The 67,432-nt window shown below is 43.1% G+C and overlaps 3 protein-coding genes across 6 annotated transcripts; all 3 read left to right on the top strand.

Moving 5' to 3' along the window:
- The first annotated feature begins 6,690 nt into the window (after window positions 1-6,690).
- LOC114706394 lies at window positions 6,691-19,615 on the top strand. Of its 2 annotated transcripts, none has more exons than XM_028888784.2 (3): window positions 6,691-7,139; window positions 13,501-14,733; window positions 17,659-19,615. In XM_028888784.2, exons 2-3 carry the CDS (start codon window positions 13,522-13,524, stop codon window positions 18,973-18,975), a joined length of 2,529 nt encoding a protein of 842 aa, XP_028744617.1. In that variant the 5' UTR covers window positions 6,691-7,139; window positions 13,501-13,521; the 3' UTR covers window positions 18,976-19,615. The 2 variants fall into 2 exon arrangements, with proteins under 2 accessions (XP_028744617.1, XP_037056785.1); XM_037200890.1 differs by lacking the exon at window positions 6,691-7,139 and adding an exon at window positions 7,164-7,609.
- Window positions 19,616-31,849: 12,234 nt separating this feature from the next.
- On the top strand, window positions 31,850-40,721 carry LOC114706384 (T-cell-specific guanine nucleotide triphosphate-binding protein 2-like). Of its 2 annotated transcripts, none has more exons than XM_028888768.2 (2): window positions 31,850-32,163; window positions 38,955-40,721. In XM_028888768.2, exon 2 carries the CDS (start codon window positions 38,973-38,975, stop codon window positions 40,215-40,217), a length of 1,245 nt encoding a protein of 414 aa, XP_028744601.1. In that variant the 5' UTR covers window positions 31,850-32,163; window positions 38,955-38,972; the 3' UTR covers window positions 40,218-40,721. The 2 variants fall into 2 exon arrangements, with proteins under 2 accessions (XP_028744601.1, XP_037056990.1); XM_037201095.1 differs by lacking the exon at window positions 31,850-32,163 and adding an exon at window positions 33,070-33,143.
- An 8,432-nt stretch (window positions 40,722-49,153) lies between these two features.
- On the top strand, window positions 49,154-62,020 carry LOC114706397. 2 transcript variants are annotated; one of them, XM_037200948.1, is made up of 3 exons: window positions 49,154-49,476; window positions 55,826-57,058; window positions 60,064-62,020. In XM_037200948.1, the coding sequence occupies exons 2-3, from the start codon at window positions 55,847-55,849 to the stop codon at window positions 61,378-61,380; spliced, it is 2,529 nt and encodes an 842-aa protein (XP_037056843.1). In that variant the 5' UTR covers window positions 49,154-49,476; window positions 55,826-55,846; the 3' UTR covers window positions 61,381-62,020. The 2 variants fall into 2 exon arrangements, with proteins under 2 accessions (XP_037056843.1, XP_028744619.1); XM_028888786.2 differs by lacking the exon at window positions 49,154-49,476 and adding an exon at window positions 49,819-49,946.
- Window positions 62,021-67,432: the final 5,412 nt, after the last annotated feature.

Below are 67,432 nucleotides of genomic sequence, written 5' to 3'. Positions count from 1 at the left end.
CAACCCACCTGAGCTCCGCTAATATTCCAACAGCACCCCTCTTTCTCCTTGCCCATCAGGCTGGGCCACACTCACTTCCAGGTCAGCCCCGCCCACTCTGCACAGTCCAGGCTGGCCTGGCAGGGAGACATCTGTGCTCCTGTGCAGAGCACATCAACCTCTCCAGCACTCCTTAACAACCGGTCTCTCCCTTCTGTGCTACAAGGTCTGCAGCATCCCTAGGCCCCAGTAGGGCTAATGCAACTGACTGAGCCCCCTCCTCCTAACTTCCTTCCCCTGCCTCCTCAGCCACTTGTCCTACCTGCAGGGCTCCAAGAGCCCCCACTCCTCAAAGACCCCTCCTTTCTGCCCAGTGCCACTCCCCCTTCCTTCCTAAAGTCAGACTCTCACTGTTGATAAGCAAGGAAACCACAGCACAATTTACAAATTCCCACTGTGATAACACCTCCCTTGCCAAGGCCTTTGCTGCTGCTGCTGCTGCTGCTGCTGCTGCTGCTGCTGCTGCTTTCCCACCTTAACCCTTTCCTGTCCTGATACTGCCTTCAGTTTAAACCTAACCATAGGAAAACTATAATATTCTGTATATTCTTTAATGACAGATGTTTAGTACATTCATGGTTTAAGGTTTATTTTCATGCTAAAAGATCTCCAATTATCCTCAACTCAAACTTGAAGGCTCAAATTTAACAGGGATAAAGCTGCAAGTCCTAACCTTATGAAAGCTGTATTAACTTCGATCTCACAGAAAACTCACCACTCACACTCCTTGCTTGTCCTCCCCTCAATCCTCCACACTTCTCCCTCTACCCTAACATTCTCCAGACCCCCTTCACTCCTGCCCAGAGACTACTAAGGTAGTCAAAGACCTCCTCTCCCAGTCCTCTCATATGCAAAAGGGTCTTCTAACCTACACTTCAGCCTACAGTTTTTGTACAGATGGCAGCTCCTTCCTGTCACATGTCCACATCGGACTGACCCCTCCATTATCAGTAAATACAGTAGTCACACAGACACAACCGCCCATCAAGCTGCAACCCCACTTTTATAACTCACCCTAACCCCGCCTCAGGCTACCCTACTACACAACCCAGATAATAAGGTAACCCAGACACCTAACCCTCCTTCAACACAGAATACTCTCCTAATCCCCACTGTGTACTCATCTTCACCCTCCAGCTGATGTACCCTCATGATCACCCACTCCCCACAATCTCATCTCTCTTCTCACACTCCTACTTTTCTTCTGTCCAAACGATTGCCAAAATTCCTCCACCAAGTGACACCCCTAAATTCATGAAGTGTCCAGACATCCTCTGTTGTAGAATAATAGTTGGAGATGAGTTACATTTGTTTATGCTGTGGAGTATTTATTTAATGATGCAAAGATGTGTTGCATTCTTTATGTTGCATTTGTTTAACTCTGTGAAGCTGTGTTATTTGCCTGTCTAAGACACCTGATTGGTCTAGTAAAGAGCTGAACGGCCAATAGCAAGGCAGGAGAGAGGATAGGCAGGACTGGCAGGCAGAGAGAATAAATAGGAGGAGAAATCTGGGAGGAGATGGAGGAGCAAAAGAAGGAGAAGAGAGAAGGACTCAGGGGCCACACTTTCCCTGGGATCCCTTCCCTTTCCCTAGGATCTCTCACCTTTCCCTGGGAAGTCTCCCCTTTCCCTGTGTGCTCTCCCCTTCTCCTGAGATCTCTCCTCTTTCCCTGGGATCTCTCCATAGTATCTCTTCTCTTCCAAGTGTTGTGGCCATGTCACAAGAACCCCAAGCAAGACCACCGCAGAGCCAATATCCAATGCAAAGCACACAGGGGTTTATTGGTAACAAGCAAGCCTGGGCTTGGTCCGAGTCCAAAAAACTGGCTAGCCAGGTAAAGGAGGACAGCCCTGAGCGCTCATGGTGAGGGGTTTTTAAAGGGAAAAACCACAAGCAGGGTAGTACAAGCCTTGACGTCATATGATTGGGTGAGGGTTTGTAACCTTTGAATTTACTGGTAGGGGATTACAGTTATCATTTTTGGGCAGGCCTGGACAAGTCCCAGGCTTTGTCCTTGAGCTGTCATGAAGGCTGGATGGCCTTGCACCTTCACATTGACCCATGCACATAGCTCTAAGTTAATGAGGGGTCCCAGACAGTAAACAACTGGCTGAACCTTGAGCAGTCAGAGTTCATGCAGAAAGGGAGCTATTGCAAGACTGTGCCTTTTGTTAATGGCCCTCCCAGAAACCATTGCTTAAGTCTCAGGAAACTGAAATTGAGGCCTGATCTCTGAGAGAAGACTGAGCAGCCTGTTATGGCAGCTGCTTGGTCCTTTCACAGGGATCTCTCTCCATTACTCTGAGATCTCTCCTCTTTCCCTAGGATCTCTGCATGGGATCTCTCCCTCTCCCCCTGCTCTTGAGACTCCTGTTCTCCAAATACCAGGACCACGAACTAACAGTTTCAAATGTACATCTGAGAAAAAAAAAATTTTAGACTCATTAACTTTACCACTGTCCAGGTGGTCATCCATCTGTCCTGACAGATTTCAAATCAACTACAGACCAGCACCAATACCAGCAGTTTCTTTGGAATCTACCTCTGGTCCAGCATCATAGACTACACTTCCCTAGCCTCAGATGGTACAATAGAACTTGGACATCAACAGACAGAGTCTGCTCTTCCTGGCCTTGACTGACAACCCAGCTTCCTTGGATACCTTAACAACTATGCACCAAGGTCAGCAGAAAGCAGCCAGAGAGAATGATGCCCATTTACCCAACACCCAGCCCCCCAAAAATGATTCAAAAAGGTGGGAGTTAGGGGACACTAGCCCACTGGAGCATGTAGCTCTGACAGTCCTTGGCCTTCTCCCTAGTTCCCTCTGCCTTGCTGAAAACCATTACATTACATCCCGAAAGTTAGCCCCCAAGGTCTATTTCTTATTTGGCATTTCCTCCTCCTGAGGATGACTACTAGGGTCCAGACATCAAAATATTAAAGTCCGGCCATCAACAGCCCCCTTTGGCTCACCTAATGAACATGCCTGATCAAATATACCACCGCATCCTACCCACTCCAACACAGACGTCCCCTTTTTCTCTTCTTACAAATGACACCTGCAAGGTCATTCGCTGCTGTTTCACTGCCTAAGTCGGAAAGCTGCCACTTTAACTTTTCTTCCCCGACTGGGCATGGGGGGGGGTGGCAGTGTATGGGGGTCCCCATCACTAACCTCTGCAGCTAACAGTCAGGTCAGATCTAAAGAGCATGAGTTCATCAGGTTCTTAGAATGGTGAGATACGGTGGTAAATGACTAATGAATAGATCTGCGTGAGGACCGCACTGTCGAGCCCAGGAGTGAAAGCACAGCACAGAACTCTCCTCGGATCCACAAAACCCACAAAAGTGAAGTGAGAAACCCTTGCCCTGTGCATTTGCAGTGACCGACTCCACCCAGCACTGGGTTCAGCAGGGTCAGTCCTGAGTCATCCCACAGCCATCCTGTGTTTTCTAACCATCCCACTTCCTGTTATGCTCTGAAGAGCAGGAAATGGTTCAGATCTTTCAAAACTGTGCTTCTGAAAGCCCATGTGAGCTGTGAGTGACACTTTCTCTGCCTTCTCATTAGGACATCCCAGACTTCAGAAGTGGAGAGATCATGAAAGGTGTGTGTCAGTGTGAATCAACTCCAGTGATTTATGACATGACACAAACACTTCTGGGTAATGTTATCTCAATTGATCTAAGAAACAAAAGAAATCAATAGAAGGTGGCCAGAGTCATTGCTCAGTGCAGGAGGATGTCACAATAATTACTCTGTTCGGTAGAGGATTTGCAGGGGCCTGAGATCTACCTTCACCCCTGGCTAAATGCATTGGGGGAAGTCAGGCACTGGGAACAGAAGATGGTAGATCCTGGAAGAGAGGAGACAGGGCACTGAGCTTCATAAAAATCTGCATAGATTCCCTGGATATTTGGAGACACGTGAACCAAGTTTTTTGATCATATGGTATGAAAGATGGTAAGGTTTACCAGGGAGGCGGCAAGAAGCCCTAGAGAATTGCATGAATTGTATCATGAGTGAGCAAAGGGAGATGGACAGTGTGGATTTCAGCACAGTGAGTGTTGTATGACAAAATTTTTCTTGGGTGGACAGAACACACTCATCTACTCACCCCAGATAGAGAGCTCACCACAAAGACACAGATTGAGGGGACTTTGACCAGCTCAATTATGATGAACATGGCTCTGGCAGGCCTTGCTCTTCTCTATCATCCGCCGTGCCTTGCTAAAAACTATTAGGTTACATTCCTAAAGCTAGCCACCAAAATCTATTCCCTTAGCTGGCTGCTTCCTCCTCCTCCTGAGCATAACTGTCAAAGTCCAGTCATCTGGAAGCCCACTTTGGCTCACCTAATTAATATGTCCAGTTAAATTTAAACACCTGATTCTAACACAGGGTTTCCATTTTACCTTTTTAGACCTCCATTTGCCTATGATCGGAATCTGTCTCCCCTCTATCCAGAGGCAGTCCTTTGTCCCTCCAGGACAAATACCCATGTCCTTTACCCTGTTCCCTTCCCCTTCACCCTGATCCTCTACCTCCTGTCTTTTTCTCTTATTTCCTGCCCTCTGTACCTCTGGGGCAAATAAATTTTCTTTGTGCTGTGAACTAGGTTTTGGGGGTCATGAGCCAATATTTTTCCTTTCTCAGTTACCACCAAAGTTCAACTTGGTGAGCCAATGAGTTTTACTGGGGTTACTTACTAGAATATGTGTGAGCAGTCACAGGACAAGAAATACTCAAAGAGAGATGCATCACCAAGGCCCACCCCTGCCTGAGTAACAGCTCACAAAAGCTAGGAAACCTGGTGCAGCTCAGCAGGTTGCAGAGTCTCCGTTCCAAGTGACTCTGATTTAACCCTCTTCCAGGCAGCCCAGTGTTTTCTTTGCATTCCAGCTTTAATAGTTTGAGAGGGACTCTCAGGTTTTATTACTTTGACAGGAAAGGGTCTAGCAAATTTAGTCAGTTTCAGGGACTTCCTGAAGGTATTTTGAGTTGTTTTCCTCTCTGCTTAAAGCACTTCCCTGCAGGATGGAATGTTTCACTCTCAGAGAAACCTGTCACACAACAGTGGGTCACATTGTCCAAAACTCTGGGCAACATTGGATCTCAGTAGGTAGAGTTTGTACTGAGCACCTGCAGCATAGCTTAGGTCAGAGCTTCAGGGTCTGTCTGCCCATGCCTGGATTCATTCATTCATTCTCTCTCTCTCTCTCTCTCTCTCTCTCTCTCTCTCTCTCTCTCTCTCTCTCTCTCTCTCTCTCTCTCTCGTTCCCTCCCCCCTCTCTCTCCACTCTCTTTCTCCCCCTCTCTCTCATTATCCACCCCTGCTCCTCTCTATACACCTTTCTAGTAAGATCCTGCCAGTAAATGCTAGAGGGGTAGTCAACTTCAGAGCTTCCCTGAACCTCAGAGAGTAACATGGCGCCTCTGCCCTGATCCAGCTTCCCACCCCCTGCATTGCATTTTGCAGAGAAACTTTCCCTCTGTCCTCATGGAGAATGCCAGTTTCTCATCCCACAGAGAAGTTGACTCTCTATTAAACTGATTCCAGGATGTCATTAAGTTGAACTCCACCATAACCCACTCCTGGCCTCACCAGGCACAGACTTCCTAACCCCAGGGACACACACTACAGGGACAGGAGTCTGAGACAGTGCTCTTCCCTGCTCCAGCATTTTCCTCTGTGGGGCTGTGTGGCTGGGGTCCTTCAGAGATTAGGTTTTAGTTCAAGTTTTGGTTTTACTAAATCACAAGTTTTTTATTATTATTGTAAAAAAAAAAAAAAAAAAAAAAAAAAAAAAAAAAAAAAAAAAAAAAAAAGACTGGCCAGGACTAAACCAAAGAGTTCTGTAGGTAAGGCCCTGATGATTGTTATCCAAAGCATTATAAAGGTTTAAAAAATAACCCACAAAGATATAATTTTGGGGAGCCAAATTAACTCATATCCTGTCTGGGTGTGAGAAAGTCTTCATTTTAAAGCAGATGTCCCGCAGGTGCCTCAGCCATCCAAGCAAGCTTCTCATACAAAAGCAGAACTTAGCAGTTAACCTGTTTAATCATGTGACCCATTACCTTATAGGAATAGCTGGGGCAGTGAAATGTTTTACAACAACCAGCAATTTTTTAAGAATAGCCCAACACTACTAGGAAATGCTCCAGCTCGGGTCAGCAGACAGGGTGCATTCAAAGTAGGAGCAACTTCCTCATGGCTTATTCAAGCTAACAGCAACGTTGTTTTTTCAAGCACATTAAGTTTATTCTCTAAACATAATGTTCACTGTCACAGTGGAAATGTCCATGAGTGGCTAGGGAGCTAGTCAGTTTCTCCCTGGAGCTCACTTGGAGGCAGCCTTGCCTAATGGTGAAGTCTGAGCGGGTGAGAATGCTGTCTCATGATAAGGTGAAGGGTTCTGAGTGACAACATCCCTACAAACACGTGTCCACTTACATTGTCCACTGGGTGAGAGAAAGAAAATCAACAGAACAGCAGCAAGGGTGTGGGGTTACAGCAATATCTGCAACCATGGCACCCTGGGCTCCCTGGGTCTGAAAGGCAATACTGCCCTGCAATAGATGCCATCATCTGAGCAGAGGGATTGAGATAGGAAGCAGAGTGGTCAGTGCCAGGGAGCACTGACACTGGAGTTGGTTACCAAGGTACCCAAGCACTCAGGAAGCCCTGGAGTTCAACTCAGGCCACTTCAGCAGAGCTCCGCCTCCCTCTCTGAAGGAGGATGTGAAACCTATTCAGCTGATTTGTGTAAAACAGCCTGCAGGTTCAAAGAATAGAAACCAAACCCTACCCACACCAGGGAGGCAGGATCGAAGGCACCACATCCAATCCAGGACGTGAAGAGCAGAGAGCAAAGACTGCACAGCACCATCTGGAAGGAAACCCAGGCAGATCAGCCCTTGCTTACCAGCTGTTCTGATCTCCTAAAACACCAGAACCGGCACTCTTCATCCCATCTGGTTCCAGAACATCCCAGCTTAGAGGATTCCATAGAGAGCTACCCCAGTGACCTTGCTCCCAGAGAAGAGCTGACCTCTCAGGAGGGCCACTCACATCATCACTCCGGAACAGGTATGTGAAGGATTTCTAAGTGCAGCTTGACTAAAAATCCTACTTACTTATGACATGGAAGGTGAACTCCTGGCACCAGGGCAGAGGAGCTTGAATTCTAGTTTATTTCACTCAGGGGTTGTTCACAGTAGGGCCCTTCTCTGTCTTCTGCACCAAAGAGGGACCCCAACCCCCAGTTGAGACAGCAACAATCTTTTCTATCACCTGTACATTCCTGGGTCTGTTGCTCTTCTGATGAGACCTCAAGCTTGGAGAAGGAGGGCAGGCTGTGTGACCAGATTCCTCAGAGTCAATGCTGTGACCTGTTTGGGGTGGGTTTTAGTTGTAACTGTTTGTTGTTTTTATTGTTTTTGTTTTGTTTGAGACTGGACAACTCTGTGTGCCTCTAGCTGATCTAGAACATGAAAATCAGCCTGGCCTCCTACTCAAGGAAATCCATCGACCTCTGACTCCTAGGGCTGAGATTAAAGGTGTGTACCACCACACCCATCTCTACTGTAACTGTTTTATTTACCCCATGGAGATAAACTTCTATGATCAGAACACACACTGGTATCACCTGGTGTACAGTGAATCTGGGAGAAGCCATGAGCTTTACCTGGACCACCTGTGGAATAGAAAGGTGTTTGGGTTGGGTTTTGAAGAGGAAGCTACTAAGTGGCGTTTTTCTCTGGCTCAGATCAACTATTTTATCTGCACCCAGGAAACTATCTCTATGGCAAGGCATAAACTCTTTCAGTGATGACTTTACTGAGGTTGGGGCTTTCTAACCTTTCAGAGAGTAATCCATGCTCAGTACTGACCTGAGGCTCATGCAGAGGTTTATACTATTTTTCTGTAATAAATCAGCACATAAATTTTTCTCTCAAACTTTCCATATGGTGGCCAAATCCAGGATTTTTTTCTTTTTCTTCAGATGTCAAAATTCTTTTTTTTTTGTCATTTAATATGTTTTTTGAGAACTTCATGCATGAACACTACATCCACCTCTCTCCAGGTTCCCTCTCTCTTCCATTCCTTAATTAATGATCTACTCATTAATTATTATCACAACATGTATATACATATGTAATGACAGGAACTTTACCCATTTTCAAAAGTCATTGATCTTTCTGGTTTATGTCAAAGCTAGGCTGGTTTTTATGTCTGAGTTTTTTGATGGAAATTCAGATTAGTTACATGAAACAAGAACCATATAGAGCCTAGCATAGGAAATCTATTCATGAATATCCTTCATTTTCTATTAACTCCTTTGTTTATTGAGTAAGGCACAACCACATTTGTTAAAGTTGACCAAATGGAAGATACCATTTTAGAAGTCAGTGAACATAATATAGTAGACCAAAGTGCACAACTGAGTAGTAAATTCTTTCTTATACTGTTGTGCTTGGAGTGTGCATGTACTTGGGTCCTGAATCAAATGGGTTTCCTATGGTTGGTGTCAATTGGAAGCTGCAAAGATGCTGTTCACAGAATCTGGCCACTTCCACTTTGTATGCTGCATTTTCCAGTTGTCCTTAAGGGGCACTATCTCTCACCATTGAATCACTCAGTGATCCCTTGATTGCCATCCACTCTTGCTCCCTCACTTCTGAACTTGAACTCTCAGATCAGCCACAGGTCTACTAGTAGTTCTCAAGATGCACCGCAGTTCTTCAAGCTCCTCTTTACTCCACCCCTTTTCCATTTGCCCAGCCTACTCCACACACTATTTTTCACCTGACTTAGATATCACTTCCTTTTGAAAATCTTCCATGACTAATGAGACAGGACCATGGCTTTAATTCTGTGCTTTTCGGTGATCACATCCAAACCCTGGTTAAGATGGCAACATTTGTGAGACAAGCCAAGTGGCACATTCAGAGAATCAGAGCGTCTGTCTGAATGTTTTAAGTTTAGTGATAGGTCATTCCTGAAGAAGAGCAACCATTTAGAAATGAAGATGATATTAAAAAAAAAAAAAAGTACTCACAAGGTACTTTTGTTACCATGGTTCTGTAACATAACTTGAAACCAAGTACAGTGATGTCTTCAGCATTTTCCCCACCTCAGGATTGCTTTGCCTGTCTGAGATCTTTTGTACTTTCAAACTGAACTTTAAGATTTTTTTTCTGTTTCTGTGAATGATGGCATTAGGATTTTGATAGGAATTGCATTGAATCTGTAGATTGATTTTGTTAAGACAGTCATTTTCACAACATGAATTCTTGCAGTCTTTAGCATAAGAATTGTCTTTTTAATCTTTTATTGTCTTCCTTTGGGGGGGGGCTTTAAAGTTTTCATTATAGAGTGCTTTTCCTTCCTTGGTTAGTCTTATTCCCAGGTATGTAGTTGAGGAGAAAGGGCTGACTAGTATTAATGAGACTCATTCCCTGGTTTCTTCCTCGGCATATTTGCCATTAATATACATGAAGGCTACCAAGATTTACGTCCATTTTTAACTCTGTCACTTTGCTGAAAGTGATTTCTAGAGTTTCTGGTGAACTCTTTCAGTCTCTTATTATAGAAATGTATTCTCTTCGACGTCTCCTTTTCCTTTATATGTGTTTTGTTTGTTTCTTGGATCTTATTGTCCTAGCTAAGACTTCTAGACTGAATTGGTAAGGTGGAGAAAGAGGAAATCCTTGTCTTGTTGCCATGCTCAGTACATTGGCTTTGAGGTTTTCCCATTTGGTATAGTATTGGCTATAGGTTCACCACATGCAACCTTTATTATGTTGAGGTGTGTTCATTCCATTCCAGATTTCTTCAGGACTCTATCATGAATAGATGTTTGATTTTATCAAATCCAAGGGTTCCTAGGAGAATTGTCGATAGACTGAGCTGTAAGTCCTCCTTCCAGGATCCTTTGCATATCCTTATCTCCTAAAGTCTACCTGATTCTCCTGTGGGCATGAACAGGAACTTAGAATCCAAGTGTGCCTGAACACCTGATATCTTCCTATTTTCTTATAAAAGTATCATCATGTACCATCCAGATGTCATGTGTGCTGGATCTGCTTTCTATAAGACCCATATGTTCAAATTTGGGATGCCCAGGACACAGAAAACGCTCTGTTTAACTAGAATCAAGAGGAGGAGATGAGAGATTTTATCTGCAGATGATGTACTGAGACCTGTTTCTATAATATGACTATTAAGATCCACAGATGTTGGCCATCTGTGGTGGGTTGAAAGAAAATGGTTCCCAAAGGGTGTGACACTCTTAGGAAGTGTGGCCTAGTTGGAGGAAGTATGGTCTTTCTTGAGGAAGTGTGTCACTGTGGGGGCAGGCTTTGAGATCTTTTTCTCAAGCTTCACTAAGTGTGACAGTCAGTTGACTTCCTGTTGCCTGCAAGCTGTAGCACTCTCAGCTCCAGCACCACGTCTGCCTGTGTGCTGCCATGCTCCCTGTCATGATGATAATGGGCTGAACCTCTGAAACTGTAACAACCACCCCTCTCGATTAAATGTGTTCTTTATAAGTGTTGCCATGGTCATGGTGCCTCCTCACAATAGTAAACCCTGACTAAGACACAATCCATCCTACCTTTCCCTCACATAAGATGCTATAGGTAGAATTTCTCATTTCTGGGGAGTTTGGGTCAGGGTTCTCTAGAGGGGCAGAACTGCTACATGAATCTTTATCTGTTAAAAGGGGAGTTAGTGGAGTGGCTAAACAACTGTGATCTGGCTAGTCCAACAGTAGATGTCTCCCGAAGGAAAAGCCAAGAGTCCAGGCAGTTACCAGGCAGTTGTGGCACACACCTTTAATCCCAGCACTTGGGAGGCAGAGCCAGATAGATCTCTGTGAGTTCAAGGCCAGCCTGGTCTACATAGCAAGAAACCCTGTCACGAAACACACACACACACACACACACACACACACACACACACACAAAAAAAAAAAAAAAAAAAAAAAAAAAAAAAAAAAAAGAAAGAAAAAAAAATTCAGGAGTTATTCTGGCCTTGGGGCTGAATGTCACAACTTATCTTCAGTATACATTGGAATCCATAAGAAGTGAGTTCTAATACCAGCAAACGCATGCCTCAGCAGTAAAATAGAAGAACTTGCCAGAGTGAATGATGGCAAGCAGGCAAAGAACAAAAGCTTCCTTCTTCCATGTCCTTTTATGCCAGCTGCCACCAGAAGATGTAGACCAGATTGAAGGTGTATCTTCCCATCTCAAATTATCTAATCACGAAAAATACACAGGTGTTCTCAGCTGCTTGGGTTTCAGTTTATTTCAGATGCAGTCAAATTGACAACCAAGATGAGCCATCACATGTGTATATGAAAAGACAAAACTACAGCACTTAGTTATTTCACTAACTAGTCCTCCAGCAGCTGTACCATTAGAGAAAAAAATACCAAAAGATTTGAGTGAAGGTGTTCTCTGTATAACAGCCCTGGCTGTCCTGGAACTCATTCTGTAGACCAGGCTCACCTCAAACTCACAATCCACATGCTGCTGCTTCCCAAGTGCTGGATTAAAGGCATGTGTCACCACCACCCAGCTAATACTGAAATTCTTAGTTGGCTGAGTTTTTTAATGTATTTTAATCACCAAGCTTCATCATATCTTCTTCATACATGTACTCTATACTCTGTACATACTTCATACTTGTCAATGTACTCTGTCCTCTTCTGTGCCCCTCCCCCCATATGCCTCCATCTCCCCCTTTCCTCCAGTTGGTTCATTTTCATCCTCTAGCTAGTCCTTGATTCTGCTTCCCTCTTACATATAACCTTGCTGCTTGACTGCCCACCTGCCTTAATACCTCTTCAGCCTTTCATGATCCCTTTTAAAGACTGGGGATCTGAAAAACACAGGTACAGACACACATACTTTTAAGGTTAGGTTCAGCCTGTGTAAGAAAATGTGGGATATTTGTCTTGCTGAGGTCTGGAATTTCTTCTCGGAACAATGACTTCCAGTTATACTCACTTTTCTGAAAATGTCATGGTTTCATTTTTCTTCCCAGCTACACACAATCTTATTGTGTCTACATCGTGTTTCCTTTGTCCATTTTTCTGTATACAGATATCTGCACTGACTTGATTTCATGGATGTGCTTGCATCTCTGTGGTCTGTTGACTAAGAGTTCTTCAGATTGAATCGAATGGGATTCCTGGGCCAGTGCTCAACTTTCTTAAGAAAATTCATACTTATTTAGTAGGAGTTGCACCAACTTCTAACACAGAATGGTTCCTCTTCTCTACATTCTCATGAGCATTTGTTGTTGTTGTGAATGTGTTTCATGATGATAGCTATTCTGACTTTGTTCAGATGGAATATCAAAGCAGCTTTAATTTGCTCTTCTCTGATAGCTCAGGCTATTGAAAACATTTTCAAGTATTTATTTAGTGTCTTGATGACTGTCTCTATACTTCATTAGTGCACTAATTGACTGGATTATTTGAGTGTTTACCCTTTCGGGATTTCATTTTTACATTGTCAAAACATCCAGCCTTCCTCCAGTTCTTACATCCTTTTCTCATCTCTTCTGCGTCACACTGAGCCTTGGAGGGGGTGATATAGACTTCCCATTGATGGCTGAGCATTCAGCATCACTTATTCTTAACTCCTTGACTATTGTGACTTACTCTATCATACTCCTACTCACTATAAAGAGCAGCTTCCATGGCCAGTGTAGACAACAGTACTAATTCATGGATGCAAACACAAATATTTAGATAGAAAATTAATGGGCATATCATGCCCATTTCACAAAACAACACTGGCAGCTTCCCCCACCAGAGCCTATGACCACCAAAACCACATGATTTTGATTGGCAAAGCAAAAGTTTTTGAGTACCAAAGAGTGAAAGGAGTCTCTTAAATATCAAAGTCATAGGAAATCCAAGGGAGATATAACAAGGGTTCCTTCATCCTTAAGACCACTTCTTCTTAACGTGAGCAGTTGAATTTGAATAATTACCATTCATGTCAATTGTTAAAGTAAAGCTGAAAACCTGAAACTCAATTTACATGTCATAATATGTCCTTATTTGAAGAGACTGGCAAAGCTTTGTACTTGGGTAACTTCTTTTGCAGACAAAGGTCTTGGTATCATAGCCCAGGCTGACCTCAAACACGAGATCCATAGCAGGACCTCCTTAGTGCAGGTGTTATCGGTTTGAATTTGATCTTGAAGAACTCAAAGTGCTCTAAAGAGGAAAATGGTCAAGGGTAAAGGAGTCTGAGTTGAGCCAAAATTTATATCCAGGCCAGAAGTAAATACAGTTGAGTCCTGAGCATTTAATTAAAGAAGGAAGAGCCCATGTGTAATGTGGGGCCATTACAGAGGCTCTGCTTTCCCATTAGCTAGCTCTGTCTGAACTAATTCTTTGGATTTCCTGGTTCTTTCTTCCTTTTAGCACCATCAACTGCTCCCAGCTATGGGTCAGACATCCTCTTCTACACCCCCTCAGAAGGAGGATCCTGTTTTGACCTCCAGCCTTGACTCCAGTCTTCAAAATTTCAAGATGGAAACCAAAGTCCTGTCTCAGGAATTAACCACCTTGATTGGATCATACCTAGAGGATGGAAACCTTCGGGGAACAGTTTCTGCAATCAGCAATGCTCTGAGTGACATCGAGAAAGCCCCACTGAACATTGCAGTGATGGGGGAGACTGGGGCTGGAAAATCCAGTCTCATCAATGCCCTAAGGGGCGTGGGGCCTGATGAAGAGGGTGCGGCTGCTTCCACTGGAGTGACATGTACAACCACTGAGAGGACATCATACCCATACTCAAAGTTTCCCAGTGTGACACTATGGGACCTGCCTGGCATTGGGTCCACTGCCTTCCAACCACATGATTATCTAAAGAAAATCAAGTTTGAAGAGTATGACTTCTTCATTATTGTCTCTTCTAGACGCTTTAAACATAATGATGCAGAACTAGCCAAAGCCATTGTGCAAGTGAATAGGAATTTCTATTTTGTACGAACCCACACAGATCATGATCTAATGGCTCAAAAACAGTGTAGTCCTCAGAGATTTAATAGAGAGAACGTCTTAAAACAGATACGAAATTCCATTTCAAGTATACTTAAGGAAGTTACCCAGCAGGAGCCTCCAGTCTTCTTAGTTTCTAACTTTGATGTGTCTGACTTTGACTTCCCAAAGCTGGAGACCACCCTTCTGAGGGAGCTCCCAGCCCACAAACGCCACCTCTTCATGCTCACTTTGCCAACTGTTGCTCATTCCACCATAGACCAGAAGAGGGATGCACTGAAACAGAAGGTCTGGAAGGAATCACTAATGCCAAGAGCATGGGCCACCATACCATTTATGGGCTTGACCAAAAATGACATAGAGAAGTTGGAAGAGACTTTGAACTTCTGCAGATCTTCCTTTGGCCTGGATGAGGCATCCCTGGAGAACATTGCTGAGGATTTGCAGGTGCCACTGGAGGAACTCAAAGCGAATATTAAGTCTCCACATCTGTTCTCAGAAGAGCAGGGTAAATCATTAACAGATAAACTATTAGAGTACATTAGCCGTCCTTACTTTTCAAAGGCTTTCCACTTGCAAAATTACTTCATTGACACTGTGGCAAATGATGTTAAAAGTCTCCTTAGCAAAGAAGAGCTTTTTATGGAGAAGGTAAGTTCAATTCAATTCTAACACCTCTCATATTGGGAGGAGTCAATGGGGAAAAATAGGGTTTTCGGTTATTCCAGGAAGTGCCTTGCTATCTCACTGTGTTGAAATGACTCTGATGAATTTTGTCAAATCCATTTTCTGCACCTGTTGAGATCTTATGGTCTCTCTGATTGAGACTGTTACATGATGCACTCTTAAGGCTTTTCATTATAAATTGTCTCATTACTGAAGTGTTTATTTCCTTTGTTTTTAAGAAGTATTTCCATTAGATGAAATCCTCCTTTCAGTCTGCTTTTGTTTCCTATGCTTTGGGGACTATGTGGAAAAATCTGATGAAGTTTTTCATACTCATTTCCCTTTAGGAGCTTCAAATTTTCATCTTATATTAAGCTCTTTGGCCTGTTTTGAGTTGGTTTTTGGGTCAAGTTTTAGTTTTGCCTGGAGTCCAGTTTGCCCAGTTCCATTTGTCAACAATGTGTCCTTTGTGCAGTATTAGTTTTTGAAGGCTTACTGAGATGTTGATTGACTGTGGATGCACTCAGTCAACTGTACAGGTTTGGAGACATTTCTGGGTCTTCTCTTCTGGTCTGTTGGTTGGTCTATGGCCTGTTTTCATGCCACTGCCATACTGTTCACCGTGGCTCTGTACTATGCCTTGAAATCACATATTATGATGCCTCCTAGCCCTGTTCTTTTTGATCCATATTGTTTGGGCTATTTGCAATCTTTTGTGTTTCCATGTGAATTTTATAATTCCACAGTCTATTTCTATTTTAAATGACACTGATGCTATAGATGAGATTGTGTTAAGTCTGTAGATCACTATGTGAAGTACAGACACTTAGACAACATTAATGTTTATAAGCTATAAACATGGGAATCTTAGCATCGTTTGTAGCTTTCTTTGAGATTTCTTTCATCGGTGTTTTATGAGCATTGTTCCATGCTTTCCATTTCCTTGGTAAATTATTAAAATTTTGTTGCTTCCTTCCTTTACTTTCCTTTCCTTCCTTCTATTTTTTCTTCCTTTTGTTTCTTCCTTCCTTCTCTCCTCTTCTCCTTGACTTCCTATCTGCTGTATGTGTGTGTAATTGTGTCTATTAAAAATGGACTTTCAAGGTCTTTCACAATGTCACACTTCTGACTTTCTAAAGCAAATCTTATGTTTCTGTTCTAATTTCATTCATCAGTATTCTCTTGGATCTCGTTGAGTGTTTGTTATTATTATATTCTAAGTTCATCTACAACATGGTAGGTTATATTATGGCATTTCCACACAAGTGTGCCATTATACATTCTCATTCATTCTTCTGTGTCTGATCTCTACCCTGTCTCTCCTGCCTTAAGACTCTCTCTCTCTTCCTGTGTTTCCTCTCTGTTCCTGCTCTGCTCCTGCCCTCTCCCTTTCTCTCCAGGCCTGGTTTCTTTTTAATAGAGCTCTTTCTAACTCTGGGGGAAAAAAAGAATTGACTCTCTCTCAGAGAAGGAGTTTGATGGGAATACATTTCTTCAGGGTTCTTTTTTTTTTTTTTTTTTTTTTTTTTTGGTTTTTCGAGACAGGGTTTCTCTGTGTAGCTTTGCGCCTTTCCTGGAGCTCACTTGGTAGCCCAGGCTGGCCTCGAACTCACAGAGATCCGCCTGGCTCTGCCTCCCGAGTGCTGGGATTAAAGGCATGTGCCACCACCGCCCAGCTTCTTCAGGGTTCTTAACTTTAAAAAAATAGGGACACATTTTTTCAGTGTCTTTCTTAATGTCTCTTTCTTTCTTCCTTCCTTCTTTCCTTCCTTCCTATCTCTCTCTCCTTCCTTCATTCCTCTCTCCTTGTCTCTTTCTCCTTCCTTCCTTCCTTTCTTCTTTTTTTCTTTCGTTTTTTTTTTTCTTCCACTTTCTCTTTTTGTATCCAGTTGGGATTTTTTATTTTTGTTGGTTATTTGGTTGAGGTTTACAGACTGAACACTAGAAAGCAGGGACACATGGGGATTTGCTTACCACGGAGTCTGCTTACCACTGAGACCATCCCCTACCTCCCCTGTTGAAAAATGAGGGATAACATAGATGCATATCTACTTTCAAATGATTTTTTTATTTATCTATTTTTTAAGTTTTTAAACAAGCACATGCTGCATGTTAAGAATACACCCATTAGTCCCTTTGTCCCTAGGAAACAGTTTCACTTCCAATTTCATCTCATATATATGTATATAATTTACGTATCTACATAAAATCTAAACCCCATGAATTAGAAATCATATTTGTCTTTCTGAGACTGGCCTAACTGACTTAATAGGATTATCTCCAGTTTCACCCACTTTCCTATAAATGACATAATTTGTCTTCTTTAAGTAAAACAAAGTCCATTACGCACAGATAATAATATGTCCAACCCTCTGTGGGACATGGAATGAATATTGTCCACTCCCCACCTCATGGTCCTTCTCCCTTTATTCACAGACTTCACAAGAGAAACTAGAAAGGCTGTGCTAAGAGACCAGAGGTCATGAGGGCTAAGAAGCAATGCTTGAAAGCATTCACATGAGGTAGAGAGCCTTTCCATGAGAGATGTTGTCTGAGGTTTTTGATATACTGATCTATGCCCTTAGGGTTTTTTTTTTAATTTTGAAAAGAGTAAACAGAATTTAAAAGAATTTTAAATAAGAAATAAACACCAGGGTAGGAGACTGTGTGGAATAATCGGACCTCGAATGGGACAGCAAAGAATAAGGGAAGCCCTGGGAGAAGTAGAGCCTGAGCAAGAGGGCATTGGACACGCAGGCCAGAAATCTAGCCAGCAGCCAGGAACAGAGGGGAAGGCGCTTCTGCCTCTACAGAAACAGAAGATGAAGTCCTGCTTTACTGTAGCACAAATCCTAGGCTATGCTCTGCTGTACTAATAATCACAATGTCTTTCTCTTCTCCTTTATTCAGCCTCTTCTACTGCAAACAGCTACAGGCAAGCCTTCCAGAACCTCTGCTCCAATGGCTCAGCTTTTGGCATTCAGCTTTGAAAATTTTTTTAAGAATTTCAAGAAGGAAAACAAAATCCTCTCTGAGGAAACCATCACCTTGATTGAATCCCACCTGGAGAATAAGAACCTTCCAGGAGCAGCTTCTGTGATCAGCGATGCTCTGAGAAACATCAACACAGCCCCGCTGAACATTGCGGTGACGGGAGAAACAGGGGTGGGCAAATCCAGCTTCATCAATGCCCTGAGGGGAGTGAGGGATGAAGAAGAAGGTGCAGCCCCCACAGGGGTGGTAGAGACAACCATGAAGAGAACTCCATACCCACACCCAAAGCTTCCCACAGTGACAATCTGGGACCTGCCTGGCATTGGGTCCACTATCTTCCCACCACAAAACTACCTAACTGAAATGAAGTTTGGTGAGTATGACTTCTTGATTATCATCTCAGCTACACGCTTCAAAGACATTGATGCACATCTGGCCAAAGCCAGCACCAAGATGAATACCAAGTTCTACTTTGTCCGCACCAAGATAGATCATGACATACATAATGAAGTCAGGAGTAAACCTAAGACTTTCAATAGAGACAGTGTCTTAAAGAAAATCAGAGAAAACTGTTCAAAACATCTCCAGGAGGCTCTCTCCAGTGAGCCTCCAGTCTTCTTGGTCTCTAACTTTGATAAGTCTGACTTTGATTTCCCGGAGCTGGAGACCACCTTACTGAGCGAGCTCCCAGCCCACAAGCGCCACATCTTCATGATGTCCCTGCACAGTGTTACAGAGACTGCCATTGACCGGAAGAGGGATTTCCTGAAACAGAAGATCTGGCTGGAGGCCTTGAAGGCTGGAGCATGGGCCACCATTTCATTTGGGGGCTTGATCAGAGATAAAACACAGAAAGTAGAGGAGACCTTGGATCTCTACAGGTCTTACTTTGGGCTAGATGATGCCTCACTGGAGAATATTGCCAAGGATTTTAATGTGTCTGTGAATGAAATCAGGGCACAACTTAAGTCCCTCCAATTGCTAACAAGGACCACAGACATGTCCTTCGAGGAAAAATTATTGAAATATATTGAATATATTTCCTCCATTACTGGGGGGCCACTGGCCACAGGCCTTTACTTTAGAAAGACTTACTATTTGAAAAGTCTCTTCATTGATACCGTGTCAAGTGATGCCAAGACTCTTCTCAATAAGGAGGAGTTTTTATCACAGAAGCTGGGGTCATGTGTGTCTGATGCCCCAGAGTACTGGGAAGCAGCTATGGAGCTATGAGGCATGTACCTTCTAGCTGACTTTGGGCACTGACTTACAGCCTACTTTGAAGTAGTAATCATTTTCAGTGAAAGACCAGAGGATTCACCGTCCCTTTCCTCTTTCAGAGACAGACTGTCACTGCAGCAAGTGGAAGAAGAGTCATCAACAGTGTAAAAACACATGAGAAAGGCTGTCTCCCATTAAAAAACCATGTGTGAGAATATATGGTAGTAAACATATGACTTACAATATCTTTGTCCAATTAAACTTGGATCTTTTGACTCACGGAGATTCTCCAGGCATTGCCACACTCTCGTACGATGAAGAACTTAGTTTCCTGCCTTGGTGGATATCTTTTGATGTTTATGAAGTACAGGAGGCTGGTTCCCAGCACACATCTCCACATGAAGTGGTATCTCCTGGACACGAGAGACACATGGTAGATAAGATTATGACCATTGTTCATTCTCCCTCCAGATGGACTCAAGAGATACATGGTAGATGGGACTGTGACCACTGCCCATGATCCCTCCAGGTAACACCTGCATGGGTGAACACATCCACAGATCCTCTCAATTGTTGAAAACAAAGATATTTTATTCTGTGGTGGTATTCTAATTGTACTGAAATGTGATTTTGAATGTATGTTAATAAATAAAGTTCCCGGGGGTCAGAGCTATTAGAGCCATAGACAGAGTGTGGCGGTGGTGGCACACACCTTTAATCCCATAGATCTCTGTGTGTTCAGGGGTACAGCCAGCATTGGAGACATATGCCTTTAAGACCTAGAGGGCTGTACATACAGATGGTGACGAGGCAGTCACGTGTTTGGGTTTACAACCAATGAGAAGGCAGAACAAAAATACTATGAAAAGACGTACACACAGGAAGTAGCTCTCTTTCGGGAAGCTAGGACCACGGCAGGAGGAAGGGTGAGATTTTAGCTCTGAGCTCTGATCTCTTGGCTTTCTCTTTTACATTGGTTCTGTGTTTCTTATTTAATAAGACGGTTGGTTACCTCTACATTATTCCATATCCTTCATAAGTCAACCTGAATGAGTTCAAATTTCAGGTTGTAGGCAGCACAAGTGATGATTAAATTGTCTTTCCTTGTGGTAAGATCACTCCAAAACACTACCTTACTCTTTCATGTCCAGTGGGGGTGCTGGTACTTTCCTTCATTTGAGAGGGGTCAGCATGTGGAGCTGTAGACAGCTTATTTGTCCACAGCATCCTATTGAGAACTGGTATCACTTTTGGACATCTAATATCACTCTTTGCTAAAATTCCAGTGTTGCTTTCTGTATGTATAGCTGCCCTTCTAGAAGGTGGATAAAGAGTCATGCATGGGATTCCATGTGCAGAAAGCAAGCATGGACATTTTAGCTCTGCCTTGGGGTTCTTCAGAGAACAGGAAGCAATATATCATACCCATATCTCCTTATAATTATATCTGGATCTATATAGTATTTGTATTAATTCCTTTTATGTCACAGTGTCCTAAACACCTGACAGAAACTAATTAAGAGAAGAAAGATTTAATCTGCCTCACATTTTGGAGACATGTGCTCTGTCATATGGAAGGGGCCTGGTGAGAGAAAGAACTCGCTGTAGAAGGCTGGGAGTGAGGTGGCAGAAAGAGCTAGGTGACAACAAGGGGCAGGAGTAACAAGTCCTGGCCTGGTGAACTAACACCTAAAGGCTCAGCCACATTTACAACTGTTATGCCATGCTGGGGACCAGGTGTTTAACACAAGAGCATGTGGTGGTCTTCAAACCACAGCACTGTCCTTCCATAACTTATCATGTCTCTCTCCATGACAACTTTTATCAAGGAAAACATTTTATTAGGGCTAGGTTACATTTCAGAGGTTTAATCTGTGTCATCATGGTGGGTGACATGCAGACAGACATGATACTAGAGAAGGAGCTAGGAGTTCTGCACCTTGATCCAGAGGAGCAGAAGGGATCTATGTCCCACGATGGGCATAACTTGAGAATAGGAGACCTCAGAGCCTCCCCACCACAGTGACACACTTCCTCCAACAAGGACATACCTCCTAATAGTGCCACTCCCTAGGGGGGGCATTTATTTCAAACTACCACTGGTACCATCACCTGGACAAGGTGATAAATCCTAACCCACTTTATACCAGCATATATATATTTACATACTTATAGTTGCAATTGTACTTATTTGTAGATACAGTATGAAAATGTGACTCAAATAAGCAATACATAATTATCAAATCTTGATGGCTCAACAGCTAAAAACACTGACTGCTTTCCAGAGGACCTGGTTTTAATTCCCAGCATCCACATTGCAACTCATAACTGTCTGTAATACCAACTCCAGGGGATCCAACACCTTCACACAGACACACATGTAGGCAAAACACCAATGCACATCAAATAAAAATAAATATATCATTTTGTGAAAAACTGTGGGGTCAGATTTCCATATTCTTAGGCATATTAGAATTATTGTTACTAACGGATAATTGCCACTATTAATACGTACATTTATACAGTAGATACTGACCAATTGAGGATACATTTATCATTTTACTGTCCTTGCCCAGTCTCTGGGGCATCTGAGTGTCTCTGTTGTGCTCATTCATAAAGAGCATCACAGGTTATTTTAAAGAAGAATCTCTGTGCTGTGTTGCAGCACACCGCAACCTACTCCTTCTGTTTAACCCTTTTGGGACCTGTTATCCAAACTCTCTCTGCTCCTCTCTTCACCTTTCCAGCTTCTAGGAATCACTATTCTACAGTCACATCAACCACTGGAGTGTACCACTGCAGGTGAGTAACATTCATAAGTAATTTCTTATCTTTCTGACTCATTGTCCTCTGTGACACCATCTATTGAGCAGTCTGTTCCTGGTGACCACTTACCTGCCTCTGTGTCATGAACACCCAGGGCCCAGTCTCACCCATACTTTAATCTATTTCTGTGTGCTTCAACACTAATAGTGACAGTGGGAAGCCCTTACCATAGTGTAAGTAGCACAAGAAGCCATCAGCAGAGAAGTCCATTATGAACAGGAGGCTTTTGTCATGTACATGGGAAGTGTTTCTATACATTGCAGGGTTGTGTGTGATGGTTTATATCAATTTTCAACTTGACAGGACCTAGAGTTGCCTTGGAGACAAATCTCTGGGAATGTCTGTAAGATACTATCTGATTAAGTTAATCAAGATGGGAAGACCCGCCATAAATGTGGGCAGCACCATTCCCTAGGCCAGAGCCTTGGACGGCATAAAATGGAGAAAGCCCTTGAGCGCCAGCCTTCATCTCTCTCTGCTCCCTGACTGCAGGTGCCATGTGATCAGCTGTCTCCCCCATCACAACGGACAGTAGCCTTGAACTGTGAACCTGAATAAACTCCTTTCCTCTTAAATTGTTTTTGCCAGGGTATTTTATCACAGTAACAGGAAAACTAATACAAGTAACTGTATGGTTAGGCAGTGATGGCACACACCTTTAATCACAGCACTCAGGAGACAAAAACAGGAGGATCTCTGTGAGTTCAAGGCTAGCCTGGTCTACAGAGAAAGTTCTAAGATATCCAAGGCTACATAGAAAAATCCTGTCTTTGGATTTCTAGTGCTGTGAAGAGACACCATGACCAAGAAAACTCTTATAAAAGAAACATTTAATTGGGAAGCTTTATTACAGTTTCAGAAGTTCAGCCCATTATTATCATGGGCTTTTTCTCCTCAAATTTTACATTTTGTAATTTACTCTGCTCAGATTGCTCCTTTTCATTATAAATCTTCATTAGAGTTAACACTAATAACTACATGAATGAGTCCATACTAGGCTATTTTGAGAATTTTTCTGCCAATGGAATTAATCCAAAAGTCTGAACTTCAACCTCAGGCAGACTCTTTGGACAAGGGCAAAAGGCAGCCACTTTCTTCACCAAAATATCACAAGCACAATCTACTAAGGCAACATACTAAAATTCTTCTCCTCTGTAGCCTCATGAGCAAACTCCCAGAGTTCATCAAATCACATTCAACACCACTGTCTTCCATGCTCATACTAGTGTGGCCCATTAAGCAGTACTTAAAGCATTCAACTACTTTTCTAACCCACAGTCCCAAGGTTCGTATTCCTGCAAACAAAAACATGGTCTGGCCCATCACAGCAATACCCCTCTCCTGGTACCAAATTCTGTCTGAGTTAGGACTTCTTTGCTCTGAAGAGACACCTGACCACAGCAACTCTTATAAAGGAAAGATTTAATTGGGGTAGCTCAAGGTTTCAGAAATTCTGTCCATTATCATCCAGGGATCATGGTAGCATGCAGGCAGACATGGTACTAGAGAACTAGCTGAGAGTCCTACATTGCAGGAAACAGGAAATGTTCTGAAAGTCATAGTGAGAGAAACTTGAGCAAAAGAGACCTCGAAGACGACCTCCACAGTGACACACTTCTTCTAATGGTGCCACACCTTCTCCAACAAGCCACACTTCCTAATAGTGCCACTCCCTATGAGCTTATGGAGTACAATTACTTCAAACTACCACAAACCTTATCTCAAAAAAAAACCAAAAAACAAGTAACTGCCCATTGTTTATCAACAATGAGCTTCTACCAATTCAACTTATGGTGTATTTCAAATGTCCAGTCTATATATACTATGTGTGGTAGTCATATGTGGTATGTGTGGTAAGTATGGAGTGGATAAGCATGAATCCTTTCTGCAGTTTGTTGAATCATCAAAATGCTGTACTAAGTGATAAATGCTTAAAACTGTACAAGGAAACCACTGTTTGAACACAAAAGGAAAAAACTCATAGGAAGACAGTCCTCATGGACATTCCATACCCAGATAACAGAGGAATACCTGAACTGCACGTTTTGCAGCTGTGTGCCTTAAACTCTATGTCTACAGTGAATGAACAACTAGACAGGACAATCTCACTGTCAAAGCAGGACATCAGAAACTTCAGTCCCAAGTATGCACACAGCAGGAAAGGATGCCAAGGTCTGTCTGCACGTTTAACCTCATCCTAAGCAGCAAAGGATTTTTTTTTCCCATCAGTCCAGCAATGTACGGAAAACAAACATGCAGGAAGCTGTGGGAAATCTAAGGCCAGCTCTAGTGTCTGCAGATGGCATGGGGTGTATGTGTCCATGCAAGGAGATTTAGGAGCTTGAGAGACTATGCCCTGGAGTACATTGAGCCCCTCCATTGACTTATGGATTCTGTGAGAGGGAAAATCCATTTTCTTTAAAGGCAGGCATGACTCCTGGTATGAAAAAAAGTAGCCCCACCCTCATGGGCAGCACAAATTGGACTCTGGATTATAATTTATAAAAAAGAAAAAAGGGGCTGGAGAGATGGCTCAGCCATTAAAGGCTAGGCTCACAACCAAAAATATAAAAAAGAAAAAAGAGGACATGAAGTTGGAAGGAAATATGGGATGTAGGAGTGGGCCTAGGCGAAGTCAGGGGAAGATTGGAAGTGAATATGATCAAACTGCATTCTGTGCATGTATAAAATACTCAAAGAATTAATAAAAATTATACCTTCTAAAATATTATGGAGACAGAGGAAAGGAGGGGACAAAATAGCTTTGTTTTAAGAAGGACAGACAAACCTGTTTGTGACCCTTTGGTTCTTTCTTCCTGACTGGAGCTGGCTCTCTGGCCCTATCTGCTTATAAAGAGGGAGCTTATCTTCTTGGAGATTTTTTCCAAAAAATCAGGCCCAGGCTTCCCTTCCCTCAGCTTGGGGCATAGCTATGAATGCTGTGAAAGGAAGCAGATTGGTTTCAGAAATGATTTATTACAGAAACCTTCCTCCTGCACTGGTGAGGTATGTAACAGGAGGGGCTGGAGAGATGGCTCCATGCTTAAGAGCACTAGCTGTTCTTCCAGAGGATGCAGGTTCGATTCCAAGCACCCACAAGCTGGTCTGATTTGGTCTTCTGTTGTTCCCAGTCATTTCAAGTCTTGTTCATGCCAGGGGGTGGATGCTGCAATCCCCTAGGTGATTTCCAGTTATACGGAATAAACAAAGACAGACAGACAGAAACAAAGACAGACAGGTGGAAAGAAAAGGGCAGGCTCAGGACTAAGGAAAGTCAGTGTGAGGACCCTTTTTATTTTATTTTACAATATAATTTAATTCTACATATCAGCCAAGGATCCCCTTGTTTGAAACTGGTTTGCAGGTGCTTGTGCCTACCCTCAGCCCTTTCCTGCTTGAGTGGGAGGAAGCCAGGCACAGAGAAACAGGTGATGTTGCAGCATAAGAGAGAGGAGATCGGGCAATGGGATCAGGCAGAATGTGTGCTCAGGTCTCCAGAGCAAGATGCTGGCAGTTCAGGGCTGCATGAGACACCTAGCTCCTATACTGTCCAACTGCCCCAGCCAGCAGGGCTTCAACGGGTTCTCGACCACCCTAAGGACGGAATGATAGGGACAGGAGACACAAAGGAATACACCAAGACAAGATTCTGATCAAGGGGCAACTTTATTTTTCTCCAGGAGGGTTTATATAGTTCCTGCAGGGTAGGGGGAGCAAGAAGCTGTTATCTGCATAGGGTGGGGCAAGCTAACAGGATGTTTATGCTAGACGCTGGCAGTTCATGGCTGTATGAGACACCTAGCTCCTATCCTGCCCAACCTGTCTCCTTCCAGAGTAGGACTCAGACTCAGCTCTGCCCTCCACTCCTGCTCCTCTTTATTCAGGTTTGCAGGGAGAACTTCCGGTAATTACAGAAGAGCAGAGGAAATGACAGAGCTGCCTGACCTTCTGAAAGAAACATGGCTCCTTGGGCCCTGCCCCTACTTTTCCTGGAAGACCCCCCACCCACTCCACGTTTTCATCTCGGGAATACCATGAGTGTGTTATTCCTGCTATGACATGTGAACACACCCAGTCCCTGGCTCCCTCCAGAAGTCAACCATTAACCAAAGGATTCCAAGCCCTTAGGAAACGAAGTTCCCCCTCCTACCCCAGCTCGGCACCTCTTCCCACTAAGACACCTGGGTACTAACAGGAGACCACTTCTCAGCGTTCTTGATGGAATCATCTCCCTATGAAGACGGTGAAGTGGGAGGAAGCAGGTGTGAGACAGGAACCTGTGACAGGGAGCAGCCTCGGTGACTGTGTGCAACCATCTGAGGGCCAGAATGGCTCTGGGAGTCAGGATTGCCCAGAGTAAGATGAAAAACACTGGGTGGACAGGGTACAGGTGGGGATTTACACAGTCAGAGCCAGGAAGGCCAGACCCTTTGGCCAAACTGTGATCATCTCTGTGCAGATTATGCAAAGTCTGGAATTCAGCTAAGACCCTCTGAGAAGGATGGAGAACTGGCTGAATATGCAAACAAGGTCCAAATATAGGAACCAAACCAGCCTTCACTGCAGCCTCCACCCTACAGGGTCTGGGCAGGAAGAACTGAGGGGTAGAAATCATAGAACAGAGGACAGGGTCTTTCAGTGGACCCGATCTGGAAGGAAACCCAGGAAGATCAGAGCACTCTCAGCTTCAACTCTGTCTGGGGCTCTGAGCATCCTAGAAGGATCTCAAAACTTCACACCTCACCCCTTCCTTTCCTCAGTCTGGATAAGAGTCCTTGGAGGATCTTTCGTCAAGCCCTCCCTGAACTCAAGCTATTTCCTTAGAGAGAGAGACAGAGGAGACACTTCAAGAGGAAAGTGGCATCTAGCCACAGTCATTCCATAGCAGGTAAGTGGAGGGCCTCTCTTACTTTTCCTATTCATTTCTCTGACAAAGACAACTTCAAATCAAGGGTGTATTTTTGTTTGTGGTATATGAAGAGTTACCATCTGTCTTAGTTACTTAGATATTGCTCTGATAAAACACCATGACCAAGCAACTTGGAAAAGAAAGCATTTGATTGGGGGCTTATACCCACAAGCAGCTGGCACAGAGAGCTAACTGGAAATGGCATGGACTTTTGAAACTTCAGGGCCACCCCCAGGGACATGCCCCCGCAACAAGGTCACACCTTCTAATCCTTCCCAAACATCTCACCAACTGTATTCAAAGTGTTCAGACCTATGAGCCTATGGGAACCATTCTCATTCAAATCATCACATAGTCCATGGTGGCAACAAGGTATGAAAGCAGAACTATGAGACAGTTGGTCACATCACATTGCAGAAACAGAGCAACAAATCCTAATGCTGGTGATTTGATCTCATCTCTGCCCTCTGTGCAGGAAATGGTGCCACCCCCAGTCAGGGTGGGTCTTCCTACCACCACTAAACTGCCCTAGAAATACACCCACAGATACAACCAGAAGTTGGCTCTCTATATCATTTTTAAGCCAATAAAATGACAGTAGAGACTAACCATTACAACCCTGTTCATGAGCTAACATGAAATTGGACTCCTGACACCAGGACAGGAGAGCTGGAGGTCTGGTTTACCCCACACAGGGAGTTCACCTCAGGGCCCCTTTCTGATGCTTTTCTTTTTAAAGATGTATTTAGGTTTTTTTTCTGTCAATGAGTGTTTTCCTCCTGTGTGTATGTACACCATATGCATACCTTATGCCCACAGAGGGCATCAGATCCTCGGGGATGGGAATTAAGGAAGGTTGTGAGGCACCATGTGGGTGCTGGGCATTGAACCTGGGTCCTCTGCAGAGCAACAAATGCTCCTATCTCTGAGCCACTCTCCTTCCTTCTGATGGTCTTCTGCAGCAGCTAGCAGACATTATTTTCTGCTTAAACTCATCCGACACAACAGTGAGGAGATGAACATCCCTTTTGTCTGCCTACTCATACTTCCTGGCTCCTCTGACGGGGCTCAAGTTTGGGAGAAAGGGAGTAGAATGTGCTACTCAGATCTAAGGGAATCTCTACTGTAACCTCCTCATTTTCCTAGAGGGTAAAACCCCCACTGTCAGAACCACCCACAGACACTACCTAGGTTTCCCTGATAGTATGAGAACTCATGAGCCTGTCACCTACATGACCCCCCACCTACACTACCCATGGAACAGGAATCTCAAGATAGGGGTGAGAGGCTGTTTGTGTGCCCTTCCCAGTCTGACTCAGCTCAAGTATTTTATCTGCATTGAGAAGCCAACTCCACAGTCAGGCACAGAATCATTCCTTTTACATTACGGTAATGCAGTGAGAGCTTTTCAAAATTCCCTTTTTTCTACTTTCCCAATTCGTGCCCTGTGTGCCCCTGACATTGTCAGTCATGAGGAAGCATATCAAGTCTTTCTGGAATAAATCAACTGCCTTTTCCTTTGCTTGACAAACCAGAAATGATGACCCAGAAGACATCCCAGCTCCAACTGCGGATGGAGGATAATACTATTGCAGGATAGAGAGCTAAACAAATCAATCTCTGGCTACCCAGCCTCAGCTGATCTCCACCCCACTACCAAAACCCAAAGCAGCATTGTCGAATTGCCCCATGACCAGTGCGTCTAAGTCTCTGGATGGAAGGATATTCCAAAGATAGTGAGGGGCCAGGGGACTCCAGGCATCAGAGCTCAAGTGGTAACAAAGCACTCTTGGTTTTTATTATTACAGCAAAATAGGAAGTGACATTTGTAAGTGGCTTGAGCAAATTCAAGGACATTGAGGGAAAACACCTAGTGTTATGTCTTGTCTTTGGTCTTGTGAGAAGAGACAAAAACATCCCTCCCAAGCCTTTGCCTTTCCCACAGACATAATGTGGGCAATGCCAGAACATTAGACTGTCCATTAGAATGTGCACTTACTCTTCATGTCCTTTCTCTCAAGGGCGTTCACTTGTCATGGTTCGTGAAACTCTTTTAGTAGAAGGCCTTGTTCAAAGAACATTCTGTACTCTGCCCCACCCATAGTTCACAATAAGTTTACAGCTTTATTACACAAGCTCCCATACAACATTGTTAGGTTTAGCAAATGAGTGAAGATGGCCAGTCCTACAACAAGACTGTGGGGCTGTGGAGGTGGCTCCATGGCAGAGAACTTATCTAGCATGTATGAGGCTATGGAATCTAACCTCAGCCCATAACCACCACAACAACAAAACCTCTAAAAACAAAACAAAAGAATATAGTGGAATCTAAGGAAAGATAATACCATAATGAGTAAACCATGATTTATTGCTTGGAACATGGAATGAGGCAGTCTTAAGATGGCCATAAATGACTGAAGAAAGAGAAAATTTAATATGAGCACTCTGGATTTTGAAAGACAGAAACAGAAATGGCTGGAAGCCTCACGAGGCCACCACTCACTCTCTTATCCCATTATCATTCCATACAGGGTCACACAGAACTCAACCGCTGCACAACTCATCGTACTCTAGTTTAGAGCTCATGTCTATCTTAGAATGACTGCCACACCTGAATTTTCTGGACGTCCTGACTTATAATTATGGCCCTGAGAACAAGGGAGAGTATGGACTTTCAAACTCTGCTTCTGAGGGCCACACATAAGCTGTGAATGATTAAATGTGTTCTGCCTTCTGAATTAAGATATTTAGAGGACTCCAGAGTGGGAAGATGAATGACAGTTCTGTGACATTTAGTATGCTGAACTTCCAGCAATAACATACAAAGATTGTGTGTAATGACATCTCAGTCTTTATAAAAAGGAAGAAGAAAATATTCAAGTGTCTTAGGTAGGATTTACTATTGCTGTGAAGAGACACCATGACCATGACAACCCTCATAAAGAAAACATTTCTTTGGGGTGGTTCACTGACAGTTTCAGAGGTTCAGTCCCTTATGAACATAATTGGACACAGGGCAGTTTCAAGACAGATGTGGAGCTGGAGTTGAGAGAGCTACATTTCAGAGGCAACAGGAAGTTGACTGACTATCATACTGAGGGAGAAAAAAGTTCTGAAAGACTGCTCCCACAGTGACACAATTCCTCCAACAAGGACACACCTCCTGATAGTGCCACTCACTTTGGGGCCCTTTTATTTCCAAACACCACTTGGGTGAAGGCAGCCGGACACCGACCAGCTATAAAATAATCTTGTTAAAGAGGGAGAAGGTGATGAATTAAAGCAAACAGCCCTCACATTTTCCTTCCACAAGGAGAAGACTTACACACAGGGCTTCTAAGCTATTAACCCTGTGCAGGAACCCCACAGGCCTGGGCCCACTGAGGAGATACAACTCTGGACTGTAGCACCCAAAGGTTAGTGACAAATCAAAGCTTCAAGGACAGAATGGATGGACTCTGGTTGTCTTCTGTGTTTACATACTATGTCCATTTGATGAAGTTCTTCCTGCCTAACAAACTGTTAGTTGCCTGATGTCCAGTTCACGATATTCTGTTCTACCAAGGAGGGTCTCTACCCAAGAACATAAAGGGGAAAACAAATACTGACTCTGAGATAAGGGGACATGTTGCTCTTGCATTCCTGAGCTGGAATTCTGGACTCACTGAGATACAGAGCTCTGAATCACGCCTCCCCCCCCTTAGTAACCCTTGTCTTCCCAGGCACCTGCTTAGTGCCACCTCATAAAGAAAGCAGAACACAGAAACAGCCTGTTAGTCTCCCAAAGCATGAACTGAAACCTGAAAAGATGTGCAACAGCTGAGGTTGAATGTGGGACAGGCTCCGCTCTGCTGGTCACCCTCGTCTCTTCCCTATCCAGGGAGAATTTGCCAGAATTCACCAAGAGGACAGTGGCTATGACTGCAGAGCTGTCGTAAACCTCTGAAAGCAACATGGCTCCTCTCCATGCTCACCACATCACCTTTGCTGAGGAAATCCTCCTCCTTTCCTTGATGGGAATACCACATAGTTGTTGGTGCTTCCATGACATGGCCAGAGAACACCCTGTCTCTGGTTCCCGTCAGAAGTTCACTGTCTGTTCAATGACCCCAGGAGTTAGGAAATTGTAATCTCCTCCATCACCTGGATCAGACACACTTCTCACTGAGACACCTGTTGCAGGACCAGGGTTCTGAGCAGCCATTCTTCATTGCTCTTGTGTTCTCTTGTCTGAAGACTGCTGATAGGTGAGACTGCAGCAAACAAGGAAGAGGACAGAGAGCAAACACAGTGGGCGAGGCCACCGTGAGGGTCTGTAGACAGCTAAGCCAGACTCACTGAGTTTGAAGTGTGACAGTGAACATTATGTTTAGAGGATAAATGTGTTAAGCATGTAAAACAAAAATATTTGTAGCTTGTATAAGCAGCCATGATGAAGTTGCTCCTACTTTGAGTGTATCTTGTTACCTGGCCAGAGATGGACCACTTCCTGGTGCAGTTAGGCTATTAATAAAAATGAAAAGGCTGATTGTTGGACATTTCACAGCCTCAGCTATTCCTACAAGGTAATGGATCACATATTAAACAGGCTAACCGCTAAGGTCTGCATTTTATGAGATGCCTGCTTGCTTGGTTGTTTGAAGCTTCCGCAGGAATACTGTTGCAAGATCAAGTTTTGCCAACACCCAGACAGGAATAGGTGTTGATTTGAGTCCCAAAAATTATAACTTCGTAGGGTTTTTTTGTTTTTGTTTTAATAATTCTTAGGCTAGCAATGGTTAGGGCCTTTGCTGGCGAACTCCCTCTGGTTTGGTTCTGGCTGGTCTGTTTTTAATTAAAAGCCTCTAATTTATTAAAAACCAAACCTTAGGACAGACCAGTAAATCTCTAAATGACACAGGACCCACAAAAAAAAGGATAGCTTGTCCACAGCTAGGCACTAACACCAGAGTTAGCATTCACCAGTGGGGAAGCCATGGGGTCAGACCCAGAGTCTCTGCCATGAACTGTGCTTCAGACTTAATAAGGCCAACCTCAAACAGCTTAACCCATCTGTGACCTTTTCTAAAGGACCTCCCTATTGTTTCAAGAAAAGCAGCCATTTCTAGGAATAGAAACTAAAACCAACTCTGACTGCTGCTCTTCTGTGTGTGGTTTGGATAAAAAGAGCTCAGATCCAGCCAGGAAATTATAGACAGCAGGGGCTGTGTGTGGACCAGGAATGATAAAGTAACTTGGGGAAGATCAGGCTGCCCATCCCAAGTGTTCCTCCTTTCTTAATGCAATTCTTCCTAGGACATCAGAACTCCACACCTCACTTCCTTTCTTCCTGAACATCCTGAGTCTGAATTCCAGTTTTAGATCATTCTGAGGGAACTGCCCTTGCTGGTGTGCAAAGACCTTCTCTGAGAGGAGAGCCTTCAGAGAGGAGCCATTACCATCAGGTCAAGGTCACCACTGCTGAGGTAAGTGAATGGTTTCTAAGTTCAGCTTGGCCAATAACCCTACATGTGTGATAACATGAAGAGTGGAGCACTGAGCCAGGAGGTGGTGGTGCATGCCTTTAATCCCAGCACTCGAGAGGCAGAGACGGGCAGATCTCTGTGAGTTCGAGGCCAGCCTGGTCTACAAAGTGAGTTCCAGAGTAGCCAGGACTGTTATACAGAGAAAACTTTCTTGAAAAAACAAAAAAAAAGAAAAGAGAAGAGCACTAAACTGGGACAGGAGAGCTTGGGGATTTCTACTGAGGGAGCATTCACAGTAGCATCCTTCTGGAGCCATCTTTTGTGCCACAGAGAATTCCGAAGCAGAGAAGCAATAGCCCTTCCATCCACCTGCTTGTCTCCGGCTGGTCTTCTGAAGCAGTCAAGTTTGGAGACAGAAAGCAGATTGGGCTACCCAGATGCTCTTGGAGTCGATACTGTAAGCTCCTCATTTACCCCATGGAGATAAAATCCCAGATCAACAACAACCACAGACAGTCTCTGGAGGATCAGGTTGAGCCCTCTGGCTTTCAGAGATTCTGCTGCTCTCAGGTAGTTTTAGTCTGATGGATCCACCTTTATAGTTCTTCCTGTTTCTCTCTTGCAGTTTGCAAAACACTTTGCTCTGTATATTTTCAGGGTTTTGACTGTAATAATTTCAAGAGTTTCTTTTTCTGCTCTGTGTATCTGGTGTTCTACAAGCCTCTTGTATCTATCTGGATGTGCTTTTATGTCCCTAAATTTGGGGGCATTTTTGCTTGAATTGGTTGAGAATGTTTTCTATGCTGTTGGAATGGAGATCTTCACCTTCTAAGTCCATGTTTCATGGTGTTCCAAAGGTCTCATGTGGTCTGTTCATAATTTTTTTTCATTTTTTATGGTCATCCCTGAGAAAGTCTTCCAATTCCTCTACATTGACTACAACTCCTGATATTCTCTCCCCCATATGATCCACTCGGTTGGTAAGTCTTTCCTCTAAGCATTTGACTTAATGTGTTTTTAATCTCTAGCCTCATTTAGTTTAATTCTTCAGAACTTCTCTTTATTGAATGATATTTTCATACCCTGTATTGACCCCTGTCTTTCATTCAACTGATTGCTTGAATTCTCTTGCTTTGATCACATTTACATCATCCTGTTGAATTCCTTGTCTGGAACTTTATCTAAGTCATTCTCATGATGGCTGTTACTCTGGGGTTTGTATGTTTTAGAGGAGATGAGCTGTCTTGGTTTTTCATATAACCAAATTTTTGTATTCGAATTTGCTTAGATCACTGGTTGGATTTTCTTTTGTATATATCTACTGACTACTTATTTTCTAATAGGAAGCATTTGGGTGGGCTTTGAAGACTCTGATACATGGGGTGGTCAGCAGGGGTCAGGTGAATGTGGATACCTGAGATTCAGAAGTGAATGCTGACCTCCCTGGGTGAGTTGGTGGGTAGACAGCCTGCAACTCTGACAGACCAGGCAGTGGGTGGGCAAGAGGCCTGGCAGGCACTGGAGGTTGGGGGTCTGCAGTCTCTGAGGCACAGGGAATCACCTCATGGAGTGGGGAGTGGGTAGACAGAAAGGTTACCAGACTACCAGCACTAGTATGTAAGTGCTGACCTCATGGGCAGTTGGGCTCTGACCAGTGTTTTGGAGACAATATCCTACAGTGTCGCCCTGGCTGGCTCAGGTCCATCACTCTAAGTTGTTAGGCAGATTCTGTGAGTTACATTCTTTGGAGTATGGTCTCCTCATGGCTGCCCTTGCCTCTAACAGTAATCTTTTTTTCTTTTCTATTTTTAATTTTATTTAATTTAAATACTTGCTATGCAGCAAAGGCCCTTTGGTTTATTGAAATATAAGTGCATCATCCCCTTCTCCTCCCAGCAGTCCCCTCCTTACCTCCTGTTCCCTTTTAAATTCATGGCCTCTAATTCTTCATCACTGTGACATATCTATAAACAAATAAATATAGAAACTCAACCTGATGAATGCATTTAGTGTAGCTTGTATATATTGATATAAAGATAGATATTGATAGATAGATAGATGATAGATAGATAGATACATAGATACATAGATAGATACATAGATAGATACATAGATAGATACATAGATAGGCAGGCAGATAGTTATTAGGGCCAAACCTTTGGGACTGAATAATCATTGGGAGCTCATCTCTGGGTTAGACCAATCCTCCTCTCTGCAACTTTGTACCACTTGTTACTCTTCCTCTAAGTGTGACAATCTACGCCATTTACCATGTCCACTTTGAAATGTCAACTGTTGGTGCCATTGTTCAGGTCTGGTTTAAATGGCCGTAATGTTGAGCTTCCATTGATCTATCATCCTGGTCATGTTGAGAAGACTTGGTTTTGCAGCAGACTTTGTGGTCCTCTGAGTCTTGTAGTCTTTCCACACCCTCTTCTGCAGCGTTTCCTGTGTCTCAGGTGTAAGGCTTGTGTTGTAACGGATCCACTGAGGCTGGGAACCTCAAAGTCAGTTGTTCTCTGCATTTGACTAGTTGTGGCTTTCTGAAGTGATCTCTGAGTGCTGTGAAAAGAAGAATGTTTGATGGCGAGGGAGAGCTCCACTTACCTGTGGGTATAAAGATAAATATTTAGAAAGCAGATAGGAATTATATTTGGAGAGGAAAAGCCATAGTGGGTTCTCCTCTGAGATCCATGACCTCACTAGCAGCAATAGGTAGGTGGTTAGGTTTTTGGTTACCAGGCATGTTTTCTTCTTGTTCAGCCAGTCTGTAGTCCAATTAGAGAGCTCTGGGTTACCACCAACACATAAATGTAACCACTGCACCTTTAGAGGTATCTCAATGTGATGATCATCATTGAGGCTTATATGTGTCAAAGCTGGGTGGGATTATTAAATCTCTCCTCCCTTGGCAACTTACATGTATGTTACATGTTTCTGATTTTTTGAAAGTTAGTATTTGGGAAGGAGACTATGACTTAGCTACACCTTGATTTCTCTGAGACCTGTATCTGAAGTATGTGGTGTCTTCAGCAAAAGGGCCTTTCAACTTCTGGGGCTCAAGCAAGGACAACAGCAATATCCTGTGTTGTTTGGAAGTATGATAGACTCCCCTGACCCACAACTCAAGAGAATTTTCTCATGCCTGACAATGAAGTTTCTGTTACTCTATGGCTCTGAGGAGAGGCATTATCAACCAAGTGGCATAACTTTATTAAAAATATATATATATATATATATATATATATGTATATATATGTATATATATGTATATATTATGATGTTTAGGAACATATGAAATAATTTGATTCCCAATATATTCTTTTTCTATACTTTTAACTCTTTCTCCAAGTAAATCCTAGTGTTTTCTGGAGTATCTGAGCCAGTGCGGTTTTGAAAAATGTAATGACCTTAAAAATCCAGTTAGCAATATGTAAGACACTTGCCACAGTTTACCCAGGATGTTACTGTCAGGGCCTGGTGTGGAAACTCTGGTTCTTACTTTGTCTTGATTCTGACCTAATCACCCCAGAGAACACAATACAGGGACATACACAACTGAGAAAAAGAACACCAGGAAGCAGGGGTCACTCACTTAGGAGTCTGCTTCCATAGAGCCCATGTCCCACCTCTGCTAAGAGAAGAAAGGTAAATTACAGTTAGTTGGACATCTCTTTTCAGATCAGTCTTTTCCATTCCTCATCCAGTGTAATTGTCTTATTATAGAATAACCATGCAAAGAGACCAGAGGCCTTCATGACCTACAGGCAATTTAGTAAATTGTTCACATAATGATCAGGACAATGTCAGAAGTACTGCTTCTTTTATATGCTTTTAGGATTGACACCATGGATGGGTATTATTTTAATGAAAATAAAGGAATTTAAAGGAGACTTCAAACTGATAATAAAGGTTGCAATGTGTAACTGCACAGATCAAGTAGACTCTGAATTAGACTAAGAAGTGCAAGGAAATCCCTAGAAGGAAGTGAAGCCAGAAAATAAGGCCTCTTTATATCCAGGTCAGTAGTGGAAGCAGCAGCCAAGTGTTGTCTAAAGTTTTCTCCAGTCCTGTCTGGCCCTGTGGTCCCATAGCCATTTATAAAATAATCACTCAGAGGCTTAATATTATTTACAAACTGTATGGCCAATGGTAGGCCTATTGCTAGCTAGCTGTTATATCTTAAATTAACCCATTTCTATTCATCTATGTTTTGTCACGTGTTCTGTGGCTTTATTGGTCTGCTGGCATGTTGCTCTTTGGGTGGCAGGCTGGTGTCTCCCCAGACTCCACCCTTCTCTTTCCTGTCTCTCTCCATGGATTTCCCACCTGCCTCTAAGCTGCCTTGCCATAGGCCAAAGCAGTTTATTTATTAACCAATGTGAACAACATCTATTCACAGCAAACAGAAAGACATCCCAAAGCACTTCCCTTTTTCTATCTAATCAAAAAGGAAGGTTTTGGCTTTAATATAGTAAAATTATATATAACAAACAGTTATCAAGCAAGAATTATAGTTACAATATCTAGTTTATTTGTATTTGGCAAAATTAAAGAAAATATTTTATCATCTAACCCATATTTGTGAGTCTAAAGTTTCATACCTAATTTATCTTTTATCATAACCCAGGAAAATTATAACTATCTAGTCTTCAACTACATCAAAGACCTCAGAACAATATACTATTACCCAAGTAAACAAGAAGTGCTTTGTAAGAAACTTCCAAAATTCTGAAAATGACAGAGACAGCTGGCTGCCTGGACAGTCACCCAAGTTCATCTGCAACATTGGGATATTCATGTTCAGACTATAGGCCTAAAGTCTCTCAGTAGCTTCTCCCTGTGTCCTGCGGAATGTCTGGCAGTCTCCTCTGTGAAGCAGGAACCTGAAGGACCATTTTGTCTTGCTTTTGCTAAATTTAGTGGTCTTTTTTCCATGGGTCCTGCATGTCCAGTCAATACAACATTTTGTCAAGCATTCCAGGCAAGAACAGTTTCTTGTCCAAATGGCTAACTTTTGCCATAAGGAAAGCAAACTCCATATGGAGTTTCTTCAATGCCCATCATCTTCTTTGAAGTCATTCGGTGCTTTCAGGAGTAGACCTGTCCCATTGTCCATAAAATCTAAGTTTTTAAAACATTTAAAGTGCCATATTCTGTAGGTCTTTGAGGGGTTTGAAGATTACCTACCTAATTGAAATATACCTACGTATACTTAGAAAACTTAACTAACATGACTATATGTGTGATTATCATAGATGACTAATTATTAATCTCTATTTCTTAATTATGCATTAAAATTTTAAATGAATTACATAAACATAATACCTTAAACAAGAGTAGAAATATATATAGTATAACAAAATTAAATTTAAATTTGTATCAATAAACTAGAATCTGTAGCAATGTAAAACATTTTAAACAAGTTGTTGCTCTTTAAAAGTAGATTCAATAATCTACCCTTTTATCCTATCACATCTATATCATATCCCCTCTTTTTCTTTTAGAAAGAGATTAATTATGACCAGTTACAATTTGTAACCAACCCCTAAACAAAAACAAACATCCATAATCCATTTTGGGGAATGTGGACATAATTTTTTAGGCTACTTCCAGCTGCTTGGGGGCACTGGTAGTCTTATGGAAATACAAAGAAAATTTTAGGATTATGGTAAAGTCCTAACTGGAGTAGTCTGTGAGACTGTATTCTCTGAGCCAATAGCCTTGAAGCTGTTCTGGTGAACAGACTCTCTGTGTGGTTTCCATCTTTATGTGCATATTTTTTATATTACTTTTACTGTCTTTTTAAAGACTTTATGTTTTTGAAATTATCTGTTTCTTTATATAACTGTCTATCCTCCTTTTCCTCTTTCTTCCAAGCCTATGTACATTTTTGCAATATGGCAGAGTCCCCAAGAGCGACACACTTATCCTGCCAACTCTGGGGTCCATGTTATCATTAGATAGTATGCAGCTGACTCAGAAACCCTTTTTGTCTGTACATATAAGGGCTAAATCCATCATGCAGTGTGCTGCACATCTTGGAGACAGCTCTGTGTACCAAGATGGGAATCTGCCATGCTGAACTCAAGCCTGAAAGCTGCCCCATCTCACAGCCCACATGAGGTATGAAGTAGGAAAATGTTTTGGGCTCTGTTTTAGAATCTCTTAAGTTCTCTCAGGTTTTAGGTAGAAACTTGAGCCAACACTTTGGGCAGCCAAATGTAGCCGGAAATTTTCTCTTGTCCCACCTGGCTCCATGGTCCTGTGTTTCTCTGGTAAACCCACTCCATAGTCAAACATTCTCTCCCACCTGAGTCCTACAGCCCCTTGGTCCCAAGTGAACACACAGAGGCTTATATTATTTACAAACTATATGGCTTATGACCCAGGCTTCTTACTAGCTAGCTCTCATATCTTAAATTAACACATTTCTATTCATCTATGTTTTGTCCTGTGTTTGTTGGCTTTATCTGTCTCCTGGCATGTTACTCCTTGGAAGACTAGATATTCCTATACTCTGTCTTTCTCTTTCTTGTCTCTCTTTGGATTTCCCGTCTGCCTCTAAGCTGCCTTACAATAGACCAAAGCAGCTTGTTAATTAACCAATGGCAACAACATATATTCACAGTGTACAGAAAGACATTCCCCCAGGAGCCAAGAAAAGAGATGAAAGACTGGATCTGATTCAGGACAGGATCAAGGGTCCTGCTTTACTGTGCCAGAAAATACCAAAGCTTTGCCCTGGTTTAACTAATGATTACAATTTCTCTCCTCTCTGCTCCATTTAGCTTTTACCAGACAGAGCCATGGATTGGGCCTCCAGCTTTAATGCGTTCTTTAAGGATTTTAAGAAGGAAAGCAAACTCCTCTCTGAGGAGACCATCACCTTGATTAAATCCCACATTGAGAAAAATAAGCTCCAGGAAGCACTTTCTATAATACAAAATGCACTGAGAGACATCGAGAATGCCCCCCTGAACATTGCTGTGACAGGGGAGACAGGAGCAGGAAAGTCCACGTTCATCAATGCCCTGAGGGGTGTGGGGCAGGAAGAAGAAGGTGCAGCTGCCACTGGGGTGACAGAGACAACCATGGAGAGAAAGCAGTATGAGCATCCCAAGTTTCCCCAGGTGAAAATATGGGACCTGCCTGGCATTGGGTCCACTAACTTCCTGCCACAAGACTACCTAAAGAAAATGAAGTTTGAAGAGTATGACTTCTTTATTATAATCGCTGCTACACGCTTCAAAGAAAATGATGCAAAACTAGCCAAAGCCATCAATGACATGAAGATGAAATTCTATTTTGTCAGAACCAAGACAGATGTTGACTTATATAGTGAACAGAGAGGTAAACCTAAGACTTTCAATAAGGAGAATGTCCTGATGAAAATCCGAGATGACTGTTCAAACAATCTCAAGGAGGTTCTCTCCAGAGAGCCTCAAATCTTCTTAGTCTCTAACTTTGATGTGTCTGACTTTGACTTCCCAAAGCTAGAGACCACCCTATTGGGTGAGCTCCCAGCCCACAAACGCCACCTCTTCATGCTGTCCCTGCACAGTGTTACTCAGGCCACCATTAACCTCAAGAGAGATTCCCTGAAGCAGAAAGTGTTCCTAGAGGCCATAAAGGCTGGAGCATTGGCCACCATTCCACTTGGTGGCATAATCAAGGATGAGTTAGAGAATCTGGATGAAATATTCAAACTCTACAGGTCTTACTTTGGGCTGGATGATGCCTCACTGGAAAAGATTGCTGAAGATTTTAACATTTCTGTGAATGAATTCAAGGTGCACCTTCAGTTTCCCCATTTGTTTACAGAAGACAATGATGTGCCCTTAGAAGAAAGACTAGTGAAATATATCAAACACATTTCCTCCATTACTGGTGGACCAGTTGCTACCTGCATTTACTTCAGAAAGACTTACTATTTGCAGAATCTCTTTCTGGATACTGCTGCAAATGATGCTATTGCTCTTCTTAATAAGGAAGCTCTTTTTGAAAAGAAAGTGGGACCATATTTATCTAAGCCCCCCGATTACTGGGAATGATGGGAAAATGAGTTACAAGCTCCAACCAGTATTTACTTTTCACCTTGCTTTGGACACTGACTCATAACCTACTCCAGAGTAACAAACCTTGTCTGTGGAGCACCAGAGCATTCATCCTTTTCCTCTTCTGGTGCCAGAAGCTCACTGTGTCAAGTGTTCAATTGTGCTGTAGCAGTAGAAGAAGAATCACCAACACTGTGTGAATGCATGAGGAAACCTCACTTCCATTAAAATTGTATGTAAATAACACATGATAATATGAATTTGATTTGAAATTCTGTTATGAAATGAATCCTAGATCTTTAGCCCCTGTGAAAGTCTTCACACACTTCTATATTCTCACACTGCTTTGAGGGGTTTCTGAAACAGCAGCATCTGGTGCCCAGGATTGTATAGACAAACACATCTACTTAAAAGGTGTGATCCTCACACAGGAGGCACACAACAGGTGGGGACTGTGACCATAGGCCAAGTTCCATCCCAGAGGAGCTTGGTGAAAAAAAATAGAAGAGTAACATACCTATAGATCCCCTTGGTCCATACAAATAAAGAAATCTATTTCATGCTCTTCAAGGCAAATATGAGTGAACTGGGAATTCACACTATGTGAATGGCAACTGAAACTCTTCATTTGACCTAGTGGCTTTGGGAGCCTTGATATGTCACCCAGCATACCCTTTTGTCCAATCAGCCCTACCCACAAATGTTCATTGTAATGAGCCATTGGTCCAGGTCAAGGCCTCTGGCACACCATGATCACGACACACTCACAGAAACTCCCCTTGGTTATTCTGCTGTTGCCCCAAGACCTGGAGAACCTGTGGCTATTATTCTGCAGGACCAGTCCCTTCACATGCCCCAGCAGGTCATAGATGGGGTAGATGATACAGTAGGCCAAACCAAGGCCCAGTATCTGGGTCTGGATGGTAGCTGAGCAATTCAGTCCCAGCTGCTGGGATCATCCCATTCAGTGGAGGTATGGAGCCAGCTCTCCTAGATCCTGTCATTGGGACTAGCTCTCCTATGGCCATGGGGTGGGGTGGGGCCATCTCCCCTGGGTATTGAGGCCAGCTCTTCCATGAGGAGTGGTACCTGCTACCTTGCTGCATTGTCCAGCAAGGGGCAGGGCCAGTGATGGGAGGGACTGGCTCAGCAAGGTCCTTGGATTTCAAAACTGCTGGATCCTATGATGCCCTGTGATAACATGGGACATTGACAGCAACACACACCCCAGCTGCAGCAGGAACATGGGCCCATACATGGCCCTCAGCAGCATCTTGGGCCCTGATGTCACCATGGCCCCAGTGGAAGCACAGGCTACCCAGATCAGCATGGTCCCCACGGCAGCATGACCCTCAGAAAGCAACATGGTCTCAGGTGACAGACCAGAGCCCAGGCATCTGCATAGTACTTGGTAACAGGAGCCACAGACGTCAACTTAGTCGCTGGATGCTATAGGGCCATGGAACCAGACATGGCCTCATTAGCAGCCTAGGCAACACTATAGCCACTCAGATTGGCATGTCCAGGGGAATGGCAGGGCTCTCAGACACTCAATGGCCACTGGTTGAGGCCTAGACCCTAGGCATCCCTGTGACTTTTGGTAGCAATATGGGTCATGGATGTCAACACAGACCCTACCTAGCTGGGTTAGACTTCAGATGCAACATGGGCCTACACAGCAGCTCTTCCCAGATGTCATCCTGATCTGGGGAGACAATCAGGCCAGCCATATCAGTGTGATCTCAACTGCCTTCCCTTCTTCAAATCAGCCTCTTTGCACAGCACTTGGACCATTCTTCTTCTCTTGGTCTCTCATTTCTCCACAGTATATTTGCTCATCATAGTGGCATGGACAAGCCCAGTGTCTTCAGCCAGCCTGAGGTGTGAGGACCCAGGATGGACTGTGGTGTCTTTGACCTTTGACCAGTGGCACTGGACGGGCCTGTGGATGCCTTCAGCCAGTCTGGACTGTGGAAGAACAATCTTAATGTGAGGCAGGACCCTCTTCTCAAGGCAGGGGATTCTGGACTGCCTGAAGTGGGTAAGGAGAGATGAACATGAATGCTTTTTACCCTTCTCTTTTTCCTGTGTTTGCAATAGGACCAGTTCTCTCAAGCATCCACTGCTGTGATTTCCCCACTCTGGTGAAATATAACCTTGAACTGTGACTGAAAGAAACCTTTTCTGCCTAAATTGCTATTGCCAGGGTATTTTGTCACAACAACAGAAAAGAAATTCAGACTGGCAACTAACACTGTAGTGGGAAGCTGTTCCAGATTTGACCTGGAAGTACTACCCCCAGGGAGGCTTCAGGTAACTGTCACGCCTACCTATGACCTGCCCCTGAGGCGGGGCCAAGACAGGAGCTCTTAAGACGTGAGATCCAGATGTGCAGGCTCTCCTGGTTCATGGTAATCCTGGATGTTGGATGGTCGACCGAGCAGAGTTCTCCAGAGAACACCACTGGACTGCACCTCACCCCTTCCGGATCCCACTTCACAAGTTCCGGACCCTGTAATCTATCCCTTTACTTGTAAGCAAAACCCCAAATAAACCTTCCTTTTAACTACATGAAGTTGCCTTGATACTTGCACCAATACATCTGGAGAGATGGCCAAGTGGTTAAGAGCACTGGCTCCTCTTTCAGAGGTCCTGAGTTCAATTCCCAGCAACCAAACGCAACTTTTTGTAAAGCACCTGTATAATTTCCACACTTACACCTTTCCTACCAAAAGAGAAGAGATGCATGCATGGCATTCCAAGAGCAGAAAATAAAGTGCATTTTATCTCAGTTTTAGAGATCTCCAGAAAAACAGACGCAGTAGATCAAAGCCCGTGTCCTCTTACAGCTCCGTCGATGTTGACAACATATTGACATCAGTTGCTGCTGTGTGTGGTCACCCAAATACCTGACAAAAACAGAGGAAGGTCTGCTGTATCTCAGACTGTCAGAGAAGTGCAGGCCATCACTCCAGAGGTGGCAGGCGGCAGAAGCAGGGAGGTCCATCCAAGCAGAAGGCTGTCTGTAGGGCAGCAGAGAAGAAGCAGATAGAGCTGGAGGACAAGAGGCAGGCAATTCAAAATCCTGGCCCTCAAGACCTACTTCCATTCCCCTGGCCCTCGCCCCAGGCTCCACAGCATTAAATATAGGCGCCTGTGGAATACAATTCAGATTCCAACCATAATACTACTGTGTCCATATCTTATTCTCTTTCTGAAAACCTGGACATCAGTGCAGGAGTTGATGTTGCAACTTGTATCGAAAAGCCTGGAGCAAGAAGTCTCTCTTCTTTGGTAATGTTGGAGCTTCCTCAGCGGCTTAGATGATGTAATTCACATTATGGAAGTTTGTCCAATGTGTCCCCTCACTAGAAACGTAGTATCAAAAGACAGCTTCAGGTCAGCTCTACCTGATGGTTAGTACCTCTGGATAGTACAACTTGACTGGGTTGCCATGTAAAATTCATCTCCCCAGTCCCCGTGTTAATCATTTTTCATTTTATTTCATCCTTTACATTCATGGATGTGTATGTATAAAGATATGAACATCTAAAAATATACATGTATTTCAGTGTCCTTCGATACTTCTAATCACAGAGGAAAGCCGTTGCTGCCATGCTGCAAGAGAAATTGGTCAAGAGCTGCTATGGCCTGCACTTAATGAACTCTATCTCTGAGGGTGGGAGCCTCTTGGGGCTATTTACAGGAAAGTACATTACAAGTACATCTCACTGCCCACTAATAACAATACACTTCTGCCAACTCAGACCGTGGCATCTTAGTCCCCAGAGGTTGGAGTTTATTTATTCCATTGACAGGTAGAATGGCTTGGTGAGCAGAGATTGGAAGAGGGGTTGATGTCTGTAGTCTCTGTTTCTGATTGTCTGGAGACACAGCCAACCCTTCTCCCTACCGTACACACATTCTTACTGATGTCCTGTCTAAGCCCTGACCACAAACTCCTCCTTGGTTTCACCTTGGAAGACACAACACAATTCTGGTTGTTGAAGAACCGGGGTAGAGAAGCTCACTTCATCATACCTGCAGCCCTGACTCATGTTTTCCTGCCAGTGTATCCTGAGATGAGGAGGGGAGTGAGGAGAGCACTAGATGGAAATTTCTACTCCCCAATCTTGTCTTGCCCAGCAGTCCTGATAAATCTCTTCCACCTGTGGTCCTGCAGCTGCTTGTATAATAATCATTCAGAGGCTTATATCAATTACAAACTGTAAGGTCTATAGCTTCAGCTACTTGCTAGCTAGCTCTTTCATCTTAAATTAACCCATTTCTATACATCTGTATGTTGTCACATGGCCATGGCATTACCGGTCTGCTGACATCTTGTTGCTCTTTCTGTGGCAGGATAGCTCTATCCCAACTCTGCCATTCTTCTCTCTGGATCTCTGCTTGGATTTTCCACCTGGCTGTAAACCTCCTTGCTGTAGGCCAAAACAGCTTTACTCATTATCCAAATGGGAGCCACATATATCCACAACATACAGAAAGACATCCCACAACAAAGAGCAGCCACTTTTGTCCCTGGACAGCAGGTTACAGGGAAGCATGTTCACTTAGAGACTTGATTTCACAGTGAGACCTGCAAGGAAAGAGTGAGTCAAGGTCACATGTGGGAGCAGAGTCTGTGAAAAACCCAATCTGCTCACATCAGAGCTAAGACACATCCACTGTCTCTGAGAGGAACACCAGGGTCCCTTCTTTAGTCACAAAGGAAATTGTAGGAGACCATCATCATGGAGCAATAGAAGGTACAAGGCACTGTGCCTGATGCATGTGTGTGTGTGTGTGTGTGTGTGTGAGAGAGAGAGAGAGAGAGAGAGAGAGAGAGAGAGAGAGAGAGAGAGAGAGTGAGAGAGAGAGAGAGAGTTTGCACAGGGGTCAATCTGCATTTATGTGTATTTGTGTGTAACTGATGACCCAGTACTTGTAGCTACATACTAACCAAAGAGACATTAGCCCACTCAAGCATGTGGCTCAAGCAGACTTTGTCTTTTCCACAAGTCCCTCTGCCTTGCTGAAAATAATTAGATTACATCCCTAAAACAAGCCACCAAGGTCTATTCCCTTATTTTGCCACTTCTTCCTCTTAAGATTGACTACCAAGGTCCAGTTATCAAAAGATTGAAGTCTGGCAATCAACAACCCCCTTTGGCTCACCTAATTAACATTTCCAATCAAAATATACCACCACATCCTACCCACTCCAACACAGACCTCCCCTTTTTCTCTTCTTAAAAATGACACCTGCAAAGTCATTCGCTGCTGTTTCACTGCCTGAGTCAGAAAACAGCCATTTTAACTTTTCTTCCCCAACTGTGCATGGGATGGGGGTGGCAGTGTATGGGGGTCCCCATCACTAACCTCTGCAGCTAACAGTCAGGTCAGATCTAAGGAGCATGAGTGCATCAGGTTCTTAGAATGGTGAGATACGGTGGTAAATGACTAATGAATAGATCTGCGTGAGGACAACACTGTCGAGCACAGGAGTGAAAGCACAGCACAGAAACTCTCCTCGGATCCTGCAAAACCCAAGAAAGTAAAGTGAGAAACCCTTGCCCTGTGCATTTGCAGTGACCGACTCCATCCAGCACTGGGTTGGTTCAGCAGGGTCAGTCCTGAGTCATCCCACAGCCATCCTGTGTTTTCTAACCATCCCACTTCCTGTTAGGCTCTGAAGAGCATGAAGTGGTTCAGACCTTACAAAACTGTGCTTCTGAAAGCCCATGTGAGCTGTGAGTGACACTTTCTCTGCCTTCTCATTAGGACATCCCAGACCTCAGAAGTGGAGAGATCATGAAAGGTGTGTGTCAGTGTGAATCAACTCCAGTGATTCATGATATGACACAAATACTTCTGGGTAATGTTATCTCAATTGATCTAAGAAACCAAAGAAATCAATAGAAGGTGGCCAGAGTCATTGCTCAGTGCAGGAGGATGTCACAATAATTACTCTGTTAGGTAGAGGATTGCAGGGGCCTGAGATCTACCTTCACCCCTGGCTAAATGCATTGGGGGAAGTCAGGCACTGGGAACAGAAGATGGTAGATCCTGGAAGAGAGGAGACAGGGTACTGAGCTTCATAAAAATCTGCATAGATTCCCTGGATATTTGGAGACACGTGAACCAAGTTTTTTGATCATATGGTATGAAAGATGGTAAGGTTTACCAGGGAGGCGGCAAGAAGCCCTAGAGAATTGCATGAATTGTATCATGAGTGAGCAAAGGGAGATGGACAGTGTGGATTTCAGCACAGTGAGTGTTGTATGACAAAATTTTTCTTGGGTGGACAGAACACACTCATCTACTCACCCCAGATAGAGAGCTCACCACAAAGACACAGATTGAGGGGACTTTGACCAGCTCAATTATGATGATCATGGCTCTGGCAGGCCTTGCTCTTCTCTATCATCCCCCATGCCTTGCTAAAAACTATTAGGTTACATTCCTAAAGCTAGCCACCAAAATCTATTCCCTTAGCTGGCTGCTTCCTCCTCCTCCTGAGCATAACTGTCAAAGTCCAGTCATCTGGAAGCCCACTTGGGCTCACCTAATTAATATGTCCAGTTAAATTTAAACACCTGATTCTAACACAGGGTTTCCATTTTACCTTTTTAGACCTCCATTTGCCTATGATCGGAATCTGTCTCCCCTCTATCCAGAGGCAGTCCTTTGTCCCTCCAGGACAAATACCCATGTCCTTTACCCTGTTCCCTTCCCCTTCACCCTGATCCTCTACCTCCTGTCTTTTTCTCTTATTTCCTGCCCTCTGTACCTCTGGGGCAAATAAATTTTCTTTGTGCTGTGAACTAGGTTTTGGGGTCATGAGCCAATATTTTTCCTTTCTCAGTTACCACCAAAGTTCAACTTGGTGAGCCAATGAGTTTTACTGGGGTTACTTACTAGAATATGTGTGAGCAGTCACAGGAGCAAGAAATACTCAAAGAGAGATGCATCACCAAGGCCCACCCCTGCCTGAGTAACAGCTCACAGAAGCTAGGAAACCTGGTGCAGCTCAGCAGGTTGCAGAGTCTCCGTTCCCAGTGACTCTGGTTTAACCCTCTTCCAGGCAGCCCAGAGTTTTCTTTGCAGTTCAGCTTTAATAGTTTGAGAGGGACTCTCAGGTTTTATTACTTTGACAGGAAAGGGTCTAGCAAATTTAGTCAGTTTCAGGGACTTCCTGAAGGTATTTTGAGTTGTTTTCCTCTCTGCTTAAAGCACTTCCCTGCAGGATGGAATGTTTCACTCTCAGAGAAACCTGTCACACAACAGTGGGTCACATTGTCCAAAACTCTGGGCAACATTGGATCTCAGTAGGTAGAGTTTGTACTGAGCACCTGAAGCATAGCTTAGGTCAGAGCTTCAGGGTCTGTCTGCCCATGCCTGGATTCATTCATTCATTCTCTCTCTCTCTCTCTCTCTCTCTCTCTCTCTCTCTCTCTCTCTCTCTCTCTCTCTCTCTCTCTTCCTCCCCCTCTCTCTCCACTCTCTCTCCCCCTCTCTCTCATTATCCACCCCTGCTCCTCTCTATACACCTTTCTAGTAAGATCCTGCCAGTAAATGCTAGAGGGGTAGTCAACTTCAGAGCTTCCCTGAACCTCAGAGAGTAACATGGCGCCTCTGCCCTGATCCGGCTTCCCACCCCATGCATTGCATTTTGCAGAGAAACTTTCCCTCTGTCCTCATGGAGAATGCCAGTTTCTCATCCCACAGAGAAGTTGACTCTATTAAACTGACTCCAGGATGTCATTAAATTGAACCTCACCCTCACCCACTCCTGGCCTCACTGGGCACAGACTTCCTAACCCCAGGGACACACACTACAGGGACAGGAGTCTGAGACAGTGCTCTTCCCTGCTCCAGCATTTTCCTCTGTGGGGCTGTGTGGCTGGGGTCCTTCAGAGATTAGGTTTTAGTTCAAGTTTTGGTTTTACTAAATCAGAAGTTTTTTTATTATTATTATAAAAAAAAAAGACTGGCCAGGACTAAACCAAAGAGTTCTGTAGGTAAGGCCCTGACGATTGTTATCCAAAGCATTATAAAGGTTTAAAAAATAACCCATAAAGATATAATTTTGGGGAGCCAAATTAACTCATATCCTGTCTGGGTGTGAGAAAGTCTTCATTTTAAAGCAGATGTCCTGCAGGTGCCTCAGCCATCCAAGCAAGCTTCTCATACAAAAGCAGAACTTAGCAGTTAACCTGTTTAATCATGTGACCCATTACCTTATAGGAATAGCTGGGGCAGTGAAATGTTTTACAACAACCAGCAATTTTTTAAGAATAGCCCATCAGCACTAGGAAATGGTCCATCTCGGATCAGCAGAAAGGGTGCATTCAAAGTAGGAGCAACTTCCTCATGGCTTATTCAAGCTAACAACAATGTTGTTTTTTCAAGCACATTAAGTTTATTCTCTCAACATAATGTTCACCATCACAGTGGAAATATCCATGAGTGGCTAGGGAGCTAGTCAGTTTCTCCCTGGAGCTCACTTTGGAGGCAGCCTTGCCTAATGGTGAAGTCTGAGCGGGTGAGAATGCTGTCTCATGATAAGGTGAAGGGTTTCTGAGTGGATCAACATCCCTACAAACACGTGTCCACTTACATTGTCCACTGGGTGAGAGAAAGAAAATCAACAGGACAGCAGCAAGGGTGTGGGGTTACAGCAATGTCGGCAACCATGGCACCCTGGGCTCCCTGGGTCTGAAAGTCAATACTGCCCTGCAATAGATGCCATCATCTGAGCAGAGGGGCTTGAGATAGGAAGCAGAGTGGTCAGTGCCAGGGAGCACTGACACTGGAGTTGGTTACCAAGGTACCCAAGCACCCAGGAAGCCTGGAGTTCAACTCAGGCCACTTCAGCAGAGCTCCGCCTCCCTCTCTGAAGGAGAATGTGAAACCTATTCAGCTGATTTGTGTAAAACAGCCTGCAGGTTCAAAGAATAGAAACCAAACCCTACCCACACCAGGGAGGCAGGATCGAAGGCACCACATCCAATCCAGGACGTGAAGAGCAGAGAGCAAAGACTGCACAGCACCATCTGGAAGGAAACCCAGGCAGATCAGCCCTTGCTTACCAGCTGTTCTGATCTCCTAAAACACCAGAACTGGCACTCTTCATCCCATCTGGTTCCAGAACATCCCAGCTTAGAGGATTCCACAGAGAGCCACCCCAGTGACCTTGCTCCCAGAGAAGAGCTGACCTCTCAGGGGGGCCACTCACATCATCACTCAGGAGCAGGTATGTGAAGGATTTCTAAGTGCAGCTTGACTAAAAATCCTACTTACTTATGACATGGAAGGTGAACTCCTGGCACCAGGGCAGAGGAGCTTGAATTCTGCTTTATTTCACTCAGGGGTTGTTCACAGTAGGGCCCTTCTCTGTCTTCTGCACCACAGAGGGACCCCAACCCCCAGTTGAGACAGCAACAATCTTTTCTATCACCTGTACATTCCTGGGTCTGTTGCTCTTCTGATGAGACCTTAAGCTTGGAGAAGAAGGGAAGGCTGTGTAGGCAGATTCCTCAGAGTCAATGCTGTGACCTGTTTGGGGTGGGTTTTAGTTGTAACTGTTTGTTGTTTTTATTGTTTTTGTTTTGTTTGAGACTGGACAACTCTGTGTGCCTCTAGCTGATCTAGAACATGAAAATCAGCCTGGCCTCCTACTCAAGGAAATCCATCGACCTCTGACTCCTAGGGCTGAGATTAAAGGTGTGTACCACCACACCCATCTCTACTGTAACTGTTTTATTTACCCCATGGAGATAAACTTCTATGATCAGAACACACACTGGTATCACCTGGTATACAGTGAATCTGGGAGAAGCCATGAGCTTTACCTGGACCACCTGTGGAATAGAAGGTGTTTGGGTTGGGTTTTGAAGAGGAAGCTACTAAGTGGCATTTTTCTCTGGCTCAGATCAACTATTTTATCTGCACCCAGGAAACTCTCTCTATGGCAAGGCATAAACTCTTTCAGTGATGACTTTACTGAGGTTGGGGCTTTCTAACCTTTCAGAGAGTATGCCATGCTCAGTACTAACCTGAGGCTCATGCAGAGGTTTATACTATTTTTCTGTAATAAATCAGCACATAAATTTTTCTCTCAAACTTTCCATATGGTGGCCAAATCCAGGATTTTTTTCTTTTTCTTCAGATGTCAAAATTCTTTTTTTTTTTTTGTCATTTAATATGTTTTTTGAGAACTTCATGCATGAACACTACATCCACCTCTCTCCAGGTTCCCTCTCTCTTCCATTCCTTAATTAATGATCTACTCATTAATTATTATCACAACATGTATACACATATGTAATGACAGGAACTTTACCCATTTTCAAAAGTCATTGATCTTTCTGGTTTATGTCAAAGCTAGGCTGGTTTTTATGTCTGAGTTTTTTGATGGAAATTCAGATTAGTTACATGAAACAAGAACCATATAGAGCCTAGCATAGGAAATCTATTCATGAATATCCTTCATTTTCTATTAACTCCTTTGTTTATTGAGTAAGGCACAACCACATTTGTTAAAGTTGACCAAATGGAAGATACCATTTTAGAAGTCAGTGAACATAATATAGTAGACCAAAGTGCACAACTGAGTAGTAAATTCTTTCTTATACTGTTGTGCTTGGAGTGTGCATGTACTTGGGTCCTGAATCAAATGGGTTTCCTATGGTTGGTGTCAATTGGAAGCTGCAAAGATGCTGTTCACAGAATCTGGCCACTTCCACTTTGTATGCTGCATTTTCCAGTTGTCCTTAAGGGGCACTATCTCTCACCATTGAATCACTCAGTGATCCCTTGATTGCCATCCACTCTTGCTCCCTCACTTCTGAACTTGAACTCTCAGATCAGCCACAGGTCTACTAGTAGTTCTCAAGATGCACCGCAGTTCTTCATCTTTATCTCCACTCTCAAGCTCCTCTTTACTCCACCCCTTTTCCATTTGCCCAGCCTACTCCACACACCATTTTTCACCTGGCTTAGATATCACTTCCTTTTGAAAATCTTCCATGACTAATGAGACAGGACCATGGCTTTAATTCTGTGCTTTTCAGTGATCACATCCAAACCCTGGTTAAGATGGCAACATTTGTGAGACAAGCCAAGTGGCACATTCAGAGAATCAGAGCCTCTATCTGAATGTTTTAAATTTAGTGATAGGTCATTCCTGAAGAAGAGCAACCATTTAGAAATGAAGATGATATTAAAAAAAAAAAAAAGTACTCACAAGGTACTTTTGTTACCATGGTTCTGTAACATAACTTGAAACCAAGTACAGTGATGTCTTCAGCATTTTCCCCACCTCAGGATTGCTTTGTCTGTCTGAGATCTTTTGTACTTCCAAACTGAACTTTAAGATTTTTTTTCTGTTTCTGTGAATGATGGCATTAGGATTTTGATAGGAATTGCATTGAATCTGTAGATTGATTTTGTTAAGACAGTCATTTTCACAACATGAATTCTTGCAGTCTTTAGCATAAGAATTGTCTTTTTAATCTTTTATTGTCTTCCTTTGGGGGGGAGGCTTTAAAGTTTTCATTATAGAGTGCTTTTCCTTCCTTGGTTAGTCTTATTCCCAGGTATGTAGTTGAGGAGAAAGGGCTGACTAGTATTAATGAGACTCATTCCCTGGTTTCTTCCTCGGCATATTTGCCATTAATATACATGAAGGCTACCAAGATTTACGTCCATTTTTAACTCTGTCACTTTGCTGAAAGTGATTTCTAGAGTTTCTGGTGAACTCTTTCAGTCTCTTATTATAGAAATGTATTCTCTTCGACGTCTCCTTTTCCTTTATATGTGTTTTGTTTGTTTCTTGGATATTATTGTCCTAGCTAAGACTTCTAGACTGAATTGGTAAGGTGGAGAAAGAGGAAATCCTTGTCTTGTTGCCATGCTCAGTACATTGGCTTTGAGGTTTTCCCATTTGGTATAGTATTGGCTATAGGTTCGCCACATGCAACCTTTATTATGTTGAGGTGTGTTCATTCCATTCCAGATTTCTTCAGGACTCTATCATGAATAGATGTTTGATTTTATCAAATCCAAGGGTTCCTAGGAGAATTGTCGATAGACTGGGCTGTAAGTCCTCCTTCCAGGATCCTCTGCATATCCTTATCTCCTAAAGTCTACCTGATTCTCCTGTGGGCATGAACAGGAACTTAGAATCCAAGTGTGCCTGAACACCTGATATCTTCCTATTTTCTTATAAAAGTATCATCATGTACCATCCAGATGTCATGTGTGCTGGATCTGCTTTCTATAAGACCATATGTTCAAATTTGGGATGCCCAGGACACAGAAAATGCTCTGTTTAACTAGAATCAAGAGGAGGAGATGAGAGATTTTATCTGCAGATGATGTACTGAGACCTGTTTCTATAATATGACTATTAAGATCCACAGATGTTGGCCATCTGTGGTGGGTTGAAAGAAAATGGTTCCCAAAGGGTGTGACACTCTTAGGAAGTGTGGCCTTGTTGGAGGAAGTATGGTCTTTCTTGAGGAAGTGTGTCACTGTGGGGGCAGGCTTTGAGATCTTTTTCTCAAGCTTCACTAAGTGTGACAGTCAGTTGACTTCCTGTTGCCTGCAAGCTGTAGCACTCTCAGCTCCAGCACCACGTCTGCCTGTGTGCTGCCATGCTCCCTGTCATGATGATAATGGGCTGAACCTCTGAAACTGTAACAACCACCCCTCTCGATTAAATGTGTTCTTTATAAGTGTTGCCATGGTCATGGTGCCTCCTCACAATAGTAAACCCTGACTAAGACACAATCCATCCTACCTTTCCCTCACATAAGATGCTATAGGTAGAATTTCTCATTTCTGGGGAGTTTGGGTCAGGGTTCTCTAGAGGGGCAGAACTGCTACATGAATCTTTATCTGTTAAAGGGGGAGTTAGTGGAGTGGCTAAACAACTGTGATCTGGCTAGTCCAACAGTAGATGTCTCCCGAAGGAAAAGCCAAGAGTCCAGTAGTTACCAGGCAGTTGTGGCACACACCTTTAACCCCAGCACTTGGGAGGCAGAGCCAGACAGATCTCTGTGAGTTCAAGGCCAGCCTGGTCTACATAGCAAGATCCAGGACAGGCACCACAACAACACAGAGAAACCCTGTCACAAAACACACACACACACAAAAAAAAAAAAAAAAATTCAGGAGATATTCTGGCCTTGGGGCTGAATGTCACAACTTATCTTCAGTATACATTGGAATCCATAAGAAGTGAGTTCTAATACCAGCAAAGGCATGCCTCAGCAGTAAAATAGAAGAACTTGCCAGAGTGAATGATGGCAAGCAGGTAAAAGAACAAAAGCTTCCTTCTTCCATGTCCTTTTATGCCAGCTGCCACCAGAAGATGTAGACCAGATTGAAGGTGTATCTTCCCATCTCAAATTATCTAATCACGAAAAAACACAGGTGTTCTCAGCTGCTTGGGTTTCAGTTTATTTCAGATGCAGTCAAATTGACAACCAAGATGAGCCATCACATGTGTATATGAAAAGACAAAACTACAGCACTTAGTTATTTCACTAACTAGTCCTCCAGCAGCTGTACCATTAGAGAAAAAAAATACCAAAAGATTTGAGTGAAGGTGTTCTCTGTATAACAGCGCTGGCTGTCCTGGAACTCATTCTGTAGACCAGGCTCACCTCAAACTCACAATCCACATGCTGCTGCCTCCCAAGTGCTGGATTAAAGGCATGTGTCGTCACCACCCAGCTAATACTGAAATTCTTAGTTGGCTGAGTTTTTTAATGTATTTTAATCACCAAGCTTCATCATACTTTCTTCATACATGTACTCTGTACTCTGTACATACTTCATACTTGTCAATGTACTCTGTCCTCTTCTGTGCCCCTCCCCCCATATGCCTCCATCTCCCCCTTTCCTCCAGTTGGTTCATTTTCATCCTCTAGCTAGTCCTTGATTCTGCTTCCCTCTTACATATAACCTTGCTGCTTGACTGCCCACCTGCCTTAATACCTCTTCAGCCTTTCATGATCCCTTTTAAAGACTGGGGATCTAAAAAACACAGGTACAGACACACATACTTTTAAGGTTAGGTTCAGCCTGTGTAAGAAAATGTGGGATATTTGTCTTGCTGAGGTCTGGATTCTCTTCTTGGAACAATGACTTCCAGTTATACTCACTTTTCTGAAAATGTCATGGTTTCATTTTTCTTCCCAGCTACACACAATCTTATTGTGTCTACATCGTGTTTCCTTTGTCCATTTTTCTGTATACAGATATCTGCACTGACTTGATTTCATGGATGTGCTTGCATCTCTGTGGTCTGTTGACTAAGAGTTCTTCAGATTGAATCGAATGGGATTCCTGGGCCAGTGCTCAACTTTCTTAAGAAAATTCATACTTATTTAGTAGGAGTTGCACCAACTTCTAACACAGAATGGTTCCTCTTCTCTACATTCTCATCAGCATTTGTTGTTGTTGTGAATGTGTTTCATGATGGTAGCTATTCTGACTTTGTTCAGATGGAATATCAAAGCAGCTTTAATTTGCTCTTCTCTGATAGCTCAGGCTATTGAAAACATTTTCAAGTATTTATTTAGTGTCTTGATGACTGTCTCTATACTTCATTAGTGCACTAATTGACTGGATTATTTGAGTGTTTACCCTTTCGGGATTTCATTTTTACATTGTCAAAACATCCAGCCTTCCTCCAGTTCTTACATCCTTTTTTCATCTCTTCTGCATCACACTGAGCCTTGGAGGGGTGATATAGACTTCCCATTAATGGCTGAGCATTCAGCATCACTTATTCTCAACTCCTTGACTATTGTGACTTACTCTATAATGCTCCTACTCACTATAAAGAGCAGCTTCCACGGCCAGCGTGAACAACAGTACTAATTCATGGATGCAAACACAAATATTTAGATAGAAAATTAGTGGGCATATCATGCCCATTTCACAAAACAATGCGGGCAGCTTCCCCCACCAGAGCCTATGACCATCAAAACCACATGATTTTGATTGGCAAAGCAAAGGTTTTTGAGTACCAAAGAGTGAAAGGAGTCTCTTAAATATCAAAGTCATAGGAAATCCAAGGGAGATATAACAAGGGTTCCTTCATCCTTAAGACCACTTCTTCTTAACGTGAGCTGTACTCTCCAGTTGAATTTGAATATTTACCATTCATGTCAATTGTGAAAGTAAAACTGAAAACCTGAAACTCAATTTACATGTCATAATATGTCCTTATTTGAAGAGACTGGCAAAGCTTTGTACTTGGGTAACTTCTTTTGCAGACAAAGGTCTTGGTATCATAGCCCAGGCTGACCTCAAACATGAGATCCTTAGCAGGACCTCCTTAGTGCAGGTGTTATCGGTTTGAATTTGATCTTGAAGAACTCAAAGTGCTCTAAAGAGGAAAATGGTCAAGTCTGAGTTGAGCCAAAATTTATATCCAGGCCAGAAGTAAATACAGTTGAGTCCTGAGCATTTAATTAAAGAAGGAAGAGCCCATGTGTAATGTGGGGCCATTACAGAGGCTCTGCTTTCCCATTAGCTAGCCTGTCTGAACTAATTCTTTGGACTTCCTGGTTCTTTCTTCCTTTTAGCACCATCAACTGCTCCCAGCTATGGGTCAGACATCCTCTTCTACACCCCCTCAGAAGGAGGATCCTGTTTTGACCTCCAGCCTTGACTCCAGTCTTCAAAATTTCAAGATGGAAACCAAAGTCCTGTCTCAGGAATTAATCACCTTGATTGGATCATACCTAGAGGATGGAAACCTTCGGGGAACAGTTTCTGCAATCAGCAATGCTCTGAGTGACATCGAGAAAGCCCCACTGAACATTGCAGTGATGGGGGAGACTGGGGCTGGAAAATCCAGTCTCATCAATGCCCTAAGGGGAGTGGGGCCTGATGAAGAGGGTGCGGCTGCTTCCACTGGAGTGACATGTACAACCACTGAGAGGACATCATACCCATACTCCAAGTTTCCCAGCGTGACACTATGGGACCTGCCTGGCATTGGGTCCACTGCCTTCCAACCACATGATTATCTAAAGAAAATCAAGTTTGAAGAGTATGACTTCTTCATTATTGTCTCTTCTGGACGCTTTAAACATAATGATGCAGAACTAGCCAAAGCCATTGTGCAAGTGAATAGGAATTTCTATTTTGTACGAACCCACACAGATCATGACCTAATGGTTCAAAAACAGTGTAGTCCTCAGAGATTTAATAGAGAGAACATCTTAAAGGAGATTCGAAATTCCATTTCAAGTATACTTAAGGAAGTTACCCAGCAGGAGCCTCCAGTCTTCTTAGTTTCTAACTTTGATGTGTCTGACTTTGACTTCCCAAAGCTGGAGACCACCCTTCTGAGGGAGCTCCCAGCCCACAAACGCCACCTCTTCATGCTCACTTTGCCAACTGTTGCTCATTCCACCATAGACCAGAAGAGGGATGCACTGAAACAGAAGGTCTGGAAGGAATCACTAATGCCAAGAGCATGGGCCACCGTACCATTTATGGGCTTGACCAAAAATGACATAGAGAAGTTGGAAGAGACTTTGAACCTCTGCAGATCTTCCTTTGGCCTGGATGAGGTATCCCTGGAGAACATTGCTGAGGATTTGCAGGTGCCACTGGAGGAACTCAAGGCGAATATTAAGTCTCCACATCTGTTCTCAGAAGAGCAGGGTAAATCATTAACAGATAAACTATTAGAGTACATTAGCCATCCTTACTTTTCAAAGGCTTTCCACTTGCAAAATTACTTCATTGACACTGTGGCAAATGATGTTAAAAGTCTCCTTAGCAAAGAAGAACTTTTTATGGAGAAGGTAAGTTCAATTCAATTCTAACACCTCTCATATTGGGAGGAGTCAATGGGGAAAAATAGGGTTTTCACAGTTATTCCAGGAAGTGCCTTGCTATCTCACTGTGTTGAAATGACTCTGATGAATTTTGTCAAATCCATTTTCTGCACCTGTTGAGATCTTATGGTCTCTCTGATTGAGACTGCTACATGATGCACTCTTAAGGCTTTTCATTATAAATTGTCTCATTACTGAAGTGTTTATTTCCTTTGTTTTTAAGAAGTATTTCCATTAGATGAAATCCTCCTTTCAGTCTGCTTTTGTTTCCTATGCTTTGGGGACTATGTGGAAAAATCTGATGAAGTTTTTCATACTCATTTCCCTTTAGGAGCTTCAAATTTTCATCTTATATTAAGCTCTTTGACCTGTTTTGAGTTGGTTTTTGGGTCAAGTTTTAGTTTTGCCTGGAGTCCAGTTTGCCCGGTTCCATTTGTCAACAATGTACCCTTTGTGCAGTGTTAGCTTTTGAAGACTTACTGAGATGTTGATGACCGTAGATGCAGGCAGTCTGCTGTACATGTTTGGAGACATTTCTGGGTCTTCTCTTCTGGTCTGTTGGTTGGACTATGGGCCTGTTTTTATACCACTGCCATACTGTTCACTGTGGCTCTGTACTATGCCTTGAAATCACGTATTATGATGCCTCCTAGCCCTGTTCTTTTTGATCCATATTGTTTGGGCTATTTGCAATCTTTTGTGTTTCCATGTGAATTTTATAATTCCACAGTCTATTTCTATTTTAAATGACACTGATGCTATAGATGAGATTGTGTTAGGTCTGTAGATCACTATGTGAAGTACAGACACGTAGACAACATTAATGTTTATAAGCTATAAACATGGGAATCTTAGCATCTTTTGTAGCTTTCTTTGAGATTTCTTTCATCAGTGTTTTATGAGCATTGTTCCATGCTTTCCATTTCCTTGGTAAATTATTAAAATTTTGTTGCTCCCTTCCTTTACTTTCCTTTCCTTCCTTCTATTTTTTCTTCCTTTTGTTTCTTCCTTCCTTCTCTCCTCTTCTCCTTGGCTTCCTATCTGCTGTATGTGTGTGTAATTGTGTCTATTAAAAATGGACTTTCAAGGTCTTTCACAATGTCACACTTCTGACTTTCTAAAGCAAATCTTATGTTTCTGTTCTAATTTCATTCATCAGTATTCTCTTGGATCTCGTTGAGTGTTTGTTACTATTATATTCTAAGTTCATCTACAACATGGTGGGTTATATTATGGCATTTCCACACAAGTGTGCCATTATACATTCTCATTCATACTTCTGTGTTCTTGGTCATTCTTCTGTGTCTGATCTTTACACTGTCTCTCCTGCCTTAAGACTCTCTCTCTTCCTGTGTTTCCTCTCTGTTCCTGCTCTGCTCCTGCCCTCTTCCTTTCTTTCAGCCTGGTTTTTTTTTTTTTTTTTTTTTTTTTTTTTTTTTTTTTTTTTTTTTTGGTTTTTCGAGACAGAGTTTCTCTTGTGTAGCTTTGCGCCTTTCCTGGAACTCACTTGGTAGCCCAGGCTGGCCTCGAACTCACAGAGATCCGCCTGCCTCTGCCTCCCGAGTGCTGGGATTAAAGGCGTGCGCCACCACCGCCCGGCGGCCTGGTTTCTTTTTAATAGAGCTCTTTCTAACTCTGGGGGATAAAAAAGAATTGACTCTCTCTCAGAGAAGGGGTTTGATGGGAATACATTTCTCCAGAGTTCTTAACTTTAAAAAAATAGGTACACATTTTTTCAGTGTCTTCCTTAATGTCTCTTTCTTTCTTTCTTTCTTTCTTTCTTTCTTTCTTTCTTCCTTCCTTCCTTCCTTCCTTCTTTCCTTCCTTCCTCTCTCCTTCCTTCATTCCTCTCTCCTTGTCTCTTTCTCCTTCCTTCCTTCCTTTTTCCTTCCTTCCTTTCTTCTTTTTTTCTTTCATTTTTTTTCTTCCTCTCTCTCTTTCTGTATCCAGTTGGGATTTTTTATTTTTGTTGGTTATTTGGTTGTGGTTTACAGACTGAACACTAGAAAACAGGGACACATGGGGATTTGCTTACCACTGAGTCTGCTTACCACTGAGACCATCTCCTACCTCCCCTGTTGAAAAATGAGGGATAACATAGATGCATATCTACTTTCAAATGATTTTTTTATTTATCTATTTTTTAAGTTTTCAAACAAGCACATGCTGCATGTTAAGAATACACCCATTAGTCCCTTTGTCCCTAGGAAACAGTTTCACTTCCAATTTCATCTCATATATATGTATATAATTTATGTATCTACATAAAATCTAAACCCCATGAATTAGAAATCATATTTGTCTTTCTGAGACTGGCCTAACTAACTTAATAGGATTATCTCCAGTTTCATCCACTTTCCTACAAATGACATAATTTGTCTTCTTTAAGTAAAACAAAGTCCATTACGCACAGATAATAATATGTCCAACCCTCTGTGGGACATGGAATGAATATTGTCCACTCCCCACCTCATGGTCCTTCTCCCTTTATTCACAGACTTCACAAGAGAAACTAGAAAGGCTGTGCTAAGAGACCAGAGGTCATGAGGGCTAAGAAGCAATGCTTGAAAGCATTCACATGAGGTAGAGAGCCTTTCCATGAGAGATGTTGTCTGAGGTTTTTGATATACTGATCTATGCCCTTAGGGTTTTTTTTTTTAATTTTGAAAAGAGTAAACAGAATTTAAAAGAATTTTAAATAAGAAATAAACACCAGGGTAGGAGACTGTGTGGAATAATCAGACCTCGAATGGGACAGCAAAGAAAAAGGGAGGCCATGGGAGAAGTAGAGCCTGAGTAAGAGGGCACTGGACACGCAGGCCAGAAATCTAGCCAGCAGCCAGGAACAGAGGGGAAGGCGCTTCTGCCTCTACAGAAACAGAAGATGAATCCCTGCTTTACTGTAGCACAAATCCTAGGCTATGCTCTGCTGTACTAATAATCACAATGTCTTTCTCTTCTCCTTTATTCAGCCTCTTCTACTGCAAAGAGCTACAGGCAAACCTTCCAGAACCTCTGCTCCAATGGCTCAGCTTTTGGCATTCAGCTTTGAAAATTTTTTTAAGAATTTCAAGAAGGAAAACAAAATCCTCTCTGAGGAAACCATCACCTTGATTGAATCCCACCTGGAGAATAAGAACCTTCCAGGAGCAGCTTCTGCGATCAGCGATGCTCTGAGAAACATCGACACAGCCCCGCTGAACATTGCGGTGACAGGAGAAACAGGGGTGGGCAAATCCAGCTTCATCAATGCCCTGAGGGGAGTGAGGGATGAAGAAGAAGGTGCAGCCCCCACAGGGGTGGTAGAGACAACCATGAAGAGAACTCCATACCCACACCCAAAGCTTCCCACAATGACAATCTGGGACCTGCCTGGCATTGGGTCCACTATCTTCCCACCACAAAACTACCTAACTGAAATGAAGTTTGGTGAGTATGACTTCTTGATTATCATCTCAGCTACACGCTTCAAAGACACTGATGCACATCTGGCCAAAGCCAGCGCCAAGATGAATACCAAGTTCTACTTTGTCCGCACCAAGATAGATCATGACATACATAATGAAGTCAGGAGTAAACCTAAGACTTTCAATAGGGACAGTGTCTTAAAGAAAATCAGAGAAAACTGTTCAAAGCATCTCCAAGAGGCTCTCTCCAGTGAGCCTCCAGTCTTCTTGGTCTCTAACTTTGATAAGTCTGACTTTGACTTCCCGGAGCTGGAGACCACCTTACTGAGCGAGCTCCCAGCCCACAAGCGACACATCTTCATGATGTCTCTGCACAGTGTTACAGAGGCTGCCATTGACCGGAAGAGGGATTTCCTGAAACAGAAGATCTGGCTGGAGGCCTTGAAGGCTGGAGCATGGGCCACCATTTCATTTGGGGGCTTGATCAGAGATAAAACACAGAAAGTAGAGGAGACCTTGGATCTCTACAGGTCTTACTTTGGGCTGGATGATGCCTCACTGGAGAATATTGCCAAGGATTTTAACGTGTCTGTGAATGAAATCAGGGCACAACTTAAGTCTCTCCAATTGCTAACAAGGACCACAGACATGTCCTTCGAGGAAAAATTATTGAAATATATTGAATATATTTCCTCCATTACTGGGGGGCCACTGGCCACAGGCCTTTACTTTAGAAAGACTTACTATTTGAAAAGTCTCTTCATTGATACTGTGTCAAGTGATGCCAAGACTCTTCTCAATAAGGAGGAGTTTTTATCACAGAAGCTGGGGTCATGTGTGTCTGATACCCCAGAGTACTGGGAAGCAGCTATGGAGCTATGAGGCATGTACCTTCCGGCTGGCTTTGGGCACTGACTTACAGCCTACTTTGAAGTAGCAATCATTTTCAGTGAAAGACCAGAGGATTCACTGTCCCTTTCCTCTTTCAGAGACAGACTGTCACTGCAGCAAGTGGAAGAAGAGTCATCAACAGTGTAAAAACACATGAGAAAGGCTGTCTCCCATTAAAACACCATGTATGAGAATACATGGTAGTAAACATATGACTTACAATATCTTTGTCCAATTAAACTTGGATCTTTTGTCTCACGGAGATTCTCCAGGCATTGCCACACTCTCGTACGATGAAGAACTTAGTTTCCTGCCTTGGTGGATATCTTTTGGGGTTTATTAAGTACAGGAGGCTGGTTCCCAGCACACATCTCCACATGAAGTGGTATCTCCTGGACACGAGAGACACATGGTAGATAAGATTGTGACCATTGTTCATTCTCCCTCCAGATGGACTCAAGAGATACATGGTAGATGGGACTGTGACCACTGCCCATGATCCCTCCAGGTAACGCCTGCATGGGTGAACACATCCACAGATCCTCTCAATTCTTGAAAACAAAGATATTTTATTCTGTGGTGGTATTCTAATTGTACTGAAATGTGATTTTGAATGTATGTTAATAAATAAAGTTCCCGGGGGTCAGAGCTATTAGAGCCATAGACAGAGTGTGGCGGTGGTGGTGCACTCCTTTAATCCCATAGATCTCTGTGTGTTCAGGGGTACAGCCAGCATTGGAGACATATGCCTTTAAGACCTAGAGGGCTGTACATACAGACGGTGATGAGGCAGTCACGTGTTTGGGTTTACAACCAATGAGAAGGCAGAACAAAAATACTATGAAAAGACGTACACACAGGAAGTAGCTCTCTTTCGGGAAGCTAGGACCACGGCAGGAGGAAGGGTGAGATTTTAGCTCTGAGCTCTGATCTCTTGGCTTTCTCTTTTACATTGGTTCTGTGTTTCTTATTTAATAAGACGGTTGGTTACATCTACATTATTCCATATCCTTCATCAGTCAACCTGAATGAGTTCAAATTTCAGGTTGTAGGCAGCACAAGTGATGATTAAATTGTCTTTCCTTGTGGTAAGATCACTCCAAAACACTATTTTACTGTTTCATGTCCAGTGGGGGTGCTGGTACTTTCCTTCACTTGAGAGGGGTCAGCATGTGGAGCTGTAGACAGCTTATTTGTCCACAGCATCCTATTGAGAACTGGTATCACTTTTGGACATCTAATATCACTCTTTGCTAAAATTCCAGTGTTGCTTTCTGTATGCATAGCTGCCCTTCTAGAAGGTGAATAAAGAGTCATGCATGGGATTCCATGTGCAGAAAGCAAGCATGGACATTTTAGCTCTGCCTTGGTGTTCTTCAGAGAACAGGAAGCAATATATCATACCCATATCTCCTTATAATTATATCTGGATCTATATAGTATTTGTATTAATTCCTTTTATGTCACAGTGTCCTAAACACCTGACAGAAACTAATTAAGAGAAGAAAGATTTAATCTGCCTCACATTTTGGAGACATGCGCTCTGTCATATGGAAGGGGCCTGGTGAGAGAAAGAACTCGCTGTAGGCGAAGGCTGGGAGCGAGGTGGCAGAAAGAGCTAGGTGACAACAAGGAGCAGGAGTAACAAGTCCTGGTCCTCGGGACCTAACACCTAAAGGCTCAGCCACATTCACAACTGTTATGCCATGCTGGGGAGCAGGTGTTTAACACAAGAGCATGTGGTGGTCTTCAAACCACAGCACTGTCCTTCCATAACTTATCATGTCTCTCTCCATGACAACTTTTATCAAGGAAAACACTTTATTAGGGCTAGGTTACAGTTCAGAGGTTTAATCTGTGTCATCATGGTGGGTGACATGCAGACAGACATGATACTAGAGAAGGATCTAGGAGTTCTGCACCTTAATCCATAGGAGCAGAAGGGATCTATGTCCCACGCTGGGCATAACTTGAGAATAGGAGACCTCAGAGTCTGCCCACCACAGTAACATACTTCCTCCAACAAGGACATACCTCCTAATAGTGCCACTCCCTAGGGGGGGGGTATTTATTTCAAACTACCACTGGTACCATCACCTGGACAAGGTGATAAATCCTAACCCACTTTATACCAGCATATATATATATATATATATATATATATATATATATATTTTACTTACTTATAGTTGCAATTGTACTTATTTGTAGATACAGTGTGAAAATGTGACTCAAATAAGCAATACATAATTATCAAATCTTGATGGCTCAACAGCTAAAAACACTGACTGCTTTCCAGAGGACCTGGTTTTAATTCCCAGCATCCACATTGCAACTCATAACTGTCTGTAATACCAACTCCAGGGGATCCAACACCTTCACACAGACACACATGTAGGCAAAACACCAATGCACATAAAATAAAAATAAATATATCATTTTGTGAAAAACTGTGGGGTCAGATTTCCATATTCTTAGGCATATTAGAATTATTGTTACTAATGGATAATTGCCACTATTAATACATACATATATACAGTAGATGCTGACCAATTGAGGATACATTTATCATTTTACTGTCCTTGCCCAGTCGCTGGGGCATCTGAGCGTCTCTGTTGTGCTCATTCATAAAGAGCATCACAGGTTATTTTAAAGAAGAATCTCTGTGCTGTGTTGCAGCACACCGCAACCTACTCCTTCTGTTTAACCCTTTTGGGACCTGTTATCCAAACCCTCTCTGCTCCTCTCTTCACCTTTCCAGCTTCTAGGAATCACTATTCTACAGTCACATCAACCACTGGAGTGTCCCACTACAGGTGAGTAACATTCATAAGTAATTTCTTCTCTTTTTGACTCATTGTCCTCTGTGACACCATCTATTGAGCAGTCTGTTCCTGGTGACGATTTCTCTGCCTCTGTGTCATGAAGAACACCCAGGGCCCAGTCTCACCCATACTTTAATCTATTTCTGTGTGCTTCAACACTAATAGTGACAGTGGGAAGCCCTTACCATAGTGTAAGTAGCAGAAGAAGCCATCAGCAGAGAAGTCCATTATGAACAGGAGGCTTTTTGTCATGTACATGGGAAGTGTTTCTATACATTGCAGGGTTGTGTGTGATGGTTTATATCAATTTTCAACTTGACAGGACCTAGAGTTGCCTTGGAGACAAATCTCTGGGAATGTCTGTAAGATACTATCTGATTAAGTTAATCAAGATGGGAAGACCCGCCATAAATGTGGGCAGCACCATTCCCTAGGCCGGAGCCTTGGACGGCATAAAATGGAGAAAGCCATTGAGCGCCAGCCTTCATCTCTCTCTGCTCCCTGACTGCAGGTGCCATGTGATCAGCTGCCTCCCCCATCACAACGGACAGTAGCCTTGAACTGTGAACCTGAATAAACTCCTTTCCTCTTAAATTGTTTTTGCCAGGGTATTTTATCACAGTAACAGGAAAACTAATACAAGTAACTGTATGGCTAGGCAGTGATGGCACACACCTTTAATCACAGCACTCAGGAGACAGAAACAGGAGGATCTCTGTGAGTTCAAGGCTAGCCTGGTCTACAGAGCAAGTTCCAAGATATCCAAGGCTACATAGAAAAATCCTGTCTTTGGATTTCTAGTGCTGTGAAGAGACACCATGACCATGAAAACTCTTATAAAAGAAACATTTAATTGGGAAGCTTTATTACAGTTTCAGAAGTTCAGCCCATTATTATCATGGGCTTTTTCTCCTCAAATTTTACATTTTGTAATTTACTCTGCTCAGATTGCTCCTTTTCATTATAAGTCTTCATTAGAGTTAACACTAATAACTACATGAAAGAGTCCATCCTAGGCTATTTTGAGAATTTTTCTGCCAATGGAATTAATCCAAAAGTCTGAACTTCAACCTCAGGCAGACTCTTTGGACAAGGGCAAAAGGCAGCCACTTTCTTCACCAAAATATCACAAGCACAATCTACTAAGGCAACATACTAAAATTCTTCTCCTCTGTAGCCTCATGAGCAAACTCCCACAGTTCATCAACTCACATTCAACACCACTGTCTTCCATGCTCATACTAGTGGGGCCCATTAAGCAGTACTTAAAGCATTCAACTACTTTTCTAAACCACAGTCCCAAGGTTCGTATTCCTTCAAACAAAAACATGGTCTGGCCCATCACAGCAATACCCCTCTCCTGGTACCAACTTCTGTCTGAGTTAGGACTTCTTTGCTCTGAAGAGACACCATGACCACAGCAACTCTTATAAAGGAAAGATTTAATTGGGGTGGCTCAAGGTTTCAGAAATGCTGTCCATTATCATCCAGGGATCATGGTAGCATGCAGGCAGACATGGTACTAGAGAACTAGCTGAGAGTCCTACATTGCAGGAAACAGGAAATGTTCTGAAAGTCATAGTGAGAGAAACTTGAGCAAAAGAGACCTCGAAGACAACCTCCACAGTGACACACTTCTTCTAATGGTGCCACACCTACTCCAACAAGCCACAGCTCCTAATAGTGCCACTCCCTAGGAGCTTATGGAGTCCAATTACTTCAAACTACCACAAACCTTATCTCAAAAAAAACCATAAAACAAACAAAAAACAAGTAACTGCCCATTGTTTATTAACAATGAGCTTCTACCAATTCAACTTATGGTGTATTGCAAACGTCCAGTCTATATATACTATGTGTGGTAGTGATATATGGTATGTGTGGTAAGTATGGAGTGGATGAGCATGAATCCTTTCTGCAGTTTGTTGAATCATCAAAATGCTGTACTAAGTGATAAATGCTTAAAACTGTACAAGGAAACCACTGTTTGAACACAAAAGGAAAAAACTCATAGGAAGACAGTCCTCATGGACATTCCATACCCAGATAAATACCCAGAGGAATACCTGAACTGCACGTTTTGCAGCTGTGTGCCTTCAACTCTATGTCTACAGTGAATGAACAACTAGACAGGACAATCTCACTGTCAAAGCAGGACATCAGAAACTTCAGTCCCAAGTATGCACACAGCAGGAAAGGATGCCAAGGTCTGTCTGCACGTTTAACCTCATCCTAAGCAGCAAAGGAATCATTGATTTTTTTTTTCCCATCAGTCCAACGAAGTACGGAAAACAAACATGCAGGAAGCTGTGGGAAATCTAAGGCCAGCTCTAGTGTCTGCAGATGGCATGGGGTGTATGTGTCCATGCAAGGAGATGTAGCAGCTTGAGAGACTATGCCCTGGAGTACATTGAGCCCCCTCCATTGACTTATGGATTCTGTGAGAGGGAAAATCCATTTTCTTTAAAGGCAGGCATGACTCCTGGTATGAAAAAAAGTGGCCCCACCCTCATGGGCAGCACAAATTGGACTCTGGATTATAATTTATAAAAAAGAAAAAAGGGGCTGGAGAGATGGCTCAGCCATTAAAGGCTAGGCTCACAACCAAAAATATAAAAAAGAAAAAAGAGGACATGAAGTTGGAAGGAAATATGGGATGTAGGAGTGGGCCTAGGCAAAGTCAGGGGAAGATTGGAAGTGAATATGATCAAACTGCATTCTGTGCATGTATAAAATACTCAAAGAATTAATAAAAATTATACCTTCTAAAATATTATGGAGACAGAGGAAAGAAGGGGACAAAATAGCTTTGTTTTAAGAAGGACAGACAAACCTGTTTGTGACCCTTTGGTTCTTTCTTCCTGACTGGAACTGGCTCTCTGGCCCTGTTTCCTAATAAAGAGGGAGCTTATCTTCTTGGAGATTTTCTCCAGAAAAATCAGGCCCAGGCTTCCCTTCCCTCAGCTTGGGGCATAGCTATGAATGCTGTGAAAGGAAGCAGATTGGTTTCAGAAATGATTTATTACAGAAACCTTCCTCCTGCACTGGTGAGGTATGTAACAGGAGGGGCTGGAGAGATGGCTCCATGGTTAAGAGCACTAGCTGTTCTTCCAGAGGACCCAGGCTCGATTCCAAGCACCCACAAGCTAGTCTGATTTGGTCTTCTGTCGTTCCCAGTCATTTCAAGTCTTGTTCATGCCAAGGGGTGGATGCTGCAA

This window comes from Peromyscus leucopus, chromosome 8b (assembly GCF_004664715.2).
Source record: "Peromyscus leucopus breed LL Stock chromosome 8b, UCI_PerLeu_2.1, whole genome shotgun sequence".
Taxonomy (NCBI): domain Eukaryota; kingdom Metazoa; phylum Chordata; class Mammalia; order Rodentia; family Cricetidae; genus Peromyscus; species Peromyscus leucopus.
The sequence above is the reverse complement of the archived record's forward strand: the minus strand, read 5'-3'. Positions and strand labels throughout refer to the sequence as shown.

Coding starts and splice junctions, on each gene's coding strand:
- LOC114706384 (XM_028888768.2), top strand. CDS start 38,973: ATGGATTGGGCCTCCAGCTTTAATGCGTTCTTTAAGGATTTTAAGAAG.
- LOC114706394 (XM_028888784.2), top strand. CDS start 13,522: ATGGGTCAGACATCCTCTTCTACACCCCCTCAGAAGGAGGATCCTGTT. Junction 14,734..17,658: donor AAGAGCTTTTTATGGAGAAG/GTAAGTTCAATT, acceptor TCCTTTATTCAG/CCTCTTCTACTGCAAACAGC.
- LOC114706397 (XM_037200948.1), top strand. CDS start 55,847: ATGGGTCAGACATCCTCTTCTACACCCCCTCAGAAGGAGGATCCTGTT. Junction 57,059..60,063: donor AAGAACTTTTTATGGAGAAG/GTAAGTTCAATT, acceptor TCCTTTATTCAG/CCTCTTCTACTGCAAAGAGC.